Below are 72,089 nucleotides of genomic sequence, written 5' to 3'. Positions count from 1 at the left end.
CCCCGTCCTCTCTCTGCAACAGGAGCTTCACCAGCAGCACCACGACCGGGGCCACGTCCCTTATTTGACGCTCTCCTCATATTTCTCAAATTTAGGATCTTGCCCAAAATGGGTGTTTTTTCAAAAACAGAATAGAACAACAGTATCTAACGCGTGTATCTCACAATGACATATGCAGCAAAGGCTGCAAAATTAAGTTTTTTCCCCTAAATAGGTGTTTTTTTAATGGCAGAATAGAACAACAGTATTTAAAGGGTGTATCTCACAAGTACAGATGCAGACAAGGCTGCAAAATTTAGATTGTTGCCCTAAATGTGTGTTTTATTAATACCTAAATATGACATCAGTATATAACGCTTGAATTTCACACGTACAGATGCAGACAAGGCCGCGAATTAAGTATTTTGCCCTAAATGGGTGTTTTTTTTAAACTCAGAAGATTATGGCTGTATTTCTATCTTAAATTGCACACTGACTAATGCGGCAGAGGCCTCAGATGGAGGGTATTGCCAAAAATTTGTGTTTTTTCAAAGCCAGAAAATTATTGAAGTATTTCAAGCTTGTTTTTAACAATCACAGATACAGCAAAGGCTGCAATATTAAGTATCTTTCCCAAAATGGGTGTTTTTTTAATAACAGAATATGACAGCAGTATATAACGCTTGAATTTCACACGTACAGTTGCAGCAAGGGCTGGAAAATTGTGTATTTTTCCCAAAAAGGGTGTTTTTTAAAACCAAAAAAATTATAGCTGTATTTCTAGCTTAAATTGCACACTGACTAATGTTGGCAGAGGCCCCAGATGGGGCCTATTGCCAATAATTAGTGTTTTTTCAAAGCCAAAAAATTATTGAACTATTTCAAGCTTGTTTTTAACAATCACAGATGCAGCAAAGGCTGCCTTATTAAGTACTTTGCCCAAAATGGGTGTTTTTTTAATAACAGAATATGACAGCAGTATATAACGCTTGAATTTCACACTGACAGATGTAGACAAGGCCGCAAATTTAGTACTGTGCCCAAAATGGGTGTTTTTTGAATAACAGAATATGCCAGCAGTATATAACGCTTGAATTTCACACGTACAGTTGCAGCAAGGGCTGGAAAATTGAGTATTTTGCCCAAAAAGGGTGTTTTTTAAAACCCAGAAAATTATAGCTGTATTTATAGCTTAAATTGCACACTGACTGCAAAGGCACTAGATGTAGGATATTGCCAAAATTGGTGTTTTTTTAAACCCAGATTATTATTGCAGTATTTCAAGCTTGGATTTCAATGTCACAAAAGCACATATGCAATGCTGGTGCACTGAGCTTGCATAAAATGTCCGCCGCAGCTCACCTAACAGACGGATAAAACTTCTTTTTTTCTGTCACTGGGCTCAGGGCAGGGTAAAAAGATTATGCACTGCACCCACACAATAGTGTTGAGCACGAACATTCGAATAGCGAATTTTTTTAGCGAATATCGGCACTTCGCTAATTCGCGAATATTTTGAATATAGCACTATAAATTTGCTATTTCGAATAATTGTTTTTTTTTTGTTTATTGTTATCTTTTTTTCTTTCCCACTTCCCAAAAGTAGTTCTTACCTGTCCTGAGGATTCCTGGCTTCCTGGCTGCTCCAGTCAGTGACCGTTGCCGCTTCTGCCGACTTCCGTGCTCATGGAGCATCCCCATTACCATGGGAACGTCTCCATACTAGAATGTACTGTCGAATGTGAGAATTAAGTTGAAATCGCAATGCGATTACTTCAAGTTATATTAATCGAATTGCGATTTCAACTTAGCACTGCTATATTCCATATTCGTTAACGTTGTTAATTCTAGCAAGCTGACCTATTAGAAACACAGCTCTAAGTTGAAATTGCAATGCGATTACTTCAAGTTATATTAATCGAATTGCGATTTCAACTTAGACCTGGTTTACTATGGTTGGCTTGGTAGAATTAGCGAAGATGACGAATATGACGAATGTATTTGTCATATTCCTCAAAACGAAGATAACAAAGTATTCTCCATCTTCGTTTTAGCTCCATATTCATCAACTTCGCTAATTCTAGCAATCAAATAGGAAGGTTGACTATAGAGACAGCTGTGTTTAATTCGCTATGCGATTATATTACTTAGCTTTTTTTTAATAAATAGAATAATTATAATAATTATCAAGTATTATAATTATTTTATTTATTTAAAAAAAAAGAGGAAAGTAATATAATCGCATAGCGAATTAAAAACTTAGCTGTCTCTAGTCAACTTTCCTATTTGATTGCTAGAATTAGCGAAGTTGACGAATATGGAGCTAAAACGAAGATGGAGAATACTTTGTTATCTTCGTTTTGAGGAATATGACGAATACATTTGTCATATTCGTCATCTTCGCTAATTCTAGATATCAAACCAATAGGAAAGTTACCTTAAGTTAAAATCGCAATACGGGATTATTTAAATCGCATATTAATTGCGATAACTAGAATAATGAAAAATATTCGATTTCGACGAATATGAGACGAATATTCAAGTGAATATTCGCGAATTTCGTTGACATCGAATATGGCACCTCCCTCTCATCACTACCACACGACTAAATCTATGTAGATCGCTGAGTTCAATTGCAGTTCTGATTAAAGTTTCTTTCCTATTTTCTCCCTGAAATCACCAGCAGCATCCTATCCCTACACTAAGCACAGCAGAGTGACGTGCAGCTCTAAGTGACTCCAGCTTATATAGAGCCTGGGTCACATGCTGCACTGGCCAATCACAGCCATGCCATTAGTAGGCATGGCTGTGATGGCTTCTAAGGGCACAGAGTTAAACGCTTGTTGATTGGCTGCTCTGCAGCCTTTCAAAAAGCACCAATAAATCGCCTAACACCGAACCGAACCCAAACTTTTACTGAAATGTTCGGGTCGGGGTCCAAAAATCCTAAAGTTCGGCACCCAGTCACCATCAAGGGCACCTCAATCACCACCTGGCCGGTGTCCTCTGTAAGAGAGTGTGCCGCGGAGAATCCAGTGCTGTTCTCCTCTTCACTGCACTACTGGCCGAGGGAGGCATCTGCTAAACTGTGAGTAACTGATGAACTGTATGTACATTCCGGCCCACCGTAAACCTCACGCTTTCTTCCCCTGTGGACTGGCATGCTGCACTATGAACCAGACAGGGGGTGCCTGGTTTAATACTCGGGCTCTCCCATTGACTTCCATTGTGCTCGGGTGCTCAGTATAGCACCTGAGCATCCCGAGGTGTTCGACCAGAGCACACTAATCTTTGTTATAGTCTTGCACTTAAAGGGCTTCTGTCACCCCACTAAACTCTTTTTTTTGTGTACTTATAATCCCTATCCTGCCATACATTATGTTATTAATAATTTTCATTCAGTAAAACTTACTTTTATGATATGCTAATTACCTTTCTACCAGCAAGTAGGGCGTCTACTTGCTGGTAGCAGCCACAGAAAACCGCCCCCTCCTTCTGTTGATTGACAGGGCCAGCCACGATCTCCTCCTCCGACTGGCCCTGTCAGCATTTCAAAAATCCCGCGCCCGTGTTGACTCGGCGCAGGCGCTCTGAGATAAGGAGGCTCACCTCCTCAGCACTCCCTCAGTGCGCCTGCGCCGATGACGTCTTCTCTTTCGGTGACGTCATCGGCGCAGGCGCACTGAGGGAGTGCTGAGGAGGCGAGCCTCCTTATCTCAGAGCGCCTGCGCCGAACAACACAGGCGCACGATTTTTGAAATGTTGGTAGAAAGGTAATTAGCATATCATAAAAGTAAGTTTTTTGCTAAATCTACTGAACGAAAATTATTAATAACATAATGTATGGCAATATGGCAGGATAGGGATTCTAAGTACACAAAAAAAAAAAAAATGAGTTTAGTGGGGTGACAGAAGCCCTTTAATATTGTTTTGTAGTTCTTAAAGTGCTATTCCAATTTTGGATATTGATGGCATATTAGTAGGATAACCTAGAGATATGCCATCAATGTCCCAGATGGTCCAACCCCTTTAAGAATGGAGCAATGCATGGTATTCAGTAACGCTAACAATAGACTCACTCAACAACACTAATGTTCCAGCTGAACAAATAGTTTTATTTTCAGCATCACCTTTCTGAGTGGTCATCATATCAATTAAACCTATAGTGACTTTCAGTCTCATTTACCACACACATTTACCACATACAAACTGCTGCCTCAATAGACCAGGAGACTCAGGGGTCTACAGATGCTTCAGGGACAAATATGAGGTCAACATCAACACAATGAAAATGACTGCTATAAAAAGACAAGGTGGAGACTAGAAAAGAGTTGTAGGCCGGAGACTCTGGGCACAACAAACGTCATGCGACCAAAGATCCCTGGATAGCAGGGCAGCATCAAAACATAATGACCTGAAGGGAATGGCAGTTTCCACAACTATAACACAGAATTGCAAAAAAATTTACAGTGATGGATTTTTTTTGCGATTCTGGGGTCAGTTGCAGGCACTTGGGTGTCCAGTCAGTTCCATAATGTTTAGAGGCTGCATTTCTACATGGCAATCTTTGGTTGCGTAACACTGTCATAGTCAAAGACGCAGTGTAGCCGCAGTTATATTCTTCTGGTTTCTGGATCCTGACTCTTGAAACACGATTGCTAATGGGTCTTAAATTGAGATTGGATGTTATGTAATTTTTGATAGTTGTCATTGCATCGGTTTTATTAGTTCAGCACTTAGGTCCCCTATCCACACTATTTCTAGCCATGTGTCTAGTACAGTATCTATGTTTAAGAACCTAAGTATGGACAAAAAAATCACTGAAAAAACAAAGATAAAAACATCCTGCACGGTATGATATATAAATTTGCGGATGTCACTGGCCATATTATTGAAGAAAATCACAGAAATAAGATAATAATGCACTTAGTAAAGTAGATGCAAGCATTATATATGGACAAAGTCCTCACTCTGATGTGATAAAATCTGAGACACTTAGCCAATATATTTTGATCAAAACACATCTGTGCCCGCCTACCAAGCGCCAAGGTGGTCTCAGGTCAGGCGGGTCCTACGCTAAACCTACCTAAGCCATTGGGCTTCTATGTTCAGGAGCGCAGAGGCCACACATATGGTGCGCTGCTCCTAGTCACCTCCATGTGCATCAAGCAACCAATGGGAGGAGGAGCCAGCACACCCATATGTACCACCTAATCAAGGCGCTCTATTGGATAGGAAGGGCAAAAGAGCAAAGGAATGCTACTCCCAAGATAAAATAGGTGCGCATTCACACTTGAAGGTGCCACTCCCTCAAGCAAATACTACATAGACCAAAAAATCTCAGAAAAAACAAAGGTAAAAACATCCTGCAGGATGTTTTTACCTTAGTTTTTTCTGTGATTTTTTGGTCTATGTAGTATTTGCTTGAGGGAGTGGCACCTTCAAGTGTGAATAAGAACCTAAGTATGGTTTGAAATGTGCAAACTATCTTTTTTTTTTGTGTGTCTGTGTGTTTTTAACCACCTCAGCCCCCTTAGCTTAAACACCCTTAATGACCAGGCCACTTTTTACACTTCTGACCTACAGTACTTTCACAGTTTATTGCTCCTTTGCCCACCTAGGCTGCAAAAAAGTGTCACACATGTGGTATCTCCGTACTCAGGAGAAGTTGGGCAATGTGTTTTGGAGTGTCATTTTACATATACCCATGCTGGGTGAGATAAATATCTTGGTCAAATGCCAACTTTGTATAAAAAAATGGGAAAAGTTGTCTTTTGCCAAGATATTTCTCTCACCCAGCATGGGTATATGTAAAATGACACCCCAAAACACATTGCCCAACTTCTTCTGAGTACGGAGATACCACATGTGTGACACTTTTTTGCAGCCTAGGTGGGCAAAGGGGCCCACATTCTAAAGAGCACCTTTCGGATTTCACCGGCCATTTTTTACACATTTTGATTTCAAACTACTTACCACACATTTGGGCCCCTAGAATTCCAGGGCAGTATAACTACCCCACAAGTGACCCCATTTTGGAAAGAAGACACCCCAAGGTATTCGCTGATGGGCATAGTGAGTTCATGGAAGTTTTTATTTTTTGTCACAAGTTAGTGGAATATGAGACTTTGTAAGAAAAAAATAAAATCATCATTTTCCGCTAACTTGTGACAAAAAATAAAAAATTCTAGGAACTCGCCATGCCCCTCACGGTATACCTTGGGGTGTCGTCTTTCCAAAATGGGGTCACTTGTGGGGTAGTTATACTGCCCTGGCATTCTAGGGGCCCTAATGTGTGGTAAGTAGGTAAATGACCTGTGAAATCCTAAAGGTGCTCTTTGGAATGTGGGCCCCTTTGCCCACCTAGGCTGCAAAAAAGTGTCACACATGTGGTATCTACGTACTCAGGAGAAGTTAGGAAATGTGTTTTGGGGTGTTATTTTACATATACCCATGCTGGGTGAGAGAAATATCTTGGCAAAAGACAACTTTTCCCATTTTTTTATACAAAGTTGGCATTTGACCAAGATATTTATCTCACCCAACATGGGTATATGTAAAATGACACTCCAAAACACATTCCCCAACTTCTCCTGAGTACGGCGATACCAGATGTGTGACACTTTTTTGCAGCCTAGATGCGCAAAGGGGCCCACATTCCTTTTAGGAGGGCATTTTTAGACATTTGGATACCAGACTTCTTCTCACGCTTTGGGGCCCCTAAAATGCCAGGGCAGAAAAAATACCCCACATGTGACCCCATTTTGGAAAGAAGACACCCCAAGGTATTCAATGAGGGGCATGGCGAGTTCAAAATTTTTTTTATTTTTTTTGCCACAAGTTAGCGGAAATTGATTTTTTTTTGTTTTTTCTCACAAAGTTTCCTTTTCCGCTAACTTGGGACAAAAATTTCAATCTTTCATGGACTCAATATGCCCCTCAGCGAATACCTTGGGGTGTCTTCTTTCCGAAATGGGGTCATTTGTGGGGTGTTTGTACTGCCCTGGCATTTGAGGGTCTCCGCAATCATTACATGTATGGCCAGCATTAGGAGTTTCTGCTATTCTCCTTATTTTGAGCATACGGGTAATGAGATTTTTTTTTTTCGTTCAGCCTCTGGGCTGAAAGAAAAAATGAACGGCACAGATTTCTTCATTCGCATCGATCAATGTGGATGAAAAAATCTCTGCCCAAAAAAAAAAAGGAGAGGAAAGGCGTCTGCCAGGACATAGGAGCTCCGCCCAACATCCATACCCACTTAGCTCGTATGCCCTGGCAAACCAGATTTCTCCATTCACATCAATCGATGTGGATGAATAAATCATTGCCAGTATTTTTTTTTTATATATATATACAAAGTGTTTGCCAAAGTATATGAACACAGCCACCTCCTCAGCTCATATGCCTCGGCAAACGTATCTTTTACTGCAGAGGAGAAATCTCGTCTTGCAGCGCCGCATACACCGACTTGTGTGCAATCTGACAGCAGCGCAATGATTCTGTCAGAATGCACATCAGTGCTGCAGCTAGTCGATTGGTTGGTCCACCTGGAAGGTAAAAAAAAAAAAAAAAAAGAAAAAACCAGGCCACAACGCAATAAATGTATTAACTTCATAATAAAATTTGAACGGAACATATAAACTTTAACTTTTTCAACTGAACGTTAACTTTTTTACTTACCGGCAATTATTATTATTTTTATTTTTTTACCTTTATAGAACAAACCTCTCCTTCCCCATGGGACAATGTGCAAAGCGCAAATCGCCCAAAGATGTGGCGAAGTACGTTATGCACTTTATCCCAGGTGAAAGCAGAGGTTTGCAGCAGCTGTGAGAGAAAGGGCCCTAATAGCCCTGTGTGCCTGTCCTGTGAGATGTGATCCCTATGCTAGGTGTACCTGTGTGTGGTACTTCCGGAAACACTCCCCTAAGCATAGGGCAGGGTGGTCAGGGCAGTCAGGACAGAAATAGCGGGTGTCACGCCTTATTCCACTCCTGCTACAGACACGACATCTTTTTCGGGGTGACGGTTGGGTTGAGGTACCAGCAACGACATTGGGGAAATGTCGCTCGTGTAGACAGCTCACTACACTGGTGGATGGGGCCACAGAACCTTCTGGATACAGGAGGTTCTCGATGATCTCTTCCTGAAATTTGAGGAAGGATCCTGTTCTCCCAGCCTTACTGTAGAGAACAAAACTATTATAGGCAGCCAATTGAATCAAATATACAGACACCTTCTTATACCAGCGTCTGGTGCGTCGGGAAACTAAATACGGAGCCAACATCTGGTCATTGAAGTCCACCCCTCCCATGAGCGCATTATAGTCGTGGACTGAGAGGGGCTTTTCAATGACACGGGTTGCCCGTTCTATTTGTATTGTCGTGTCTGCGTGAATGGAGGAGAGCATGTAAACGTCACGCTTGTCTCTCCATTTCACCACGAGCAGTTCTTGGTTACACAAGGCAGCCCTCTCCCCCCTTGCAAGACGGGTGGTAACGAGCCGTTGGGAGAAGCCCCGGCGACTAGGTCGCACGGTGCCACAGCAGCCAATCTGTTCTAGGAACAAATGCCTGAAGAGGGGCACACTTGTGTAAAAATTGTCCACATAAAGATGGTACCCCTTGCCAAATAAGGGTGACACCAAGTCCCAGACTGTCTTCCCACTGCTCCCCAGGTAGTCAGGGCAACCGACCGACTCCAGGGTCTGATCTTTTCCCTCATAGATCCGAAATTTGTGGGTATAGCCTGTGGCCCTTTCACAGATCTTATACAATTTGACCCCATACCGGGCGCGCTTGCTTGGGATGTATTGTTTGAAGCCAAGGCGCCCGGTAAAATGTATAAGGGACTCGTCTATGCAGATGTTTTGCTCAGGGGTATATAAATCTGCAAATTTCTGGTTGAAGTGGTCTATGAGGGCCCGAATTTTGTGGAGCCGGTCAAAAGCTGGGTGGCCTCTGGGACGAGAGGTGCTGTTGTCGCTAAAGTGCAGGAAACGCAGGATGGTCTCAAAACGTGTCCTGGACATAGCAGCAGAGAACATGGGCATGTGATGAATCGGGTTCGTGGACCAATATGACCGCAATTCATGCTTTTTAGTTAGACCCATGTTGAGGAGAAGGCCCAGAAAATTTTTAATTTCGGAAACTTGGACTGGTTTCCACCGGAAAGGCTGGGCATAAAAGCTTCCCGGGTTGGCGGATATAAATTGTGTGGCATACCGATTTGTTTCTGCCACAACTAAGTCCAAGAGCTCCGCAGTCAAGAACAGCTCAAAAAATCCCAGGGCCGAACCAATCTGAGCTGTCTCAACCCGAACTCCAGACTGGGCGGTGAAAGGGGGAACTACAGGTGTGGCTGAAGTTGGTGACTGCCAATCAGGGTTTGCCAGCACCTCAGGGACTCTAGGGGCTCTACGGGCCTGTCTTTGCGGTGGCTGCGACGGGGTAACTACTGCACGTGCCACCGTACCAGCTTCAACTGCCCTTCTGGTGCTCGCCACTTCACCATGTTGTACGGCAGGGCTGGTACTAGGTCCAGGATGGGCTGCGCTGCTTGTGTATGCCTCACCACGTGATCCGACAGCGCCAGCCCCACTCTGCTGCCCTTGAAACGGATCCTGCACAACCTGTGGTCTAGCGACACGGGGCCGGGTACGCCTGGTGCTGCCAGGGACCTCAACCTCCTCGTCCGGACTTTGGGTCAGAGTGCCACTGCTTTCTACAGGTTCATATTCTGACCCGCTAGATTCATCAGATGAGGGTTCCCATTCCTCATCCGACTGGGTCAGAATCCTGTAGGCCTCTTCAGAAGAATACCCCCTGTTTGACATTTTGGACTACTAAGGGGCCTAAACTATCCTAAACCTAACAGTCAATGCCAGTGGGAAAAAAAAAGTGACAGTTTACACTGATCACTTTTTTCCCTTTCACTAGGTGATTGACAGGGGGCGATCAAGGGGTTAATTGGGGTGATGGGGGTGATGGAGGGTGATCTGGGGCTAAGTGCAGTGTTTGGTGGGTACTCACAGTTTTGTCTGCTCCTCTGCTGGAACCAACCGACGAAATGGACCAGCAGAGGAGCAGACAAGCCATTTAACACCTTATATTTATCAATATAAGGTGTTATATGGCTTCTGATTCGATTTTTAAAAAATCATCAACCTGCCAGCGACGATCATTGGCTGGCAGGTTGCTGACGAAATACGCCTAATGCACGGATGCGTCCGGAAGGTGGTTGATTCATTCCTCCTGGACGCATCCGTGCGTCATCTCGCGAGACGCGAGATTTCGGTCACAGCGCGGGCCGGCTGTGACCGAAATCTTGCGTCTCGCGAGATGACGCACGGATGCGTCCAGGAGGAATGAATCAACCACCTTCCGGACGCATCCGTGCGTTAGGCGGTCGGGAGGTGGTTATGGAGTAATAAAGTTTCATGTTTTTAACATTGTGGCTTCTGTAGGTCTGAGTAATCTCATAGAGGCTACTCTCTGTCACATACAGTCATATGTCATATATTGTCATATACAACTGAACAAATATATAAAAGCAACACTTTCAGTTTTACTCCCATTTTGCATGAGCTGAACTCAAAGATCTGATCTATATACACAAAAGACCCATTACTCTTAAATATTGTTCACAAATCTGTCTAAATCTGTGTTAGTGAGCACTTCTCCTTTAACGAGATAATCCATCCCACCTCACAGGTTTGGCATATCAATGTGCTGATTAGACAGCATGAATATTGCACAGGTGTGCCTTAGACTGCTCACAATAAAGTCCACTCTGAAATGTGCAGTTTGATAACACAGCACAATGCCACAGATGTCGCAACGTTTGAGGGAGCGTGCAATTGGCATGCTGACTGCAGTAATGTCTACCAGAGCTGTTGCCTGTGCAATGAATGTTCATTTCTCTACCATAAGCCATTTCCAAAGGCGTTTCAGAAAATTTGGCAGTACATCCAACCGGCCTCACAACCGCAGACCACGTGTAACCACACCAGCCCAGGACCTCCACATCCAGCATGTTCACCTCCATGATCGCCTGAGACCAGCCACCCGGACAGCTGCAGCAACAATCAGTTTGCATGACTAAAGAATTTCTGCACAGACTGTCAGAAGCCGTCTCAGGGAAGCTCGTCGTCCTCATCGGGGTCTGGACCTGACTGCAGTTCGTCGTCATAACTGGCTTGAGTGGAAAAATGCTCACATTCGATGGCGTCTGGCACATTGGAGAGGCGTTCTGTTCACGGATGAGTCCCGGTTTTCACTGTTCAGGGCAGATGTCAGACAGCGTGTGTGGCGTCATGTGGGTGAGCGGTTTGCTGACGTCAACATGGATCGAGTTGCCCATGGTGGAGGTGGGGTTATGGTATGGGCAGGCGTATATTATGGACAACGAACACAGGTGCATTTTATTGATGGCATTTTGAATGCACAGAGATACCGTGAGGAGATCCTGGTGCCCATTGTTGTGCCATTCATCCACGACCATAACCTTATGTTGCAGCATGAAAATGCACTGCCCCATATTGCAAGGATCTGTACACAATTCTTGGAAGCAGATGGCAAACTTCTCCTTCTGCAAGTTGGCAGCCTGGGTCGCTAGTGACCAGCAACACTAGCAGAGTTTGGTTGTGCTGCCATATCCAGCAGCCCTCTGACCATAGTCACTAGAAGTAAAGAACAGGCCTATAGCACAAGTATGATCAATCACAATGTGGCAGTAGAGGGGACACATCAACTAGGGCTATAACAAATATCAGAAGAGAGCTCAAGAATAGCATAAGTGGATGGGGGTTATGAGGGTGAGCACTTTGCACTTACATGTCTATAATGATCATTAAAGGATTTGTCCAAGACATTTAAACATGTGGCCAAAAGCAGGGGCTACAATAAAATAAAATAATTATTACGCATCTAGAATCTTATACCACTCCACAGCTCCTACTGGTGATGATGTTGTGACTACCCGCAAGTGACTGCTGTAGCCAAACCCTTTAAGGGTACTTTCACACTAGCGTTAAAGTTTTCCGGTATTGAGTTCCGTCATAGGGGCTCAATACCGGAAAAAAACGCTTCAGTTTTGTCCCCATTCATTGTCAACGGGGACAAAACTGAACTGTTGCGTTCCCAGACCGGAGAGCAAACCACAACATGTTGCATTTTGCTTTCCGTCCTGGAGATACAAGTCAATGGGGACGGATCTGTTTTCTCTGGCACAATCTGCCACAATAGAAAACGGATCCGTCCCCCATTGACTTTCAATGAAGTTAATGACGGATCCGTTTTGGCAATGTTAAAAACATGGTAAAGATAAGACAACCAAATCTGTTCAAACGGATGCAGACGGTTGTATTATCAGTAACTGAAGCGGTTTTGCTGGACCCTGCCAGATCCAGCAAAAACGCTAGTGTGAAAGTAGCCTAATTCACTTTTCAATTACAGCAAAGTAAATTTAAACTGCAAAGCACACTTCTTTGAAATACAGTGATTTGCTCTGCGGAGACCAGGTGATAAATGTGTAATCTTGTAAGATTCTAAAAGTTGAGCGCATCGAGGCTTACACTAACCCATCTTTCTTGAACACAATAGATTTGCCAGTAACCAGGCTTTATGTTCCTTTAATTAATAAGTAAAACACCTGTGAAATCCACACTTCCAAACTTATCTTCTTAATTGAAACTCACTTACTTTTTCTCCCCACACTGTAGATGTTTACTCAATGTGCTTAATGTAGGACATGAACGGTTTGTCTATGTTTTATTAGTTTATTGTTTTTGTCTATAATTGCGACTTAGATAACAATCAGGTCACATTTTATTAGTAATCAATACAGAAATCCAGTTAAATCCAAAGGGTTAATTTACTTTTTTCTTGCAACTGTAGGTTTTAGAAACAGTTGGCTTAGAATCTACTGCCTATTTTTGCATGCCAGATGCCTCGGTCTTTGCTATGTCCCCCTTCTCACCTAACCTCCTGTTCTCTTCTACATTCCTTGTATGAGTTGGCACAGATCTGGCAACGGAGATTATCGCTTGTTTGTTTCTAAGGCCTTTGAAATCTTAAGATATGATTCTTCTTTTTTGTCATCCAGATCTCCTGCTCTGCACATTACACAGAGCCTCCAATTTCAACATCTCTCTGAGCTCCCTTGTCATAATAAGAACAATACAATTTGAGAGAGGCATAACAAAGGATGGAGTCACTTGATCTGTGTCAGCTGCCAAAAAAGAACTACAATGCCAAATGCAACTGTGTACACAAAAATGAAGATGGCTGGCTTTCAAAGGAATCAGTAATCAACTCCAGTACTACTAGAAGGATGCTGCTGTCCATCTTTACCTTTTTAGTAACTCATAGTATACCTCCCGAGCCAGCTAGTATTGATATGTAGTCCAATATGATTAGTTAGATGTATGCTTTTTGGTATTTTTGTACCTTTTCCAACATGGAAGGTGCCTTAATCTGCAATATGAGATAACCAGCTTATACTTAACAGGCCGTACTCCACGTTCTCCATAAGATATTCACACCAATGAAGACTCATTATGGTGACTAGTGATGATGAGCAAATTGAAGTCTACGAAGTTTGGAATAAATTAGATTCGCCACAAAGCCGACTTTCCTCCTGCTTTACAGTAGCGTATCGATTTAAACTGAAATAGTGAAAAAAACATCTTACCTGAATATCTTGGCCGAAATTCCATGTGCGGTGACATATGATGTCACCATGCCGGCCGGTGTGATGAAGTCATCCCAGGCCATGCGAGATTTCACGTCAGACCTATTAGCAAGATGGCGGCAGCCAACCCGTTGCGAGCAAATGGATCAGGTAAGTATTATTTTTTTAAAAATTTGCACTCTGTTATTTATATCACATTTCACAATCATTTATGAACATCTAAAGGGTACAATGACGGGGAGAGGTGCAATCTCCGCTCTCGGTCATTGCATCCACTACTTTGTGACTAAGTAATTTGGCATAAAGTGGATTTGTTTGTAAAATTCAGCGAAGCGGCCAAATAAAATTTTTTAATACTTTGCTCATCACTAATGGTGACCAATGTGTATGTAAGATGACTATATGACACTTACTAATATACCCTTTGTTGATATTCTGCGCCATTTGCTATATTTCATAAGCCATGTTCCCTTGTTGGGTAGATCTTCTGTGGGGTCCACATTGAGGTCCGGTCCATAAGATGACCGCTGATGAAGGGTCTTGTGATCAGACACATCACTCCTTCTCCTCCATTCTAACACGCTGCACCTGTACTAAACTCCCAACAGTGCAAGCGTAGATGGCAGGTGCAATGTATTTGAATGGAAGAGACTGAGTGATGTGTCTGGTCACATGACCCTCCATCAGCAGCCATTTTATGGACAGGACTTCTGTGTGGACAGCACAAAAGACTTGGCCAATACGGAGGCATAGCTTATGAAATAGAGAAAATGGTGCAGAATATTAAAGGTGTTGTCCCCTGAAAAATGTTGTTGTCCATTGTGCATCAAGGGGCCATCGCGCCCATTTTGATTGCAGAAACTGCACAAAATCTTGTGCGACTCGATGTATGACGTCACCACGCCAGCATGTTGGCTGGGCACGGTGATGTCATCAGTAATCAGTCACCTCATGAGATTTTGTGCGGTGTCTTCAATCAAGATGGCCGCAACAGCCTCTACGGGAGCAAATGAATAAGGTGAGTATTTTAATTTTTTTTATTTTTACCCTGATTAACCCCTGAAATGCCTAAATTGTAGCCTCAGATGCTGCAATCAACGATGAATGTAGCATCTGAGGGGTTCAATGACGGGGGTGGCGCGATCGCCGTTCCCTGTCATTGCGCCTGCTGCATACAAAGAAATGCGTTTTGTGACAAATAAATTGAATTTCTTAGTGAAATTCAGTGAAGCAGCCAAATTGAATTTTTCATAACTTCACTTATCTCTATTGATGAGTAACATTTACCGATAGCGACAGATGATTTTTTATACATGCAGTCCTTTGTACTTTATTTCTGGTTTTAGACTCCTCACTAATCATCTGCAGACAAATCAGCCCCATCCTTGCTAACATCACAGTTTCTTATAGGCAGGAGGTAACTGTCCCCCTTTATGGAATTTTTGCAGTTGCTTTTGCCCTTGTTGATGTGTCCCCAACTCCCTGCTTTCCCACTGTGTCTGTCCTAGCTTTAGGTGTATGCCTTTTTGTTAGACCTTGTCACTGTTTGATGAGAAGCAATTCTTCTTGTCTGCGAGTTTACAGAAGAGTCTAGAGTCACTGCAACATCTAAGTCAGTCTCACTCAGGATCCCCTCTTATACATCTGTAGACACCAAAGGGGGTGGAACCAACCACATCTGTACCACCTCTCTCGAGGACCCCATAGTAACCTCATGGGTTGTCTCGATGGTAGAGACACCCTTTTATTCAACTAGTGTAGTCTCCTACATGGTTGGCAAATGAGGGTTGACAGCAAATAATAGTAGTAAATGTAGTGTTGACAGCAGATGTCATCCTCTCAGCCACCAACTAGGTCAACCACCAATCAACTACAGAATTTTTTTCCAATCAGTCAGTATAGCATGCGTCCTCCCTCTCATCTACTGATCTATCACTGTGTGTTCATGGTTCATTTATATTTTGTCCATAATTTAACCCTTTAACTCAATCAGGACCGCCACCATACAGATATGGCAGGTTTAAAGTTGCCGCCCACTTCAAAGTGCTGGGTGCCTGCAGACACGTGATAAAGCCAATTGCAGACATTTAACCCTTCAGATGCTGTGGTCAAATGTGACCACGGCATTGGAGAGTTAAAAAACACAGGAATATGCACTCCTAAGCCTGCAACTGCTCCCCCTAACGGCAATTGAGGGAGCTAGATACTGTGTGTGGCAGTCTTGGACCTTCTGAATCCTCTGAGACTGCCACAGCTTTGGTCCTATGAAGCCCTGCCTATGGCAGGGCTCCATAGGTACATACTGTAGTGAAATTCTCATAGACTCCTATGCTATTGCATTGGAGTTTATGAGAGAAGCAATCTAATGATCGCATGTTTAAGTTCCCTAGGGGAACTTTTAAAAAGTGTGGGGAAAAAAATGATGTATTAAAAATAAAAAAGATAAAAAATAAAAAAAAAGAAGCTGTGCTAAAGGGCATAAAATGTATAAAGACATAAAAATAATACAAAAGGTTAAGCAATTTTTAATAAAATGATTACCTGTACACAATGCTTCATCTTTGGCTGCAATCTTTGAAGCATCCTGGATAATGTTCTAGAAGTAAAAACAAAAAGAAGGAGCTTTTGGAATACGGTTGGACAATGAGACATACAGGTTCTGTATGGTTTTCGGTGGCACTCGTAAGTTGCCAAAGCTGGCATCCCAGCTGATCCTATAAATGATCGATTGCTGATAATTCTGGTGACTGGGCAGGCCAAGGAAGTGTTGCAATCTGGCAGAGATATTCCTGTGAGGGGAAAGCATTACCCTGCTGAAAAATGCCAGTTTAAAGCCCTGCCATGAAAACAACACTTGTGGCCGCATGATGTCCTGCACATATCACTGAGACGTTCACGTCTCTTGTTCACATACTAGGGATGATTGACTGTCGTCTGCGATGGCTCCTCAGATCATCACACCAGCATTTGGGATAGTGTGTAGCTCTGCAGCAAGGCAGGATTAAAGAGCTCATGACAAGGCCTCTATACTTGAATCTGGGCATCGTGAGATCCCAAACAGAACCCGGATTTGTAGCTAAAAACGATACAGTTTCAGTCCTTAGCAGTATAATATTCTTGTTCCTTAAGCCACTACAAACAAAGGTGACGTTGGCTGGCTGTCAATGACAAGACATGAAATGGGCACCAATGTCCTGTCCTGTCTGATAAGCACCTGGAAATGGTCTGGGAAGACACAGTGGTGTGTAATGAAGATGCCACTTGTGTCTGGATAAGGCTACATTCACACGTCAGTATTTTTCTATAATCCGATTTTCTGTCCGTTTTTTGCGGATCCGTTGTTCCTGAAAATGTTTCCGTATGTCATCCGTATGTCATCCGTTTTTTGCAGATCCGCAAAAAACGGAAACATGTATAAATTTCAATAAGCAAATAAAGTTGTTTGGATTTCTTTAAAAAAATAATAATAAAAAAAAAATATTAAAATGTAATTTCCAGGAACGGATTCCGTATAAAACGGATGACATACGTAATGACATCCGAATGTCTTCCGTTTTTTGCGGATCCATTGACTTTGTATTGTACCAGGATCCGATTTTTCAGGAAAAGAATAGGACATGTTTTATATTTAAACGGACATGCGGAACGGAACAACGGAAACGGACAGCACACATTGTGCTGTCCGTTTTTTTCCAGGACCCATTGAAAATGAATGGGTCCTGATCTGGTCCAGATCTGTTCCAGAAAAAACGGAACAGATCAGGAAAGAAAGAACGGACGTGTGAATGGACCCTTAACCACCTCCGGACCGCCTAACGCAGGATCGCGTTCCGGAGGTGGCAGCGCTGCGCACAGTCACGCATATATGCGTCATCTCGCGAGACTTCCTGTGAACGCGCGCACACAGGCGCGCGCGCTCACAGGAACGGAAGGTAAGAGAGTTGATCTCCAGCCTGCCAGCGGCGATCGTTCGCTGGCAGGCTGGAGATGTGTTTTTTTTAACCCCTAACAGGTATATTAGACGCTGTTTTGATAACAGCGTCTAATATACCTGCTACCTGGTCCTCTGGTGGTCCCCTTTGTTTGGATCGACCACCAGAGGACACAGGTAGCTCAGTAAAGTAGCACCAAGCACCACTACACTACACCCCCCCCCCCCGTCACTTATTAACCCCTTATTAGCCCCTGATCACCCCATATAGACTCCTTGATCACCCCCCTGTCATTGATTACCCCCCTGTAAAGCTCCATTCAGATGTCCGCATGATTTTTACGGATGCACTGATAGATGGATCGGATCCGCAAAACGCATCCGGACGTCTGAATGAAGCCTTACAGGGGCATGATCAATGACTGTGGTTATCACCCCATATAGACTCCCTGATCACCCCCCTGTCATTGATTACCCCCCTGTAAAGTTCCATTCAGACGTCCGCATGATTTTTACGGATCCACTGATAGATGGATCGAATCCGCAAAACGCATCCGGACGTCTGAATGAAGCCTTACAGGGGCGTGATCAATGACTGTGGTGATCACCCCATATAGACTCCCTGATCACCCCCCTGTCATTGATTACCCCCCTGTCATTGATTACCCCCCTGTAAAGCTCCATTCAGATGTCCGCATGATTTTTACGGATGCACTGATAGATGGATCGGATCCGCAAAACGCATCCGGACGTCTGAATGAAGCCTTACAGGGGCATGATCAATGACTGTGGTTATCACCCCATATAGACTCCCTGATCACCCCCCCTGTCATTGATCACCCCCCCCTGTCATTGATCACCCCCCCTGTCATTGATCACCCCCCCTGTCATTGATCACCCCCCTGTCATTGATCACCCCCCTGTAAGGCTCCATTCAGACATTTTTTTGGCCCAAGTTAGCGGAATTTTTTTATTTTTTTCTTACAAAGTCTCATATTCCACTAACTTGTGTCAAAAAATAAAATCTCACATGAACTCACCATACCCCTCACGGAATCCAAATGCGTAAAATTTTTTAGACATTTATATTCCAGACTTCTTCTCACGCTTTAGGGCCCCTAGAATGCCAGGGCAGTATAAATACCCCACATGTGACCCCATTTCGGAAAGAAGACACCCCCAGGTATTCCGTGAGGGGCATATTGAGTCCATGAAAGATTGAAATTTTTGTCCCAAGTTAGCGGAAAGGGAGACTTTGTGAGAAAAAAATTAAAAATATCAATTTCCGCTAACTTGTGCCAAAAAAAAAAAAATTTCTATGAACTCGCCATGCCCCTCATTGAATACCTTGGGGTGTCTTCTTTCCAAAATGGGGTCACATGTGGGGTATTTATACTGCCCTGGCATTCTAGGGGCCCCAAAGCGTGAGAAGAAGTCTGGTATCCAAATGTCTAAAAATGCCCTCCTAAAAGGAATTTGGGCACCTTTGCGCATCTAGGCTGCAAAAAAGTGTCACACATCTGGTATTGCAGTACTCAGGAGAAGTTGGGGAATGTGTTTTGGGGTGTCATTTTACATATACCCATGCTGGGTGAGAGAAATATCTTGGTCAAATGCCAACTTTGTATAAAAAAATGGGAAAAGTTGTCTTTTGCCAAGATATTTCTCTCACCCAGCAAGGGTATATGTAAAATGACACCCCAAAACACATTCCCCAACTTCTCCTGAAAACGGCGATACCACATGTGTGACACTTTTTTGCAGCCTAGGTGGGCAAAGGGGCCCACATTCCAAAGAGCACCTTTAGGATTTCACAGGTCATTTACCTACTTACCACACATTAGGGCCCCTGGAAAATGCCAGGGCAGTATAACTACCCCACAAGTGACCCCATTTTGGAAAGAAGACACCCCAAGGTATTCCGTGAGGGGCATGGCGAGTTCCTAGAATTTTTTATTTTTTGTCACAAGTTAGTGGAAAATGCAGATTTTTTTTTTTTCATACAAAGTCTCATATTCCACTAACTTGTGACAAAAAATAAAAACTTCCATGAACTTACTATGCCCATCAGAGAATACCTTAGGGTGTCTTCTTTCCAAAATGGGGTCACTTGTGGGGTAGTTATACTGCCCTGGCATTCTAGGGGCCCAAATGTGTGGTAAGGAGTTTGAAATCAAATTCTGTAAAAAATGACCTGTGAAATCCGAAAGGTGCTCTTTGGAATATGGGCCCCTTTGCCCACCTAGGCTGCAAAAAAGTGTCACACATCTGGTATCTCCGTACTCAGGAGAAGTTGGGGAATGTGTTTTGGGGTGTCATTTTACATATACCCATGCTGGGTGAGAGAAATATCTTGGCAAAAGACAACTTTTCCCATTTTTTTATACAAAGTTGGCATTTGACCAAGATATTTATCTCACCCAGCATGGGTATATGTAAAAAGACACCCCAAAACACATTCCTCAACTTCTCCTGAATACAGAGATACAAGATGTGACACTTTTTTGCAGCCTAGGTGGGCAAAGGGGCCCATATTCCAAAGAGCACCTTTCGGATTTCACAGGTCAATTTTTACAGAATTTGATTTCAAACTCCTTACCACACATTTGGGCCCCTAGAATGCCAGGGCGGTATAACTACCCCACAAGTGACCACATTTTGGAAAGAAGAGACCCCAAGGTATTTCGTGATGGGCATAGTGAGTTCATAGAAGTTTGTATTTTTTGTCACAAGTTAGTGGAATATGAGACTTTGTAAGAAAAAAAAAAAAAAAAAAATCATCATTTTCCGCTAACTTGTGACAAAAAATAAAAAGTTCTATGAACTCACTATGCCCATCAGCGAATACCTTAGGGTGTGTACTTTCAGAAATGGGGTCATTTGTGGGGTGTTTGTACTGTCTGGGCTTTGTAGAACCTCAGGAAACATGACAGGTGCTCAGAAAGTCAGAGCTGCTTCAAAAAGCGGAAATTCACATTTTTGTACCATAGTTTGTAAACGCTATAACTTTTACCCAAACCATTTTATTTTTACCCAAACATTTTTTTTTTATCAAAGACATGTAGAACAATAAATTTAGAGCAAAATTTCTATATAGATCTCGTTTTTTTTTGCAAAATTTTACAACTGAAAGTGAAAAATGTCATTTTTTTGCAAAAAAACGTTAAATTTCGATTAATAACAAAAAAAGTAAAAATGTCAGCAGCAATGAAATACCACCAAATGAAAGCTCTATTAGTGAGAAGAAAAGGAGGTAAAATTCATTTGGGTGGTAAGTTGCATGACCGAGCAATAAACGTTGAAAGTAGTGTAGGTCAGAAGTGTAAAAAGTGGCCTGGTCTTTCAGGGTGTTTAAGCACTGGGGGCTGAGGTGGTTAAGGACAGCAAAACGGTGGGAACGGCTTGTGCGTGTCATCAGATCAAATTATCTTTTCTACTGGTGGTCTGTCTCAGCTATCTTGAGCTTGTTCATTCTGTCTGGCCTCAAGTACATTGTAGAGGCATGTCTGTCAGTCAACAATCTCCCACCAAGAGGTACACTACACAAAAGTTGCTTCTGAGAACCTTTCTATGGTGCAGCAGGGGAGGCAATTTTACTCCCTCTTATGGTAAGACCCTACAACCCATCATCTTATTAGACCACATCTGTAATCATTTACATACCTGCCTGAGACATAACTGCATGCCGAGTTTTACAGCTATCTGACATTTCTATCTGGGTGCTTTATGTTTTCTTTTTGTCAATGAGTCTAGTTGGTTTGAGCTGTAAGTAAGAAATTATCTGCTTGATATAAAGGAAAATAGAACGGATGATGACCACAGGATATCCCTCCTAGACTGCCTCGTTCATACTGTGTTGCAGCCATAACGAGAGAACCATTACAGTGTCTGCTGGTTCAAAATAATCACAAATAATCACAATGCCCTATAATTCTCTGTAATAATCATGTTCAAAAAACCATGAGGATCATTACTGACTGCAGAGCCAGAAGTAATCAGTTCTCTCTTGCCTGCCCATGTGTAGGAGCAAATTGAACAATGATACTTTTGATTGACCTTAGATAGATAGATATTAGTAATGCCCAAAGCAAAAACACGTAGGATATTTATTGAATACATGTGACACGACCCTACAGTGGTGTCCTTAAAGGGGTTATCCAACGAAAAGTATTACTATACAATGAACACAGGATTTTAAATGAAGGATTATTGCAATAAAGATGCGATAATGTTAGAGTGTTTATGTACTGTAAATTACATTTACATCTCTGGTAGCTTCTCCTGCAGCTTATCCTACTGGTCCACCTTCTCCTGAATTCAGTGGTGGACTAACATGTTCAGTAGGATAGGGAAAGCATGCCTATCATGTCATCATGCCTATCATTAGACTCCCCTCTGGCAGCTTTGGCTGCACACTGTAGATTCAGATATGCAACCTCTAACACATGGGTGACATCAGTGGGTCTGTTATTAAGTTGTGCTGCCCTTGAAGAGTGCGGCATATGGGAGTTGACAAGTTTCCTTTAAAAGAGTTTTCGGGACTACCCTCAGGATAGTGTAGGGGCTGACTCCTAGGACACCTGCCAACCCTCTGTTTAAAGAAGTCATGGCACTCCTCCTCACAGCACCATACATTAGATGGCGACTGTGCCTAGTATTGCAGCCCATTTGAATGGGGCTGAGCTGTACATAGACCATTTGACCAATGAGTGTGACCTTACTGGCCAAAGAGGAGGCTGCGGTGCTCATCGTCATGTTCTCTTCAAATAGCAGATCAAGGGGGATGATAGGAGTAATTCCCCACCAATCAGATATTGATGAATTATACTGACGATAGGCCATCCATACTGAACTTCTGGAAACTAAAACTTCACGAGGTCCTCCCGGCTACGCTTGTCACACGTATGACGCTTAATCAAAGCTTTAATTGAGCACAATATGCATGAAACGCATAAGGGGGGGGGGGGGGGGGGGTTTCGCAAAAAATGTTTTTAACCATGATGTATTAACAGTTACGTTTTACTATTCAAGCCGCTGAATTCCTAAAGTCATTATGGCACATGCTATGATGTCAATGGATGCCATTAGAGATGACCGAATTTCATATTTTTTAATTTGTTTGCGCTTTGTTTGGTGGTAAAAGCAGAAGTGCATTATGGATTCCGGTGCCACGGACCATAACGCAATTCCATGACGGAATGTATAACGGAATGCCTTTAGAGGCATTCAGTTATTCATTCCGTCATAATAGAAGTCTATGGCCTGCATAACGGATCAGTCCCGCTTTCGTTATGTAGAGGAGTCCTCTCCTGCATAACGGAAAAGTGACGAATCAATTATGCAGGCCATAGATTTCTATTATGACGAATGAATAATGGAATGCCTCTAAGGCATTCCGTTATACATTCCGTCATGGAATTGCGTTATGGTCCGTGGTACCGGAATCCATAACGCAATTCTGCTTTTACCACCAAACAAAGCGCAAACGGATTTCATTACATGAAATTCGCTCATCCCTAGATGCCATAATATAGCTCAGTCATCAATCGAATTAGCTCATAATAGTTTAGAAACTAATGTTTGGTGTTACAATCTCATCATGCACAGATCTATTATTTTATGAGTTCTAATTAGGAATTATGCAGGTTGCCTTCCAAATATTAACCCCTTGGCGCCATAACTGATTTTAATTTTTTCGCTTTTCTTTGTTCCTCCTGATTTTCCACCAGGCATACATTTTTTTCTTTTACTTTTTCCATTATGGCTCTCAATTTAAATGGCAATATGATACAAAGTACTGTAGAAGGAAAGAAGACGATAGGATTAAAGGGGTTATCCAATCCTATAAAAAGCCCCCCAATATGCCAGGCCCCCCCCCCACTGAATATACTTACCCCGCTCCATGCGTCGCTCCTGGTTCCCGCACCGCCGCTGCTGCTTCTCCCTGTCCACGGATTTAAAAAAAACGGTGTCGGGGATGGAGATGAGCCTCCCTAGCATCACCCACGATGCTAGGGAGGCTCGACCCCATCCCCACCTGCCATTGGCTGCTCTCCCCTGACACTGGATGCTTTCAATCATGCATGGGGAGAAGCAGCAGCGGCGGTGCGGGACCAGGAGCGTCACAGGGAGCGGGGAGCAGGGTAAGTATATTCAGTGTGGGGGACGGAATATTGGTGGGCTTTTTATAGGATTGGATAACCCCTTTAAGGGAGCATGTGTCTTGCTGTCCCAGGCAGGCATGGATATCACTCTGCTCTCCCTGGGTGAATTGGGATTAGAGCTCTCTGAAATTTCCTTCAGCACTGAGTTAATCCTTTCCTCCTGCCCCTGTCCAGGTGCTGGTTGAGTTGCTGATCATTCTCCATATTTAGCAGGGCTGTGATTCTACCTCCTTGCCTGAGCTTTGATATTGTCTATATATCAAACCCTGTTTGTGTTCCGATTCCACTCTTTGCTGCCTGCCCCGACCTTGGAATTGTGACCTGGATTTTGCTTGTACTCAGCCTGCCCTGACCTTGGAACTGCTATTTGGAATACACAATTACTCAGCAAGTATCAAGTGACCTGGCTTTTGGTAAACTGCCCATGCATCTAAGAGGCGAATAGTAGTGTACTGAGGGGCAGAACATATACAGTATATACCGTATTACTACTTGCAACAGTATGTTATCATGTCTATCCGTGTCTGTGTAGAAACAGATCTGTGTTGTGTTTGTTTGTTTTTTCAGTAAACTTTATTAACAACATGACAGCATCACCTATGCACAGGCAGCCATTTTACAACATCATCTACAGACAGGCAGTCTTGTAAATACACACTATCATGTGGTTACTATAATAACCACAATAAAATAATGATTCCACCACTAGTTTTATTTACTTATCACATGCATGTGTCCTCTGTGCTGACCCAGCACATGTATGTCACATTACTGATATCATGTTTCAGTTAGGTCACGGATACTTTACACAGGACTGATACATTGGCTATACCATTCTAATGCATATAGGGTCAACTGCCTGATATAAGGGTAATTTCACATTTGCGGCAGAGGATTCCGGCAGTCCGTTCCGTCACCGGCAATCCTGACGCAAACAGATGAAATACCGGATCTGTCTCTCTGGTGTCATCCAGAAAAACGGATCCGGTATTTATTTTTGTTTTGCCGGAACACTAATTGCCAGATCCCACACTAATACATTTCAATGGAAATTAGATTTATGGCGGGAGAGAAAACAGCAGCATGTTGCGGTATTTTCTCCAGCCAAAAAATGTAAGAGGGAGTGAACTGATGCATACTGAACGGAATGCTCTCCATTTAGAATGCACTAGGTTTCCGGTATTGAGCTCCTGTGACGGAACTCAAAAACGCTAGTGTGAAAGTACCTTAAGAGAGGTATATATGCGGAATTTTAAATGCCTTTATATTATAAAATTGTGTGATTTCCTAATATATAAATAAAAAAGTAAAAAAATAGAAGCTGGAAAACCCCTTTAAGAATAAAGATGAGGATTGCTACATCTGTAAATAAATAGTTTGTTGCATTGCATTTGAAGATAACCTGTCACAATAAAACTGGGCAGCAGGTTATAGAGGGGGAGAAGCTTTTAAAGACAGTACTTATTAAAGTTATTTTTGTTGACGATTTATCCTCAGAATAGGTCATCAATAGCAGATCAGCAGGAGTCCGACAACTGGCACCCCCGCCGATCAGCTGGTTGAAGAGAAGGCAAGCGCTGTGCCAGCGCAGCCTTCCCTTCATTGTTTACCTGCTCACCGTCGATATCGCAGCGGTGAGCAGGTGTAATTACAAGAAGTGAAGTGAATTCACGGCTCATTCTTATACACTTATACACTTGAATTGTAAATAAGAACCGTCCCATTGAAGTGAATGGGGTGGCTTCTTGCAATTACACCTTTTCACTGTAGCAGTTGCAACGGTGAGCAGATAAACAATGAAGGTAAGGCTGGGCTGGCATGGCGCACTCATTTTGTTCAACCAACTGATCGGTCGGGGGTGTCGGATGTTGGATCCCCGCCTATCTGATATTGACGACCTATCCTGAGGATAGGTCATCAATTTACAGTGCATTTTTGGAGGAGGATTTGAGGTCAAATTTTCTGCAGGTTTTTCAGCCAAAGTGTATCCAGAAGGCAGAAGTATTAGTCCTTTATATTTCTTTAAATTCCTTTCAAACGCACTTCAGGCTTTGGCTGAAAAACCTGCAGGAATTCACAATTTCTGCTTCTCATAAAGTGTGGTAAATAACAGAGAAGATACAATAAAAACACAAATCTTCTCTTAAACATCCTACAACCTTTGGTATTACTTTTGAATATTTTTTAGGCGCCTTCCTAAATGTCCATTGCTTGATTTTAATACATAAAGTAAGGTCACAATACATTGTGGGCATCAAGGTATATATACATGTCTTCTTCAGTACTAAACGCATGATGGACCCATAGGATGCACTGATTTATGTCATCATGTAAGTAACTAATCAATAGGTTAAAAAAAGATTTTGTAGAACATCTGAGTGCACACCTCGGATACTCTCAAAGGGTTACCCAACAGATTTAAAACTTTCTTTTCACTCACTTACTTTGAGGACTTTCTTCCCTTTCTGGAGGTGGGCAGCAGACCATCAACCACTTTCACTTAGCTTTTGTTACCTCCTTCCTCTCCTGCATAGAAAATAGTCCCTCACATATTGCCCCAGAGATGCATATGATATGTAATGCCCCCACAATGTCTATCTCCACTATCTAGAGATTTGTAGCTATCTATTACTATGAATTTAGAGGTAGGGAAGAATGAATGAAAGGTGTCTTGGTTGATTCACCTGCTTCACTATGAGATCACTACAACAGCACTAAGGGGAGAAGAAGGGAGCGTGAAAGCTATGAAGCATATTAGCCCACCTCTGAATGCAGGAAAAGGTGGTTCAGAAGGGGGCGATGTACTGAAAATTAAAAAACTATATTTTTATTGGTAATACATTGCAGCAATAATTAATTTGCAATGCCCTATTTATTGCTTTGTATAGTAATACTTTTCCTGTGGAAACCCCTTTAACAAATCCTATACTAGAGTTTGGAATGATTCTTCTTTAACCCTTCAAGGACCAGAACAATTAAAAATTTTACATTTTCGTCTTTGACTCTGTGCCTTCCTGGAGCCATAACTTTTTTATTTTTCATTCACATAGCTACATGAAGGCTTGCTTTTTACGGGACAAGTTGTACTTTATAATGGCATTATTTTATATTGTATACAATGTAGTGGGAAGCTGGAAATTCAAATAGGGTGGAATTGGAAAAAAAAAACACAATTCTGCCATAGTTTTATTGGTTTCATTTACAGCATTTCCTGTGCTGTAAACCTGATATATGTTACCTTTGTTCTGTTGGACAGTATGATTACAACAATACCATTGATATAGTTTTTCTTGTGTTATAATACTTAATACATCGCCATATGTGCCATCCTATAACTCTTTTATACACTTCTCAAAAAAATAAAGGGAACACAAAAATAACACATCCTAGATCTGAGTTAATTAAATATTCTTCTGAAATACTTTGTTCTTTACATAGTTGAATGTGCTGACAACAAAATCACACAAAAATAAAAAAATGGAAATCAAATTTTTCAACCCAAGGAGGTCTGGATTTGGAGTCACACTCAAAATTAAAGTGGAAAAACACACTACAGGCTGATCCAACTTTGATGTAATGTCCTTAAAACAAGTCAAAATGAGGCTCAGTAGTGTGTGTGGCCTCCACGTGCCTGTATGATCTCCCTACAACACCTGTGCATGCTCCTGATGAGGTGGCGGACGGTCTCCTGAGGGATCGCCTCCCAGACCTGGACTAAAGCATCTGCCAACTCCTGGACAGTCTGTGGTGCAACGTGACGTTGGTGGATAGAGCGAGACATGATGTCCCAAATGTGCTCAATTAGATTCAGGTCTGGGGAATGGGCGGGCCAGTCCATAGCATCAATGCCTTTGTCTTGCAGGAACTGCTGACACACTCCAGCTACATGAGGTCTAGCATTGTCTTGCATTAGGAGGAACCCAGGGCCAACCGCACCAGCATATGGTCTCACAAGGGGTCTGAGGATCTCATCTCGGTACCTAATGGCAGTCAGGCTACCTCTGGCGAGCACATGGAGGGCTGTGTGGCCCTCCAAAGAAATGCCACCCCACACCATTACTGACCCAATGCCAAACCGGTAATGCTGGAGGATGTTGCAGGCAGCAGAACGTTCTCCACGGCGTCTCCAGACTCTGTCACGTCTGTCACATGTGCTCAGTGTGAACCTGCTTTCATCTGTGAAGAGCACAGGGCGCCAGTGGCAAATTTGCCAATCTTGGTGTTCTCTGGCAAATGCCAAACGTCCTGCACGGTGTTGGGCTGTAAGCACAACCCCCACCTGTGGACGTCAGGCCCTCATATCACCCTCATGGAGTCTGTTTCTGACCGTTTGAGCAGACACATGCACATTTGTGACCTGCTGGAGGTCATTTTGCAGGGCTCTGGCAGTGCTCCTCCTGTTCCTCCTTGCACAAAGGCGGAGGTAGCGGTCCTGCTGCTGGGTTGTTGCCCTCCCACGGCCTCCTCCACGTCTCCTGATGTACTGGCCTGTCTCCTGGTAGCGCCTCCATGCTCTGGACACTACGCTGACAGACACAGCAAACCTTCTTGCCACAGCTCGCATTGATGTGCCATCCTGGATAAGCTGCACTACCTGAGCCACTTGTGTGGGTTGTAGACTCCGTCTCATGCTACCACTAGAGTGAAAGCACCGCCAGCATTCAAAAGTGACTAAAACATCAGCCAGGAAGCATAGGAACTGAGAAGTGGTCTGTGATCACCACTTGAAGAACCACTCCTTTATTGGGGGTGTCTTGCTAATTGCCTATAATTTCCACCTGTTGTCTATCCCATTTGCACAACAGCATGTGAAATTGATTGTCACTCAGTGTTGCTTCCTAAGTGGACAGTTTGATTTCACAGAAGTGTGATTGACTTGGAGTTACATTGTGTTGTTTAAGTGTTCCCTTTATTTTTTTGAGCAGTGTATTTACAACTACAGAGCTGTGTGAAGGCTTATTTTTTGCAGGGTAATCTGTTGTTTTTGTATTGATACCATTTTGTGCCTTTTTGATCACTTTTCATTAAAAAAATTGAGATTTGAAGTGACAAAAAAATGACGATTCAGCCATTTTAATTTTTTCTGTTACTGTATTGGGATATACACTCACCTAAAGAATTATTAGGAACACCATACTAATACGGTGTTGGACCCCCTTTTGCCTTCAGAACTGCCTTAATTCTATGTGGCATTGATTCAACAAGGTGCTGATAGCATTCTTTAGAAATGTTGGCCCATATTGATAGGATAGCATCTTGCAGTTGATGGATATTTGAGGGATGCACATCCAGGGCACGAAGCTCCCGTTCCACCACATCCCAAAGATGCTCTATTGGGTTGAGATCTGGTGACTGTGGGGGCCATTTTAGTACAGTGAACTCATTGTCATGTTCAAGAAACCAATTTGAAATGATTCGAGCTTTGTGACATGGTGCATTATCCTGCTGGAAGTAGCCGTCAGAGGATGGGTACATGGTGGTCATGAAGGGATGGACATGGTCAGAAACAATGCTCAGGTAGCCTGTGGCATTTAAACGATGCCCAATTGGCACTAAGGGGCCTAAAGTGTGCCCAGAAAACATCCTCCACACCATTACACCACCACCACCAGCCTGCACAGTGGTAACAAGGCATGATAAATACATGTTCTCATTCTGTTTACGCCAAATTCGGACTCTATCATTTGAATGTCTCAACAGAAATCAAGACTCATCAGACCAGGCAACATTTTTCCAGTCTTCAACAGTCCAATTTTGGTGAGCTTGTGCAAATTGTAGCCTCTTTTTCCTATTTGTAGTGGAGATGAGTGGTACCCGGTGGGGTCTTCTGCTGTTGTAGCCCATCCGCCTCAAGGTTGTGCGTGTTGTGGCTTCACAAATGCTTTGCTGCATACCTCGGTTGTAACGAGTGGTTATTTCAGTCAACGTTGCTCTTCTATCAGCTTGAATCAGTCGGCCCATTCTCCTCTGACCTCTAGCATCCACAAGGCATTTTTGCCCACAGGACTGCCGCATACTGGATGTTTTTCCCTTTTCACACCATTCTTTGTAAACCCTAGAAATGGTTGTGCGTGAAAATCCCAGTAACTGAGCAGATTGTAAAAAAAAATCAGACCGGCCCTTCTGGCACCAACAACCATGCCACGCTCAAAATTGCTTAAACCACCTTTCTTTCTCATTCTGACTTTCAGTTTGGAGTTCAGGAGATTGTCTTGACCAGGACCACACCCCTAAATGCATTGAAGCAACTGCCATGTGATTGGTTGACTAGATAATTGCATTAATGAGAAATAGAACAGGTGTTCCTAATAATTCTTTAGGTGAGTGTATACATATGTGATAAATACATTTACATTTTAATAGTTTGGGTGTTTTGGGACGTGGTGATGCAAATTATCTTAATTCTTTTTTTTACTGGCCATTTTCATTTTTATGGGAAAAATTTTGTGATTTTTTAAATCTTTTTATATTTTAAAAACATTTATTTCCAAAGCCAATGTGCAGATCAATAAAACAATATCTAGAGATGTAGCAGGGTTAACACTCAAACTCTCTTAACTCAAATGTCTTAACTCATCGTGTTATCTTGAAACAAAAGCCATTTAAAAGCAATTAAAGGTGTTTGCTTAACGCATTTAGTTTAGATAACACATCTCATAAAGCATGAGTGTTAACTCTGCTACATCTGTATTTTTTTTTAACATAGATTTCAGAGGTGTCAATACTTTTAGACAAAAGCCATGACATGGAGCAAAGGACTCATAAAAGGTTATGCATACATTTTTTTCTTGGAGCCCAAGGAAGGATGAAGAATGTGCCTCCTGGGTCCTTGAAGTTCAGTGTTCAGAGTGTTTTTAAGATTTTAATTCATAGCATTTATACCCTCCTTCCCCATTGCCAGCCTAAATGACTGCCTACTCCATCCACCTCTAATCCCAGCCCTGTCTTATACTACAGTATACAGTACAGACCAAAAGTTTGGACACACCTTCTCATTCAAAGAGTTTTCTTTATTTTCATGACTATGAAGGCATCAAAACTATGAATTAACACATGTGGAATTATATACATAACAAACAAGTGTGAAACAACTGAAAATATGTCATATTCTAGGTTCTTCAAAGTAGCCACCTTTTGCTTTGATTACTGCTTTGCACACTCTTGGCATTCTCTTGATGAGCTTCAAGAGGTATTCCCCTGAAATGGTCTTCCAACAGTCTTGAAGGAGTTCCCAGAGATGCTTGGCACTTGTTGGCCCTTTTGCCTTCAATCTGCAGTCCAGCTCACCCCAAACCATCTCGATTGGGTTCAGGTCCGGTGACTGTGGAGGCCAGGTCATCTGGCGCAGCACCCCATCACTCTCCTTCATGGTCAAATAGCCCTTACTTTCAAAGTTTTCCCAATTTTTCGGCTGACTGACTGACCTTCATTTCTTAAAGTAATGATGGCCACTCGTTTTTCTTTACTGAGCTGCTTTTTTCTTGCCATAATACAAATTCTAACAGTCTATTCAGTAGGACTATCAGCTGTGTATCCACCTGACTTCTCCTCAACGCAACTGATGGTCCCAACCCCATTTATAAGGCAAGAAATCCCACTTATTAAACCTGACAGGGCACACCTGTGAAGTGAAAACCATTTCAGGGGACTACCTCTTGAAGCTCATCAAGAGAATGCCAAGAGTGTGCAAAGCAGTAATCAAAGCAAAAGGTGGCTACTTTGAAAAACCTAGAATATGACATATTTTCAGTTGTTTCACACTTGTTTGTTATGTCTATAATTCCACATGTTCATAGTTCATAGTTTTGATGCCTTCAGTGTGAATCTACAATTTTCATAGTCATGAAAATAAAGAAAACTCTTTGAATGAGAAGGTGTGTCCAAACTTTTGGTCTGTACTGTATGTCTTTGCTGCCTCTGTCACTGTCCTTCTGGCTCCAGTTATCTTTTACATACATGCCACATTCTTGGTGGGTTACATATGTTATGTGATGAAGCCGTATTAGGCAATGATATGATGTATGACTACATGAATTTATTTCATCTTACACAATCAGATGTAATATTTCCCCTTTCAGTTGTGGTCTTTTACATAGCTATACTGTTAGGCACAATTACATACCAGGCTCTTGCCACTATACGCTGTTCTTATCAGCCCCTTTGTCTTAAGTGTTTGTCCTTTCATTGGTTCAGGAGGCAGTAAATCCAAGTACCGCAGCTCCTTTCTATTTCTGTCTCTGTCTCTCCCTACTGGAAAGGGGATGCAGCATACTGTACAGATCAAGCCTTAAAACAGAACCCTCTCTTATGTTCTCCAGTGTCTGGCAATGATTCTCAATCAAATTAACTCGATGTTGGATGATGATTATGGGAACAATTCTGTCACCTTAATACAGTAGTGATTAACCTTCTGTAAACTAAACAGAACTAAGCAAACCTGTATAAGAAAAATTCCTCCGGTCAGCCACCCAGGTGCCAGCTAACCGTGACAGCGGAAGAAACACAGTGTCCTGATGACCTAAAAGAAGAAATAATGTCAGGTTCATTATAAAGGCGAGGAAGCCAAGAGTACGAAATGAGTTGTATCCATGTAGAGGAAAGCAGCTGATTTAGGTGATACGTTGAGACCTAATTACACAATTACCTGATTATGTGGCTCGGCTAATAAAAGAAGCATTTGTAGCACAAACTCACTGCCCTTTCTCTTTTTATAACCCAAAATCCAAATGATTCAGCTCCCCTCCGCCTCTTTAAATTGGGTTGAATTCTCCCCTAGACAAGGTTTGTGGAGCCTCGATGCATTTTGTGCTGACACTTCATTAGAAGGTAATTGTTTAATTAGTATGAAATCTGTCTTTCTGGGATGTGGTGTTATCAGCAGCATATGGCAAAGTACGCATTAATGAAACAAGAATTTAGGACATCGCAGGTTCCTGACTAGCCCCGTCACCTCTGCAGAGCTTTCTGAGATGCCCAATTGTGCATGCAGCTGGTTTGGAAGATCCTAATAATCTCCCAAATTAAAGTATTTTTATCGGGTCATATTTTGGTAGTAACTTCAGTGGAAGAACTTAAATCCAAAGTATGACTAGATCGGAGTCTTGTTTTGCTTCATAGAAGACATAGCATTAAAGGGACATGAAATCTATTATCAAATAGTATGCTAGAAAATGGCATTGGTAAATTAAAGGGAAAGCACCTCCTTATTTTTTATCTAATTAAATTAAAATACATATTAAAGCATATTTCCTTACACGCTTATGGGAGCAGCCATCTTGGCTTAGTTACTTTAGCAGTTTCAAGGGATTTTCTTTAGCGGTAATACTCTACGCTAGTAGAAAATGACTCTATGGTAGAGTGTTGTGAGCATGCTATGTGTCTGGTGAAGGCACCAATAGGTGAACTATGTTTATCAGATGCTTCCAGATAACAGAGGTGTCCATTATAATCTTGCCCTCTGATGATAATGAGATGACTGCTGCCCATGCTCACCAAGGACATGTGCTTTGTTTCTCTGGGTGTGTGGCATCAGGCGGGTGGCAGCATCAGAATAACAGCAGCAGCACATGGGCAGAAATCATGAGCCATTTGAAACAATGTTCCGGTGTGGCAGCACACTATAGTCAGATCATTACTTCCAGAAGGAGCTAGTCTGGAAATCCTGGTTGATCCAGGCCTAAATCATATTTATGAAGTTTAGTCTCTCAACAGTTTGCATCGAAAGGCGCTCCTACAACTCCTCACCTGTTGCTTGGACAGATAAACCACCTAGTTCTGTATAGAATTCCTGGGCGTTTATGTTCTGCTCCTTGTCCTCCTCCTTCTCCTCCTGCGCCAGTTCATCCTCCACAGGGCTCAGGTGGCCATGTGCTCTTGTTGCCACATTTTCTGTCCCATCACCAGTCAGATTTATCAGCATCCCCTCCAGGACATGAAGGAATGGAATGACATAATTCATCTTGTAGTTCTGGCGACTGACAAAGTGGCCTCCTCAAAGGTCCTTAGCAAACGGCAGGTGTCATGCGTGAGCTGCCACTAACATAAAAGTTACACCGGGGAGTAGTCCTGTCAGTCTGCATCATCGAGAAATCAGTCATGGATTTACCCTGCTCATACAATCGGTCCAACATGTGGAGGGGGAGCTACAATGTGTATAAACATTGCAATTGATGCTTTGTGGAGAACACCATTCTGCATTTGCAGGTCATAGATGGCTTGTTTTGCATGTTAAGAGTGGCTGAAGTGCATGCACAGTTTTCTTGACATGTTCAGAACATCTAGCAGTTGGTTGGAAGACTTCAGGAACCGATTGACAACCAGATTGAAGACGTGCGTCATGCAGGGAGCATGGGTCAGCCCTTCTTAATGCATCACGGACAAAATGTTATCCTGTTATCCAAATTTCCTCAAGCTTCATGGTAACAAATCAAATTTTTTCCTAAAATGGTTGCTACACGTGTTTGGACATGGAGCAAGGATCTCTGGGAATGAGGGATCACCCACAATGTCATGCATGCAGTCAATCAGCAGCCAGCCAGCCCTGTGATGTCACAGATAGTGTTGGACGAACATCAGCGAACGTGATCGAATGTTCGTGAACCTGAAGTTTGCGGCGGGCCCCATTCACTTTAATGGCAGGCGAACTTGAAAAACCTTCAGGTCATATTTTCAGCCACCAAATACTTACTAGAAGTGCACAAATCATCCCACACCATGGACAGTGACATACCAGAGGGGGATCATTGGCAAAAATTCCCACAAAAAATATGTATTTTAATCAGGGGCCATTTTTATGCATCTTAAAGGGAAACTCTCATAAATGTGCCCTGCTGGAGCCTAGAATATTTTTATTTTAGGCCACGGGAGTACAGGCCCCAAACATTAGGCATTCACTGTACATAGAAGATCAAGTGCTTATGTGGCTGGAGGTATATTAAACGGTCAATGGATATCAATTTTACTGCAGGCCAGTGGACTACAGGCCCCAAAAAGTATTCATTCACCGTACAGAAAACATCAAGTGATTATGTGGCTGGAGGTATATTAGACGGTCATTGGATATCAATTTTACCGCAGGCTAGTACAAATACATGTCAAATACATACGTTTTAAAGAACTAAAAATATAAAATTGGATTAAAAACATGGCTAATGAAATCCCCCCTCTTGAATAAACCCCAAATAATAATAGGTGAAATTCGATAACATGTGGTCATCACAGGTGTTGAATTCCTCCGAGGCCCCAACAATTAGGCATTCACCGTACAGAAAAGATCAAGTGATAATGTGGCTGGAGGTATATTAGACGGTCATTGGATATCAATTTTACTGCAGGTAAGTGGAGTACAGACCCCAAAAATTATGCATTCACTGTACATAAAAGATCAAGTGATTATGTAGCTGGAGGTATATTAGACGGTCAATGGATATCAATTTTACTGCAGGCCAGTGGATTACAGGCCCCAAAAATTATTAATTTACCGGACAGAAAAGATCAAGTGATTATGTGGCTGGAGGTATATTAGATGGTCATTGGATAAAATTTTACTGTAGGCCAGTATAAATACATATGTTTAAAAGAGCTAAACATATAAAATTGGATTAAAAACATGGTTAAGAAAATCCCCCCTCTTGAAAAAAAAACCAATGGTAATAGGTGAAATTCAATTAAACGTGGTCATCACAGGTGTTGAATTCCTCTGAGATCCTTGTCTCATTAATTTTTAGAAATGTGAGGTAGTCTACTCGTCATGACGTGGGCAAGTGCGCATATTGGTCACGATCCCCCCTGCTGCGCTGAATGTCCTTTTCGACAGGACACTCGACGAGGGGCAAGCCAAGAGTTCCATGGCAAATTGTGCCAGCTCTGGCCATAGCTCAAGCCTGCACACCCAGTAGTTAATGGGTTCCTCGCTTCTCAGAGCGTCCACATTGGCCGTTAACCTGATGTACCTGTCTGTCTAGGCGTTCCCTGAGGCTGGATCCGGAGGGCGGCTGTCGATGGGTTGGCTGCAAGAAAAATCTCATATCCGAACAGACCAACACATCTTCAAACCGCCCTCTTCTTGAATGTGCTGTAGGATTGGTACCCGCGACTGTTTCTCTGTGGGTGGAAATTCCTCTGCCAGCGCCCGCAAAAGCAGAATGCAGCATTTCTCGAAGCAAGGCCTGGAAATGCTGCATTCTGACAGCCCTCTGTGATGCTGGTAACATATCCGCCATTTTGTGTTTGTACCTGGGGTCTAAGTATGTTGCCACCCAGTACTGGTCCATGCCCTTTATTCTTTTTATATGGTGGTCCCTATTTAAACACTGGAGCATGAAGGCCCCCATTTGTAACTAAATTGGAAGCGGTGGAGCAGCCTGGCTCCTGTTCATCGCCCAGGAGAATGTCGTCCTCGGTCTCCTCCACCCAGCCATGGCCAACACCAGAGATCCCAGAAAAGTTCAAAGCCTGCTCTTCTTGCTCCTCCTCTTCCCCCCAGTGACCGTCCTCCTCTGACTCCTCTTCAGACTCCTGCTGACTTGTCTCAGATGGAGTAGCCCCCCTGGGAATTCATTCAGCATTGCGACTTCCTCATCTTCCTGCTCCTGCTGCTCGACGGCTTGATCAATGACACGACGCAATGCACGCTCCAGAAAGAAGGCGTAAGGTACGATGTCACTGATGGTGCCCTGGCTGCGACTGACCAGTTTGGTGATCTCATTAAATGGCCGCAGAAGTCTGCATGTGTCGCGCATGAGCAGCCAATGGCGTGGTGAAAAAATACCAAGCTCCCCAGAACCTGTCCTGCCGCAGAGTTCATACAGTTAGTCGTTAACTGCACATTTCTGCTGGAGCAACCTATCAAACATATACAAGGTGGAGTTCCAGCGCGTCGGGCAGTCACAAATCAAACGTCTGATAGGCAAGTGGTGTCGCCGCTGAACATCAGCAAGGCGAGCCATGGCCGTGTAAGATCTTCTAAAATGCGCAGAGATTTTCCTGGCCTGCCGCAAGACGTCATGGACCCCGGGGTAGTTGGCAACGAATCTCTGCATGACTAAGTTCAGGATGTGTGCCATGCAAGGCACGTGTGTCATTTTGCCTTGTTTCAGCGTGATCAGCAGATTGGCACCATTGTCGCACACCACATTACCAAACGTCAAAATGAGCGGGGTTAGCCACTGATCGGCCTGTGATTGCAGAGCTGAAAGGAGTGCAGGACCGCTGTGGCTCTTGGTTTCCAGGCACAAAAGCCGCAGAACAGCAAGGCAACGTCTCACCTGGCATTAGTGATGTCGCGAACATAAAATTTTCAGTTCGCGAACAGCGAACGCGAACTTCCGCAAATGTTCGCGAACTGGCGAACCGGGCGAACCGCCATAGACTTCAATAGACAGGCGAATTTTAAAACCCACAGGGACTCTTTCTGGCCACAATAGTGATGAGAAAGTTGTTTCAAGGGGTCTAACACCTGGACTGTGGCATGCCGGAGGGGGATCTATGGCAAAACTCCCATGGAAAATTACGTAGTGGACGCAGAGTCGGGTTTTAATCCATAAAGGGCATAAATCAACTAACATTCCTAAATTGTTTGGAATAACGTGCTTTAAAACATCCAGTGTGTGTATACGATCAGGTATGATGTTGTATCGATCAGGTAGTGTAAGGGTTACGCCCGCATCACAGACATTGACAGACCAAACTCCCCTTTTAATGCACCGCAAACAGTTCATTTGCACAACCGCAAACTCCCCATTTGCACAAGGTTGGATACCAAGCTAGCCACGTCCCGGTGATGTCATTGAAGGTTTCTTCCTCCACCCAGCCACGTACAACACCAAGGGTCCCCGAAAGGTCAATTGAATTGATTTTTCGAACGGGGAGATGGTTAAAAAAACGCTGGCTCCCTCCCCTTTGTTTTTATCCACGGTGACTGCGTCTGCGCCGTGCAATTTACTGTCACACCCGATATGAGTGGTATTTTCTGTAGTACTATTCTCATCAGTTTAATCCCTCTAACGTCCCCGACTCCCCAATCTGGGGGCCATTTATTAAACAGATTTTTCGGACGGGGAGATGGTTAAAAAAACGCTGGCTCCCTCCACTCTGTTTTAATCCACGGTGACTGCTTCTGCGCCGTGCAATTTACTGTCACACCCGATATGAGTGGTATTTTCTGTAGTACTATTCTCATCAGTTTAATCCCTCTAACGTCCCCAATCTGGGTGCCATTTATTGAATAGATTTTTCGAACGGGGAGATGGTTAAAAAAACGCTGGCTCCCTCCCCTTTGTTTTTATCCACGGTGACTGCGTCTGCGCCGTGCAATTTACTGTCACACCCGATATGAGTGGTATTTTCTGTAGTACTATTCTCATCAGTTTAATCCCTCTAACGTCCCCAATCTGGGTGCCATTTATTGAATAGATTTTTCGAACGGGGAGATGGTTAAAAAAACGCTGGCTCCCTCCACTCTGTTTTAAACCACGGTGACTGCATCTGCGCCGTGCAATTTACTGTCACACCCGATATGAGTGGTATTTTCTGTAGTACTATTCTCATCAGTTTAATCCCTCTAACATCCCCAATCTGGGGGCCATTTATTAAATAGATTTTTTGAACGGGGAGATGGTTAAAAAAACGCTGGCTCCCTCCACCGATATGAGTGGTATTTTCTGTAGTATTATTCTCATCAGTTTAATCCCTGTTACGTCCCATATCAGGAATTGCCTTTTATGAAAAAAAATTTAGGCCGGGTACCTTCGACTGCCTTCACAGTGACAGACCAAACTCTCATACACTAAACTGAATTGATTTCAGGAACCGGGAGATGGAAAAAGCAGCTTGGTCGGTCCTCTTACTCCCAAATTGGGGCACTGCGCGTGCACAGAGCAATGTGCTGTGACACCCTATATGAGTGGTGTCTTAACTAGTACTATTGCTATCAGTTTAATCCCTGTTACGGACCCTATCCGGTCGAATTGATTAACCATTGTCGAATCCCCCATTGACATCCCCCTTATAAGCTGTGTAAAGCATATTTTTTAGTTTGGTTTTGAACTGCTGCATCCTTTCCGACTTTTGGTAATTTGGTAACATTTCTGCCACTTTCTGCTTATACCGGGGGTCTAGTAGCGTGGCCACCCGATCGCTTTTGGTCTGACCATAATGAAGCAACGGCCTTATCATCTGGGGTGTGGCAACATTGCCAACACACTTTTATAGAGGTGATGATGATTGCTTCATTGTGATACGCAAGCCCCTTCACCACAACAAGGTAACGATCACGAAGGGGAATTGACACTTGTATGTGCCTTTTTTTTTTGGTTTGTTTTTGCAGCCACAGTGCTGCACCATAGGACAGAAAAATTAGGCATGTACACATGCCTGAAAAATAATGGCACTGTTGCAGACGCTATTGTAGCAGCGGCCGGAAAAATTTATGTTTTCCAGGCAGAAAAGTGACTAAAACATTACGGCTTGAACCCTAGTTGGTGGTGGAGAATTCACGAAAGTCATCCGGTATGCAGACATTAAATACAGCAGCGTGGGGACCATTTTGAGGCCAAGGCATGTAATCAGGCCTTTTGTTAGTCAAACGTATCCCCCACTGTCAGTCCCTTCGGGATCCATGCCTCATTCATCTTTATGAAGGTGAGGTAATCAACACTTTTTTGACCGAGGCGACTTCTCTTGTCAGTGACAATGCCTCCTGCTGCACTGAAGCTCCTTTCTGACAGGACACTTGAAGCAGGGCAGGCCAGAAGTTCTATCGCAAACTGGGATAGCTCAGGCCACAGGTCAAGCCTGCACACCCAGTAGTGAAGGGGTTCATTGCTCCTCAGAGTGTCGATATCTGCTGTTAAGGCGAGGTAGTCTGCTACCTGTCGGTCGAGTCGTTCTCTAAGGCTGGATCCCGAAGGGCTGTGGCGATGAGTAGGACTGAAAAAGCTCCGCATGTCCTCCATCAACAACACATCTGTAAATCGTCCAGTCCTTGCCGCCGTGGTAGGAGGAGGATTACACTCACCTCTTCCCCTGTTAGATTCCCGTTGTGCTGTGACATCTCCCTTATAAGCTGTGTAAAGCATATTTTTTAGTTTGGTTTTGAACTGCTGCATCCTTTCCGACTTTCGGTAATTTGGTAACATTTCTGCCACTTTCTGCTTATACCGGGGGTCTAGTAGCGTGGTCACCCAGTACAGATCGTTCTCCTTTATCCTTTTTATACGTGGGTCCCTCAACAGACATGACAGCATGAAAGACCCCATTTGAACAAGGTTGGATGCAGAGCTTCTCATTTCCCGTTCCTCGTCCTCACTGATGTCATTGACGGTCTGTTCTTCCCCCCAGCCACGTACAACACCATGGGTCCCAGATAGGTGACAACAACGAGCACCCTGGGGTGCCTGCTGTGGTTGGTCTTCCTCCTCCTCAAAGCCGCCACATTCCTCCTCTGACTCCTCTTCCTCATACTCCTCTTCCAGCGTTGCTGCAGGTCCGGCAAGCGATGATGACAAGGCTGTTTCTGGTGGTGATGGTGACCACAACTCTTCCTCTTCCTCTTCACGCTCATCTACAGCCTGATCCAGAACTCTTCGCAGGGCACGCTCCAGGAAGAAAACAAATGGGATGAGGTCGCTGATGGTGCCTTCGGTGCGACTGACTAGGTTTGTCACCTCCTCAAAAGGACGCATAAGCCTACAGGCATTGCGCATGAGTGTCCAGTAACGTGGCAAAAAGATTCCCAGCTCCGCAGAGGCTGTCCTAGCACCCCGGTCATACAAATACTCGTTGACGGCTTTTTCTTGTTGGAGCAGGCGGTCGAACATTAGGAGTGTTGAATTCCAACGTGTCGGGCTGTCGCATATCAAGCGCCTCACTGGCATGTTGTTTCGCCGCTGAATATCGGAAAAGTGCGCCATGGCCGTGTAGGAACGCCTGAAATGGCCACACACCTTCCTGGCCTGCTTGAGGACGTCCTGTAAGCCTGGGTACTTAGACACAAAACGTTGTACGATGAGATTCAACACATGTGCCATGCACGGCACATGTGACAACTTGCCCAAATTTAATGCCGCCAACAGATTGCTTCCATTGTCACACACCACTTTGCCGATCTCCAGTTGGTGCGGGGTCAGCCACTGATCCACCTGTGCGTTCAGGGCGGACAGGAGTGCTGGTCCTGTGTGGCTCTCTGCTTTCAGGCAAGTCAACCCCAAGATAGCGTTACACTGTCGTATCCGGGATGTGGAATAGCCCCTGGGGAGCTGGGGGGAATCAGTTGATGTGCAGCCAGACGCCGCAGCAGAAGAGGACTCAGCCGAGGAGGAAATTAAAGAGGATGGAGTAGGAGTAGAGGAGGTGGCAGTAGGTCTGCCTGCAAGTCGTGGTGGTGTCACCAACTCCGCTGCAGAGCCACGCATTCCATGCTTGTCAGCCGTCAGCAGGTTGACCCAATGCGCAGTATACGTGATATACCTGCCCTGACCGTGCTTTGCAGACCAGGTATCAGTGGTCAGATGGACCCTTGCCCCAACACTGTATGCCAGAGATGCCATGACTTCCTTTTCAATGACATGGTAGAGGTTTGGGATTGCCTTTTTTGAAAAAAAATTTCGTCCGGGTACCTTCCACTGTGGTGTCCCAATAGCGACAAATTTTTTGAAGGCCTCAGACTCTACCAGCTGGTATGGTAAAAGCTGGCGGGCTAAGAGTTCCGTCAAGCCAGCTGTCAGTCGCCGGGCAAGGGGGTGACTTTGTGACATTGGCTTCTTATGCTCAAACATGTCCTTGACAGACACCTGACTGTGGGCAGATGAGCAGGAACTGCTGAAGGTGAGAGATGGAGTGGCGGGTGGTTGAGAGGGGGCAGGGAGGACAGCAGTGGTTGACGTGGCTGAAGATGCAGGACCAGGAGGAGCATGGTGGCTTTGAGTTTGTGTGCTGCTTGTACTCATGTGTTGATCCCATAGGCGTTTGTGATGTGAGATCATGTGCCTTCGCAAAGCAGTTGTACCAAGGTGGGTGTTGGACTTCCCACGACTCAGTTTCTTTTGGCACAGGTTGCAAATGGCATTGCTTTTATCAGAGGCAGACACACAAAAAAAATGCCACACTGCTGAGCTTTGCAATGACGGCATTCTAGTGGTGGCAACAGCATGCGTTGACTGGCGTGCTGTCTGGCTGACCCCAGGTGCCGATACATGCTGTCTGACTGTGCCACTAACTCCTTGCGACGACCTCCCCCTGCTTCCAACTCGTCTCCTCATTCTCTCTGTCTCCCCTTCAGAACTTTCCCCCTCTTCTTCTCTTCGAGCAGGCACCCACGTGGCATCCGTGGACACATCGTCATCATCAACCGCTTCACTTGTATCTGACACCTCAGCAAAGGAAGCAGCAGCGGGTACAACATCATCATCATCACACTGTACGTCCATGTGTGTAATCCTGCCTGACTGAGACATATCCCCGTAATCTACATCATCTGGCAATAATGGTTGCGCATCACTAATTGCATCCAACTGATGTGTAAATAACTCCTCTGACGGATCAAGTGAAGCGGCTGTGGTGGCTGTGGTGGTAGTGGCGACGGGCGGGTGCGTGGTAACTTGAGAGCAGGTGACCGAAGCTGAGTTGGAGGAGGATGGTGCGTCAAGGTTCTTAGCGGAAGCTGTTGAAGATTGGGTGTCCTGTCTAAGCCAGTCAACTACGTCCTCTGAATTTTTCGGGTTCAGGGTACGTGGCCTCTGAAAACTGGGCATTATTCCAGGGACAGTGGAAATCACAGCACCACGACCACGACGGCCCCTGCGGGGTGGCCTGCCTCTGCCTGTCATTTTTTTTTTAGATAAGTGGTACTACGCGTGCTAGGTACTGTGCCACCCGGTATGAGTGGTTGGCACTGGCAGTGGGCACACTACAGTCTGTGGAAGTGGGCCTGACACACACTGGCAGCAGGCAAGCAACTGAATTTAGACTACTGTCTAAAAATTAAATGCCTTATTTATCGGCAAGCTACTGTGCCACCCGGTATCAGTGGTTGGCACTGGCAGTGGGCACACTACAGTCAGTGGAAGAGGGCCTGACACACACTGGCAGCAGGCAAGCAACTGAAATTACACTAAAGTGTAAAAATTAAATGCCTTATTTATCGGCAAGCTACTGTGCCACCCGGTATGAATGGTTGGCACTGGCAGTGGGCACACTACAGTCAGTGGAAGAGGGCCTGACACACACTGGCAGCAGGCAAGCAACTGAATTTAGACTACTGTCTAAAAATTAAATGCCTTATTTATCGGCAAGCTACTGTGCCACCCGGTATCAGTGGTTGGCACTGGCAGTGGGCACACTACAGTCAGTGGAAGCGGGCCTGACACACACTGGCAGCAGGCAAGCAACTGAAATTACACTAAAGTGTAAAAATTAAATGCCTTATTTATCGGCAAGCTACTGTGCCACCCGGTATCAGTGGTTGGCACTGGCAGTGGGCACACTACAGTCAGTGGAAGCGGGCCTGACACACACTGGCAGCAGGCAAGCAACTGAATTTAGACTACTGTCTAAAAATTAAATGCCTTATTTATCGGCAAGCTACTGTGCCACCCGGTATCAGTGGTTGGCACTGGCAGTGGGCACACTACAGTCAGTAGAAGCGGGCCTGACACACACTGGCAGCAGGCAAGCAACTGAAATTACACTAAAGTGTAAAAATTAAATGCCTTATTTATCGGCAAGCTACTGTGCCACCCGGTATGAGTGGTTGGCACTGGCAGTGGGCACACTACAGTCAGTAGAAGCGGGCCTGACACACACTGGCAGCAGGCAAGCAACTGAAATTACACTAAAGTGTAAAAATTAAATGCCTTATTTATCGGCAAGCTACTGTGCCACCCGGTATGAGTGGTTGGCACTGGCAGTGGGCACACTACAGTCAGTGGAAGAGGGCCTGACACACTGACTGGCAGCAGGCAAGCAACTGAATTTAGACTACTGTCTAAAAATTAAATGCCTTATTTATCGGCAAGCACTGTGCCACCCGGTATCAGTGGTTGGCACTGGCAGTGGGCACACTACAGTCAGTGGAAGCGGGCCTGACACACACTGGCAGCAGGCAAGCAACTGAAATTACACTAAAGTGTAAAAATTAAATGCCTTATTTATCGGCAAGCTACTGTGCCACCCGGTATCAGTGGTTGGCACTGGCAGTGGGCACACTACAGTCAGTAGAAGCGGGCCTGACACACACTGGCAGCAGGCAAGCAACTGAAATTACACTAAAGTGTAAAAATTAAATGCCTTATTTATCGGCAAGCTACTGTGCCACCCGGTATGAGTGGTTGGCACTGGCAGTGGGCACACTACAGTCAGTGGAAGAGGGCCTGACACACTGACTGGCAGCAGGCAAGCAACTGAATTTAGACTACTGTCTAAAAATTAAATGCCTTATTTATCGGCAAGCTACTGTGCCACCCGGTATCAGTGGTTGGCACTGGCAGTGGGCACACTACAGTCAGTGGAAGAGGGCCTGACACACACTGGCAGCAGGCAAGCAACTGAAATTACACTAAAGTGTAAAAATTAAATGCCTTATTTATCGGCAAGCTACTGTGCCACCCGGTATGAATGGTTGGCACTGGCAGTGGGCACACTACAGTCAGTGGAAGAGGGCCTGACACACACTGGCAGCAGGCAAGCAACTGAATTTAGACTACTGTCTAAAAATTAAATGCCTTATTTATCGGCAAGCTACTGTGCCACCCGGTATCAGTGGTTGGCACTGGCAGTGGGCACACTACAGTCAGTGGAAGCGGGCCTGACACACACTGGCAGCAGGCAAGCAACTGAAATTACACTAAAGTGTAAAAATTAAATGCCTTATTTATCGACAAGCTACTGTGCCACCCGGTATCAGTGGTTGGCACTGGCAGTGGGCACACTACAGTCAGTGGAAGCGGGCCTGACACACACTGGCAGCAGGCAAGCAACTGAATTTAGACTACTGTCTAAAAATTAAATGCCTTATTTATCGGCAAGCTACTGTGCCACCCGGTATCAGTGGTTGGCACTGGCAGTGGGCACACTACAGTCAGTAGAAGCGGGCCTGACACACACTGGCAGCAGGCAAGCAACTGAAATTACACTAAAGTGTAAAAATTAAATGCCTTATTTATCGGCAAGCTACTGTGCCACCCGGTATGAGTGGTTGGCACTGGCAGTGGGCACACTACAGTCAGTAGAAGCGGGCCTGACACACACTGGCAGCAGGCAAGCAACTGAAATTACACTAAAGTGTAAAAATTAAATGCCTTATTTATCGGCAAGCTACTGTGCCACCCGGTATGAGTGGTTGGCACTGGCAGTGGGCACACTACAGTCAGTGGAAGAGGGCCTGACACACTGACTGGCAGCAGGCAAGCAACTGAATTTAGACTACTGTCTAAAAATTAAATGCCTTATTTATCGGCAAGCTACTGTGCCACCCGGTATCAGTGGTTGGCACTGGCAGTGGGCACACTACAGTCAGTGGAAGCGGGCCTGACACACACTGGCAGCAGGCAAGCAACTGAAATTACACTAAAGTGTAAAAATTAAATGCCTTATTTATCGGCAAGCTACTGTGCCACCCGGTATCAGTGGTTGGCACTGGCAGTGGGCACACTACAGTCAGTAGAAGCGGGCCTGACACACACTGGCAGCAGGCAAGCAACTGAAATTACACTAAAGTGTAAAAATTAAATGCCTTATTTATCGGCAAGCTACTGTGCCACCCGGTATGAGTGGTTGGCACTGGCAGTGGGCACACTACAGTCAGTGGAAGAGGGCCTGACACACTGACTGGCAGCAGGCAAGCAACTGAATTTAGACTACTGTCTAAAAATTAAATGCCTTATTTATCGGCAAGCTACTGTGCCACCCGGTATCAGTGGTTGGCACTGGCAGTGGGCACACTACAGTCAGTGGAAGCGGGCCTGACACACACTGGCAGCAGGCAAGCAACTGAAATTACACTAAAGTGTAAAAATTAAATGCCTTATTTATCGGCAAGCTACTGTGCCACCCGGTATGAGTGGTTGGCACTGGCAGTGGGCACACTACAGTCAGTGGAAGAGGGCCTGACACACTGACTGGCAGCAGGCAAGCAACTGAATTTAGACTACTGTCTAAAAATTAAATGCCTTATTTATCGGCAAGCTACTGTGCCACCCGGTATCAGTGGTTGGCACTGGCAGTGGGCACACTACAGTCAGTGGAAGCGGGCCTGACACACACTGGCAGCAGGCAAGCAACTGAAATTACACTAAAGTGTAAAAATTAAATGCCTTATTTATCGGCAAGCTACTGTGCCACCCGGTATCAGTGGTTGGCACTGGCAGTGGGCACACTACAGTCAGTGGAAGAGGGCCTGACACACACTGGCAGCAGGCAAGCAACTGAATTTAGACTACTGTCTAAAAATTAAATGCCTTATTTATCGGCAAGCTACTGTGCCACCCGGTATCAGTGGTTGGCACTGGCAGTGGGCACACTACAGTCAGTGGAAGCGGGCCTGACACACACTGGCAGCAGGCAAGCAACTGAATTTAGACTACTGTCTAAAAATTAAATGCCTTATTTATCGGCAAGCTACTGTGCCACCCGGTATCAGTGGTTGGCACTGGCAGTGGGCACACTACAGTCAGTTGAAGTCGGCCTGACACACACTAGCAGCAGGCAAGCAGCTGAAATTACACTAAAGTGTAAAAATTAAATGCCTTTTTTATGCAAAGTCCTGTGCCAGCCGGTATGAGTGGTGGGCACTGGCAGTGGGCACACTACAGTCAGTGGAAGTCAGCCTGACACACACTGGCAGGCAACTAACCTTAGATTAAAGTGTAAAAATTAAGTGCCTATTTTTTAAGCAAAGTCCTGTGCCACTCGGTATGACAGGGGTGGGCACTGGCAGTGGGCACACTACAGTCAGTTGAAGTCGGCCTGACACACACTGGCAGGCAACTAACCTTAGATTAAAGTGTAAAAATGAAGTGCCTTTTTTTTAAGCAAAGTCCTGTGCCACTCGGTATGACAGGGGTGGGCACTGGCAGTGGGCACACTACAGTCAGTGGAAGTCAGCCTGACACACACTGGCAGGCAACTAACCTTAGATTAAAGTGTAAAAATTAAGTGCCTATTTTTTAAGCAAAGTCCTGTGCCACTCGGTATGACAGGGGTGGGCACTGGCAGTGGGCACACTACAGTCAGTTGAAGTCGGCCTGACACACACTAGCAGCAGGCAAGCAGCTGAAATTACATTAAAGTGTAAAAATTAAATGCCTTTTTTAAGCAAAGTCCTGTGCCAGCCGGTATGAGTGGTGGGCACTGGCAGTGGGCACACTACAGTCAGTGGAAGTCAGCCTGACACACACTGGCAGGCAACTAACCTTAGATTAAAGTGTAAAAATTAAGTGCCTATTTTTTAAGCAAAGTCCTGTGCCACTCGGGATGACAGGGGTGGGCACTGGCAGTGGGCACACTACAGTCAGTTGAAGTCGGCCTGACACACACTGGCAGGCAACTAACCTTAGATTAAAGTGTAAAAATGAAGTGCCTTTTTTTTAAGCAAAGTCCTGTGCCACACGGGATGACAGGGGTGGGCACTGGCAGTGGGCACACTACAGTCAGTTGAAGTCGGCCTGACACACACTAGCAGCAGGCAAGCAGCTGAAATTACACTAAAGTGTAAAAATTAAATGCCTTTTTTATGCAAAGTCCTGTGCCAGCCGGTATGAGTGGTGGGCACTGGCAGTGGGCACACTACAGTCAGTGGAAGTCAGCCTGACACACACTGGCAGGCAACTAACCTTAGATTAAAGTGTAAAAATTAAGTGCCTTTTTTTAAGCAAAGTCCTGTGCCACACGGAATGACAGGGGTGAGCACTGGCAGTGGGCACACTACAGTCTGTGGGCCTGCAGCTCCTCACACACAGGCAGGCCAGGCAACTGCAATATGTATATAAAGGAAAAAAAAAAAGCAGACTAATGTTGCAGCCCTAAAAAGGGCTTTTTGGGGTGCTGTCAGGACGCTGTCCTTACAGCAGAGATCAGATGAGTCTTTCAGGACTGGAGTGGACACTGAATTCACTAGCCTAGCTATCGATTTCCCAATTAAATCAGCAGCAGTTACAGTCTCCCTCCTCTCACTAAGACTGCAGCTTCAGAATGAATCTAAAATGGATGCTGTGCAGGAGGTGGGAGGGTCTGGGAGGGAGGGTATGCTGCTGATTGGCTGGAATGTGTCTGCTGACTGTGAGGTACAGGGTCAAAGTTTGCTCAATGATGATGTATAGGGGGCGGACCGAACATCGCATGTGTTCGCCCGGCAGAGGCGAACGCGAACAAGCTATGTTCGCCGGGAACTGTTCGCCGTCGGATAGTTCGGGCCATCTCTACCTGGCATGTCGAATAGGTTCTGGGGAGCTGGGGGGTGCAGTGGAAGAGGAAGTAGCAGTGGAAAAGGAGGAGTCAGCCGAGGAGGAGACAGAGGATGGAGTAGGAGGAGGAGAAGAGGCAGGCCTGCATGCAATCCGTGGCGGTAACACCAAATCCACACGGGTGCCACGGGTTGCATGCTTGACAGCCGTCAGAAGGTTCAGCCAATGGACAGTAAAAGTTATGTACCTTCCCTGCCCGTGTTTTCTAGACCACGTGTCTATGGTCAGATATATCTTGGCAAACACTGTGTACCAGAAATACATTCACTTGCCGCTCAACATGGCCATATAGCTCTGGGATGCCCTTCTGGGAAAAATATTTCCTTCCGGGGACCTTCTATTGCGGTGTGCCAATAGCCACGTTGACACGGTGGAAGGTGGAGTGGAGGACAAATGGGAGGAGAGAGGAGAAGTAGAAGAGGCAGGACGTGGAGTTCCGGGAGTGTGGCTTTGTGGGTTCTGACGGTGTTGCTCCCACTGGGCTCGGTGATGGGAGGTCAGGTGCCTTCTTAAGTCGGTCGTCCCTAGGTTAGTGTTGGGCTTACCGCGACTTATGTGTTGACAGCAAAGGCTGCAGATGGCAACACTATTATCAGCAGCTGACACGTTAAAGAAAGCCCACACTGTGGAGCCATGTGCCGGCATCCTAGGAGCGCAAGGTGTGACCGTGCATGGTGGATGACTCGCTCCAGATACATTTGCAGTCTGCTTTTTGCCTCTTGTGCACTACGAGTTCTGCCTACTTCTCCTCCTTCTCCTCCCTATCTGCTGCTCTGTCTCTCCTTCTGAACTCCACTCCTTTTCCTCTCCTGTGGGCACCCACATACCTCGGCACGTCACCATCGGCACGTCATCATCGTCACCTTCACCACCACTGATACAGTCCTGATCAAAAGTTTAAGAAAAATGGCAAAAAATCATATTTAGCATGGCTGGATCTTAACAAGGTTCCAAGTAGAGCTTCAACATGCAACAAGAAGAAATAGGAGTGAGACAAAACATTTTTTGAGCATTCAATTTAATTAAAACAACAAATAAACTGAAACAGGCTGTTTTTCAGCTGATCAAAAGTCTAGGATCACACCTTCAAAAAAAACCTACCCCCCCCCCCCCCCAATCCAACTTCCAAACATGAAGTTCTGGGAATGGATGAGAAAATAATTCCTCTGACTCGAGTGGAGGGGCTATGGTGGTGGTGGTGGTGGTGTCGTCTTATGGGGTGCACACAGCAGAGAGTGAGGAGGGTGCTGATACAGAGGATGAGGAGGATGCAGAAGCGGAAAGCTGAGTGAGCCACTCAACCAACTCTGGTGCGTCCTTTGACGTAATCGCATGCACCTTCTCCAACTTCCCACTTAGGCTCCGGCCTGGTGCACCTGCTCGACCCCTACCACCCCTTCGGAATGGCCTGCCTCTTCCTCTGCCTGTCATTTTCAAAATGACCCTCTGACAAAGTCCCTATAGAAGATCAGTATTTGTGGAAGAAGGTATATAGAACCCCTTAATGATTATTTGCTGGAAGCAGGTATGTCAAACCACTTAATCAGTTTTTTTGGGGGGCAACGGGTATGTCACACCAGTTGCAATTACTTGTTTCAATAGCGTTTGTCCCTCTATATAGAGATGGCCTTGCGGTTCGCCTGGCATTCGTTTCACAGCGAACTTTGCTCGCTCGCGATTCGCCGAACGGACAAACATATGCCGATGTCTGCCGTCGCCATATTCTTTTACATTGTGAAGAACTTTGATCCATGACACATCCATCAGGTGGGACAGGATAGCCAATTGAGACCTTTCAGCACATGGACATACCCCCTACCTTACAAATAAACCTGATCTGGCTGCCATTTTACTATCAGTCTTTTGCCAGTGTAGGTTGCTGTGTGGAGCTAGGACAGACTGTTAGGGACAACAAACACTAGCTAATAGGGCCACAAAAGTCCTTTTAAGGACTGGTATAGGTGTGCTATCGATAGGTGTGACTTACTGAGGGGTGTAATATACCGATATTATACTTTCTAACATAGAAAGTATACTATAGTGCATTTGTATTGTGCAGCAGTTGTGTGTGGTTCTGCTGCGATACTGCAGCTATACAGATTGCCAAACACTATTGGAACAAATAATTTCTACTGGTGTGATATACCAGTTGCCCCTTCAAAAAACTGATTGAAGCAGGGGTGTAATATACCAATAATATATTTTCTATATAGTACATTTAGGTAGTGCAGCATTTGTTTGTGGTTTTGCTGCATTACTGCAGCTACAGATAGTGGAAAAACGACATTGGAACAAATCATTTCTACTGATGTGATATACCAGTTGCTCCACAAAAAAACTGATTGAAGCAGGGGTGTTATATACCAATTATATACTTTCGTTTCCACCTGTTGGAATTCCACCCTCCATATGTTGGACCGACTTTACAAACAGAGAAAGGCCATAAATGATTTCTTAATGATCCAAATGAACAGGAATACTCCCCTGTGTAACTTCAATGTCAGCCAGTGGCAGCTCATGCGTGACACCTGCCGTTTGCTCAGGCCCTTTGAGGAGGCCACGTTATTTGTCAGTAGCCAGGACTACAGGATGAACAACGTCATTCAACTGCTTCATGTCCTGGAACAGATGCTGGTAAATCTGGCTGGTCAGGGAACTGGAGACATGGCGCCTAGATCTCATGGCCACATGAGCCCTATGGGGGCTGAACTGGAGGAGGAGGACATTGGATCACAAGCAATGTGTAGAGAAATGGGTGTTTTTTCTACACAGGTAACAGGAGAGGAGGAGCAGGAACAGCCAGAGGAGCTACAGGTTGATGAGGAAGAAGAGGTAGAGGACCCAGACACACCATGGCAGTATGCAGTGGAGATGGATGCAGGGAGTCTCTCTGAGTCACTTGCACAAATGGCCCGATGCTTGCTTACTTTCTTGCGTAGTGACAGCCAAATTGTCACCATTTGGCAGAGGGATGAGTTCTGGCTTTCCAACTTGTTGAACCTTCACTATCGGTCCAAAATGGGGGTCTTTTTTTACACCCGCTGAGAGGGAGGATAAACTTAACTACTGTAGAGACATCCTATGTAGTTATTTGGCTGATGCTTATCTACGCCATCGTCCATTCTCTCACAGGTCTGACCGGGGGGGCCTTCTGCGCTCATGTTCCTCTGCCATGGCTGCTGTGGCAGAGTAGGAGGGGGGGAAGCAATTCCAGCTCCATCAGCAGCAACTTGAGTCTAGAGTCGCTGATGAGCAGCTTTCTTCACCCGCCTAGTGAAGAAACTACTCACCAGCAGCAGTTAGACCTGGAGCAGGAGCTGAACCAGCAGGTGGTGGCATACTTGGACAACACTCTGCCACCCCACATTGAAGATCCGCTGGACTAATAAGCAGCCAAACTGGATTTGTGGCCACAACTGGCATAGTTTGCCCTAAAAAGCTGTCCTGCCCGGCCAGTAGTGTGGCATCAGAGCGGGTGTTTAGTGCGGCGGTGGCCATAGTTACTTCAAGAAGAACTCGCCTGTCCACCCAAAATGTGGAGAGACTGACCTTTGTCAAGATGAATCAGGCGTGGATCAGCCAGGATTTCCACCCACCAATGCCTGATGCATCTGACTAGATTATCCATGGTGCCACACCAACACTTTGACATAAGAGACCGGTTTCTTCTGGCTACCTGCCTCAGCTACTATTCTGATGCTGCTACCTGCCTGATGCCACACATCTGATGACAAGTGCTCCTTCTTTCACCCACCATCTTCAGCTGCTACTGGTATTGCCACAAACCTCCCCTCTCTGTCACCTGGTCACTCTGTGGTCTCCTGATGCGGCTGCCACCTACACACTATGTCACTTTGCCACTATGTGGTCTCCTGATGCTGCTGCCACCTCCACACTATGTCACCTTGCCACTTTGTGGTCTCCTGATGCTGCTGCCACCTCCACACTATGTCACATTGGCACTCTGTGCTCTCCTGATGCTGCTGCCACCTCCACTCTATGTCACCTTGCCATTCTGTGGTCTCCTGATGATACTGCCACCTCCACACTATGTCACCTTGCCTCTCTGTGGCCTCCTCCTGATGCTTATGCCGCAAGCTCCACACTCTGTCATTGTGCCCTCCTGATGCTGCTGCCACCTCCACACTCTGTCATTGTGCCACTCTGTGGTCCCTCATGCTGCTGCTGCCACCTCCACATTGTCATTGTTCCACCCTGTGGCCTCCTCCTGATGATGCTGCCACCTCCAGACTCTGTTATTGGGCCACTCTGTGATCTCCTCATGCTGCTTCCACCTCACTACTATGTCATAGGTCCACTTTGTGGACTTCTCATGCTGTTCCCACCCTCCCCATTTCATGACTGGGCCACTATTTTGCCTTTCGGCCTGGCTGACATCATCATTTATTTGACCTTTCTTCTGATCTGTCAGAAGGAAGGAAAAATTAGCCTCAAAACGGATTCTGTCTATGTAACAGCTGTAAGGCCTGCGTGACATGGTCCCTATTTAAAAGAACAGGTTCTGTAGACATCTATATGGAATCAGCTGCCAACGGTGTCAAAGGAGTGCGCTTCTTCTTGATGCTAACATTGTTCTGTAAGGCTGAGTTCACACTTGAATTATTTGGTCAGTTTTGGCCCCGTAACTGCCCAAATAAGTGAAGCGTGCAGTGATTCTAAGAGTGACACCTGTCATCTGCATGTCATACTGACTCACAGTATTGTTTCACTACCATAGCAGACTCCCTATGTATGTTACTGCAAGGCACAGTGTTCTACACCACTACAAAGGCTCTCTGCAGCCAGGAAATAGCCGTTTTTTAACGCAATTCACCACAAATAAATTTGGATCAAACCAAATTTTTTTAGAAAAATTCGGTGAACCTGCCGATTTTTTTGAAATTCGCTCATCTCTAGTTCCTAGCTCCAGTTGGCAAGAAGACAGCCAGCATTCAATTTCTTAGTTGATGACGCGGAGCAGTTCCTCCCTGGTGTAATTCTATTCACCCAGGCTCACAGGGGCAGAACCGCGTGACAATGCCATGCTTTGCATAGATGGTATGCTGGAGGACCACTCTGAACTGTGTTTACAGTGGAGGCTGTGGACAAGGTGGAAGATGAGGAACCAGAAGAAGACATTGGAGCAGAAATCCCACGATTGCAAAACAGAGGCGGCATAGCCATCACCTGGCCAAGTTGCTGGTGTGCCTGGGCCGGAACCACATTTACCCAGTTGGCTGTAAAGGACATATATTGTCCTTGACCATAGTTATAACGCAAAGAGTCAGCACTGGCATGGACTGTACCAGACACTGACAGGCTCAAGGACTGGCCCACCTTCTGATCAACATACATATGCAGGACTGTTACAGCATTTTTATAGAAGTAATGATGGCTTGGGACTCTCCACCTTGGCTGGGCACAAGCCATTTGTGAAATATTCTCTGAAATATTCAGAGCCCCCGATATGGAAAAGGAGGGAGGAGATAAACATGCCTATATATTAGAGCACCTCCTGACAATGAGTCTGGTGCACAATAAGTCTAGGTATAACAGAACAGATTAAGAATGAATGACTTAGCAGGTGAAAAAGATGCATAGGGCGATTACACTGAGCCTGCACTGTCCCTGCAGTATCCCTATGCTCTGCTCACAGTGTCTAAAAACTCTCCCTATGATCTCCCTACTCTGTCCCTTTCCAATATTCTACAATTAAAAGCTTTCTAAAACACAGTCCCTAGCGCTTTTCATGTGTCTCCATATGCTCAGTTCACAATGAAATGGCGGCAGCCTCGCGAGATCATGTTTTTTTTAGGGCTGTGGCATCACAGGGGATGGCTATCTGTTGATTGACTGGCTGCACGACATTATGGGTCATATTGTCTTACCAGATTTCTTACTTTAATTTTGTTAAAGTGATGATTTGGTACCACGAAACGTGAGTAAATTTAGACTCATGGACAATTGAATTTTCCTGAAATCAGATCAAATTTGTTTCACTTCGATTCACTAAACACTACTTAAGAACATATGTATTTTGCAATCTGCAAATTGAGGATCCGAAAAATGCAGATACTGTCTGTTTTGCATCCGCATTTTTTGCAGATACATTGACTTCTGTGGGTCCATGGTCTGCATTCTGAGGACAAATAGATGATGTGTTCTTTCTATTTGCGAAACTGACATATGGATGTGGAAATTACATGGATCATCTGTGTGCTTCACGCATCAGTTTATCCGTTCCAGAAAAAGATGCGGACCACAGACCTATTGAAGTCAATAGGTCTGCAAAAATATGTGGACTGCACACAGAATGCATCGGTATTTTGTGGATCCACAGTTTGAGGACCACAAAATTGATATGTCCATGTGCATGAGGCCTTAATGATATTTTTGTTATATTACCCACAAATTTTCAAACATTCTCAAATTTTTCTTCCTAATTGTTTCTCACGGAGACAAGACTTTCTGATTTTCAATATTTATCTAAATAAATTTGAGACAGCACTGTTAGAAATAACTTTCAATTTCAAGATATTAGTGTAATCACCCCTGCTGACTGAGTGAAGATTGACATTTTAGGTGGAATTATACCCTACTTTAGGGATAATGGGACAGGCTTGCCAGTCTTGTCTAAATTGTAAATGTAGACGGCATACATTTAGGCAGTCTAAAGAATCATCACACGTTTTACTCCACATTTTTTTGGGGAAAAATCACAATAGTAAATGTGGACCAATGTCTTGGAAATGGGGATCTGGTGGTCAGAATGTTGCTTTATATTGAGTCATTGCTAATGATTACAATAACTGTTGTTTGAGTGCTCTTTCTATATTCCAGATATATATTCATGGAAAAACAGTGGCAGGAAGGTCCAAAGAACCATGTACCTCCATTAGAAGTAGTGCTTTCTTCCAGCCTTGATGTATTGTGCCCAAGTTTTAGTGACTCTCAAATCTAGTAAATCAGTTCTACAGCTCCCAGAATCCTCCTTTCAATTCTATGGGAATTACAAGAACTGCCAAGTGAGCGTGCATGTTGGGAGTTGTAGTTTCACAGCATCTGGAGTGCCTATGGTTTTTGATCCCTAGCCTACAGTATTGATTTATGGCAATGCACAATACAGTTCTGTTTAGTGCAATGTTCATGTGTGTTAAGCTGGGTCTACACAGCAATCTTGGGCGTGACAGATGTCACATGACTAAGAATCGCAGTGTAGCAGTGCCGCAATTGAAATGAATGGGGTTGCAGCACGACTCATAGGTTGCTTTGACCGTGTCCCCAGAGTCGCAAAAAATCGAACCCTGATGATTATATTATTTTAATATTTGTGATATGGCTAAGTGGGTGGTGGTTCCTATGGGCGTTTTTGATTATCCGCAGGCATGAGGGTTGCACAGGAGAATAGGGTTGTTAGAAGGTAGCCAGGGGTAGGGGGACATGTTCAAAAATGTCCTATTAGTACTGTAATTTACTACGTTATGCACCTAGCATACCAATGCCAGTTATTAGAGATCTGATATTTTTCCCAGAAGATATTTAACCACTAATTTACTGTTCATTAGCGGAAATAATTTATAGAAATGTCCTACGGCCATTAAGAAATACAAAGAGTTTTTGAGTAATGATTACAGAATACAAAGAACAATTTAAGGATATCAATCCAATGCAAAGAACATCGTAATGGCTGATGTGCAGTAGAAAATTACTTCCATGACCCAAAAACAAAACAGGTTTTCACTGGTTTGCAGTAGGGCATCCTTCAAATGTATTCATCATGACTATTGAGTGATTCTAAAAGCATTTTGAAGAATGCTGTATTGGTGCCGATACCCTTACAGTCCTGGCACAGCATGGGCTCATCCTCTGTCTTTACTTTAGGAACAATATTCTGTCTGTTCGTTGGATACAACAATATCTATGATAATTGATATGTTCCTGTTGGCAAATTTTCATGGTCCATTGTTGAGTTGTATTCTAGAATGAGGAGCAATTGTAGGTATTGTCTGAAGTCATCCCACTGACAATGTCCTCTTAGATAGATTTTTACATTTCACAGTAATTTCTTTAAATGTGATACAAAGTTTCATCATCAAGTTTACAAATGAGGCCTCATGCACACAGCCATATGCATTTTGCGGTCTGCAGATTGCGGATCCACAAAAATTGGATACGATCAAGTTTTGCAGACTCATAGAAGTTAATGTTTAGGACATGTTCTATCTTTTCAATGGTTTGCAGTCCTGTACATGAAACCTTAAATGGGTTGTCTCCCTTCAGCAAATTGCAATTATCATGTAGATAACCTTAATACAAGCCACTTGCTAATGTATTGTGATTGTTCATATTGCCTCCTTTGCTGGCTGCACTCATTTTTCCATGACATTATACACTGCTTGTTTCCATGGTTATGACCACCCTGTAATTCATCAGCAGTGGCCGTGTTTGCACACTACAGGAAAAAGCACCTTCCTCTTTGGTGGCTGGGACTGCGGAAGCGCTCATAGTCCAGCACTTTTTTCTATTTTGTGCAAGCGCGACCACCGTTGAATGCAGGATTGCATAGTGGTCGTAACCATGGAAACCAGCAGTGTAAAATGTGATTGAAAAATGAATCTAGCCAGCAAAAGGAGGTAATATGGACAATCACAATACATTAGTACGTGCCTTGTATTAACTTTATCTACATGATAAATGCCTTTTGGTGAAGTGAGACAACACACCCCTTTAATAATATTTTTTTTTCATTTTACCCACAAATCTTCAAATATTCATTTTATATTTCAGTTTTATAACTTAAGCGAAGCAAAGCATTCGAAATGGAAGTTTAGGAAAAGTTCGATTTGTAAAGAATCAGAATTTTCTTGCGCTTTGTGGCAACAAATCAGTTTTTCCTAAAATGGCGGCTGCACGCGTTACAAAGTGAAAGTATGAAGCCCGGGAATCCGAGATCACCCATAATGCCGTGCAGCCAGCCAATCGGCAGGTAGCCATCCCCTCTGATATCACAGCCCTATAAAACCATCATCCGGCACTGTCTCCAACATTGTCCTGTGAGCTGAGCATAGGGAGAGACGTGGCAAGTGCTCATGGGCAAGGGACAGTGCTGCTGAAAATGATTAATAGAAGAATATTGGAGAGGGAGAGTGCAGGGAGACTGCAGGGAGAGTGCAGGGAGAGTACAGGGAGAGTGCAGGGAGAGTGCAGGGAGAAGAATTCTGCATCTGTTTTATTTGTTTATTACTACATTTACTTATTGCTACATCAGCTGCAAATGTAATTCAATACCAACAAGATGGAAGCCTTTATTATTCCACTGCCAGCGTGCCAACCAATACCATCCAGTCTGCATCCCTTAGGGTGGCCAGGTCTTAATGATGACTATCCTCCTCTTTTGCTGGCTTTAAATTTTCCAAATCATCCTTCAAAGTCTCTATGTCTTAAAAAAGTTAGCAAGTTCAAGAGAGAGGAGGAGCTGGATGTTCCTGATGACATATTCTCATTGATATTAGATGATGTGGAAAAGGAGGAAAAGAAGATGGCAGTAGAAGGGCTCCCACCTGTAGGGCAGCAAAGCACTGACGTTGGAGAAGTGGGTATGCCAGAGCTGATTGATATTCAGTGTTTACTGTCAAATAACTTGCTGGAGATTGCAGGCAAGAACAGCAATAATATGCATACTGCCCCCCCCCCCCCCCCCACCTAACCAGCCAAACCCTATACCAGCAACAGATCCTGTTTAAAGGTGCATTAAAGGTGCCGGGCAGCCATTAACAATGAAGAGGGATTATACAGTGCGGTGTTCATTTTTAAATGAAAGGCAGCTGTGGGCTAATTGGCTGTTCGGTTCTTCACTGCAGCATGGCCGCAACTCGCCCGCAGCATGGCCACTTTGTGTGGCCATACCTTAGGGCAGAGTGGCCTGGGTATACCTGATTTATAGCTATTCATCATAAATTAAATCATAACAAATTGAATTTATTGGCTAACTTCGGCGTTGCCAAATCAAATTTTTCAAATCTTCTCTACTTAGGATTATTGCAGGGAAAGACAAATGAGCAATGTCTCTTTAATTTGGAAGCCATTATCATTTGCCTTGTTCAACCTGATATATAAAACTTCTATAAATCACTTTTTTTTATTATTTCATCAGCTAGTAAGGTCAAGGGTGGATTTTACCTTTTGACTGGTTTTACTTATTGATCACCGAAGTAATGAGAAACCAAGTGAAACATGAGATCTCTTCATTACGATGTTTTATTATATAATATAAATAATCTTAATAGTTTATCGGGTTTTATTAACTGAACCTCTCCCAGTTCCAGTAAAATGCCCTCTAGTTCAGACTACCAAATTTAGTGACTATAATTAAGGTTGTACATGAAATTTCTTGGTGTGCAGCAGAATGTGCTCTAATATGAGTAAAATGTTTCTCAAGCAGATGGGAAGTGGTTTATTTTATGTTCTACATGGCAGAGTGTGGGGAGGCAGTCAGGTGTGATGGGCAATTTCACACACTCTGACTTTATTAAACAGAAACTATATTGGAATCCGCTCATAACAAAAGATCAACATGTCACATTCTAACTAATCCAGCATCCACATTGCTCATCAGCATCCCAGCTAATATTGCATCCACTATTTTGCTGCACATTGCCAGCTAATCCATGCTCTGGACTGCGCTTTCCAGTTCCATTAAAACCAGTGGTCATGCTGATTTTCATTGTCCCAATTATTCCATTTACCCTCCAGTGGTTCAGATAATACAGCGTTCACTTATTGGCTAGCGTTGCTCCAGAATATCTCAACTGCATGAGGATCTCATCTAATCCAGTGTGTATATGTCAACTGCAGTGGTCATGGTATTCCTAAATAATATAGTGTTGGGTATAGATGAGCGAATCTTCAGGTTGTTTCTGATTTGCAAAATTTTTCAAAAACTTTGCTTTGGGTCCGAATCAATTCGTTCCGAACCAAAGTTGTTCCAATTGTTCTGGAAATTCGTATATAATACCCTATAGTCCTCTGAAACATAGATTTTTGTCTTGTTTCATACATTTTTGGGAATGTTTTAATTTTTCCTTGCCGTCTCCTCAATCTGATATAGCGTCAAGTGTAACTGTATCTACTTTTATAGTTGCTGCAGCAAACTGCTGTTATTGATTGCCTGCAACTGACTGCAATTATCTCCTGCCTGGTGGTGACAGAACACTATCTTTTGCTTATGCGCTAGGCACAGTTTTACAAGATTCGTCTGAATCAAACCAGAAAAAATTCATGTTCGATTTTGTGCCTAAAAAATCGGAGATTCAGAATGAGTATCCAAATCTGCAAATAGATTTCTCCATTTTCTCATGGTGCATCTGCAGATTGTCCCTTCTCAGTGAATCCTTCAAAGAGCTGCTCTGATGGCTTCATCTGTAGCCCTTATTTCCGAGCTCCTGACAATTTATGAGCACTGATATATGCAAAGTTTTATTAAACTGTTAAGAATTTAGCTATAATGAGCCATCAGAACAGCTCTCTGAAGGATTCACCCAGAAGGTTGAAGCGACAATCTGCAGATACACTATGAGAAGACTGTAGGGAAAATCTGTTGAAAATTTAAAGTAAAGGCCAATTTCAAAAATGATTTTAGTGCAAAATTTATAGAATTAATGCAATTATTAAAAAATGTCCCAAAAGTGTCCATAGACTTAACATACATTTTTTCAACTTTAGATTATAAATTGCATTTTAGCTATTTATTTGCAGCCTCTTCAAATCTACTAGTCCTGCAAGAAACACGTGTAGTCTAAAAGTAGGCTCTTCTGGGAAATGGGATGTGTTCACCTTTACCTTTCCATACATTTTGTAAGAGATCCAATTTCTTATGACACAAATTCAATACAATCTCATGCTAGGAAAACCGGCTACAGGCTGCAATTCACATTTACTGTTGGGTGACCGAATAAAGACACATATAGCATAAACAACTCCAGACAGAGTAACACAAAATCAAGTATAAATTTCAAAGCTGACCTTATGCCACTCATGTCAGGATATGTCAAGCCGAGAAGAAAGGTAAGGAAGGACACATCTTTAGCACATTTTTTCTTACAATGTTCATTTCTCCCACATGGTATAATTTTGGGATTGGATGTGGATTCTTGGAATCATTTTACACCTCATGGTTATGGAAGATTCCAGGTGTCTAATAAAATCTATGGATGTTTTGGATAATAGCATGGATAGTCATGTCAGCTTCTTTTCAAAGGACAACCCAGAGAGTGGAACTAAACAACAGAAAGTCATCACCTGGCGGCAGATTAACTATTACAAAAGCAGCACAAATTTAGCCAGAAATCTGGTGAGCATCCCATGTGCCACATTTAGTAAGTGTTCTTGATCACATTTAGTAAGTGTTCTAGATACTTTTTGTACCTTACCAAAAGCTTTGCTGACGCGTCTAGAAAATTAAGCATGTATAAGTGGATTCATAAAACTTGCCATACTTATTAATACCATGTACCAGTCTTTTGGTGCCAATAATGGTAGATGGTTAGCTAGTAGTGTTGATCGAGCACCAAAGTGCTCAGGTGCTCTTGCCGAACACATTGGGATGCTTGGGTGCTCTACTGAGCAGCTGAGTATAATGGAAGTCAATGAGAGAACCCGAGCTTTAAACCAGGCACCCCTTGCTCTGAAGAGGAGAGGGTGCCTGGTTCATAGGAAATTGATGGAAACACCACCAAAATGGTTTGAAAACAGCATGGGGAGGATGTCTGGATGAATCTTGGACTCCCAGGTAGCTGCTCGGATTGATAATGTCCGAGTAGTACGCCACTTTTACAGACTGACAATAATACGCACCAAACCAAACATAAAATTGATTTTAGAGGAAAAATTGTTAGGAAACATTCTTTCCTGTATATTTACTTGTATATAAAGTGCAAGTGCTGCCAAAAATTACAAGGAAGAGGCACTCCGATACAACCTGTATATCACATAAAGGAGGGCCTCATTCACATTGTGGTACAATTGTTCATGTAGTGGGACTCCTACACTCATAAAGCCTAAGCACTAAGTGAAAGGGCTGCCAAAAATTACAAGGATCCAGCACTCCAATACACTCTTTATTACACATAAAGGAGGGCATCATACACACCCTTTAAAAATTATGATTGATGGCCTGCTGGTGACCCTCAAAAATAATTGGAGCAAGGACCTGCTGATCTGACCATCTAAAACATTATGGACGAGGGCCTGCTGCCGCTTTGGTGACTCTAGATAATCTGGGGTGAATCGCACATTCCCGTGATGGAGATGATCCATTCGGATGTCTGCCCTATCAACTTTCGATGTTATTTTCAGCGCAAACCATGGTGACCAAGGTTAATGGGGAATCATGGTTCTATTCCAGAGAGGGAGGCTGATAAACGGCTACGGCTACCATATCCAAGCAAGGCAGCGTGCGCGCAGTGTGAGCTGACCCTGTAAAAGATTTTAGGTGCAGGCTTGCAGGTGAGCTGACCCTGTAAAAGATTTTAAGTGCGGGCCTTCAGGTGAGATGACCCTGTAAAAGATTTTAGATGAGGGCCTGCAGGTGGGCTGACTCTCTAAAAAATTATATGCAAGGTCCTGTTGGTGAGCTGACCCTGTAAAACAATGTAGGGGAGGGCCTGCTGGTGAGCTAACCCTCTAAAAAATTATATGCGAGGGCCTTTAGGTGAGCTGACCCTGTAAAAGATTGTAGGTGAAGGCCTGCTGGAGAGCTGTCCCTGTAAAAAAATATATGCGAGGGCCTGCTGGTGAGCTGACCCTCTAAAAGCTTGTAGGTGGGGGCCTGCTGGTGAGCTAACCCTCTAAAAAATTATATGCGAGGGCCTTTAGGTGAGCTGACCCTGTAAAAGATTGTAGGTGAAGGCCTGCTGGAGAGCTGACCCTGTAAAAAAATATATGCGAGGGCCTGCTGGTGAGCTGACCCTCTAAAAGCTTGTAGGTGGGGGCCTGCAGGTGAAGTGACCCTCTAAAACATTATATGCAAGGGCCTTCAGGTGAGCTGACCCTGTAAAAGATTCTAGGTGAAGGCCTGCTGGTGAACTGACCCTCTAAAATATTATACGCGAGGGCCTGCTGGTGAGCTGACCCTGCAAAACATTGTAGGTGAGGGCCTGCTGGTGAGCTAATCCTCTAAAAAATTATATACGAGGGCCTGCAACTGAGCTGACCCTGTAAAACATTATATGCGAAGGGCATATATGCGAGGGCATTATATGCGACAAATAAGCATGTTGATATGATGAAAGAGGAGAAGGAGGATGAGAAAAGGAAGATTCAACCATATACTGTTGTTTGTGATGGAAGGGGTGCATGGGAATACAGTGTATTCAGTACATTATAAACAACACATTTAAAGTTCCTTTATGTTCATCGGATTTTTCCTCTGGTGGAGTCGAGAAGTCATGGTTAATCCAGGCCTTGTTCATTTTTATAAGAGTCAACCTGTCAGCATTTTCAGTTCAGATGCGCTTATCAGTTATAATGCCACCAGCAGCACTAAATACCCGTTCAGACAAAATGCTGGCGGCAGGACAGGCCAGCACCTTCAAGGGGTAGAGCGCCAGTTTGTGCCACATGTCCAGCCTGGACACCCAGTAGTTGTAAGGCACTGAGGGATCATTGAGGATGCTGACACGGTCTGTTACTAAATGTACTTCTTCACCAACTTCCAAATTTTTTTCCTCCTTGTGACACTAGGCTGCGCATCAGGGTGAGGGTGCTGGCGGGGTGTCATGGAACTGTCTCAGGCTTTGGAGAGTGTTGCCCTGCCTCTGTTGGAACTGCTGTGTCTCCCCTCCTCGGTTGGCCAAGGAACTACGGACTCTGCTGTCAGCGTTGTCAGATGGAAATTTTGGGAGCAATTTTTCAACAAGGATCTCCTGGTATCGCTCATCCTCTCCACACCAGAGGAATGAGAGATGAGAAGTGTTCTTTGTAGCGGGGGTTAAGAAGGGTGAACAACCAGTAATCCGTGTTGCCTAAAATGTGTATAACGCGTGGGGCGCGGAAAAGGCAGCCTAACACCTGTTTGGTGTGGCCCGCCTTCTCCCTTTTGCCCCCCCCCACTGCCTCTTCCAGCCTGTTGCGGTGCAGCAGATCCCTCCTCCTCTGTCTTGCTGCCCTCGCTCGGCTTTCCACCTTCCCAGGTTGGGTCAGTGACTTCATCATCCACCACCTACTCTTCCACTTCCTCACTCTTCTCATCCTCCTGACTTGTTGACCTAACCACTACCTCAGTTATTGACAACTGTGTTTCCTCCTCTTCATCAACCTCTTGAGATAGTAATTGCCGTTGAGTTATTGGCAACTGTGTCTAATCATCATCTACCTCATTAAACAGTAATTGCCAGCCCCCACCGTCATCTTCTTGTGATTGTGGATGCTCAAGAGTTTGGGAATCAGAGCACAAGATCTGTCCCTCTTCAAGCGTGCTTGGCGAGAGGGCCAAATCAAGGAATGGCACTGAAAAGAGCTCCTTGGAATATCCGAGTGTGGGATCACTTGTTTGCCCAGACTCTCCATGGTGGGAGGAAGGAGGATCAGGGTGAGGATTGTGTTAAGCAGACTCTTGGCTACTGAGACTGGACTTGGTGGAAGACAGGGGGATGCTTAACCGACTGGAAGCATTATCATATTATTATATTATTGTGCGGCACAGTGTAGGCTATATGTGCATAACATAAACATACTCCACATGAAAACTTACAATTACTTGGCTTGGCCCTTGGGGATCTCGGACACCACTTTAACACTTGGCTGGGGGGCTCGGTGGAGCTGATGTTGTGCTTTATCCTAATGAGAAAGATTTCATAATAAGGATTTGAAGAAGGGGCAGAGGGATAGCAGAGCAGGGAGAGGCTGGTGCTGCTACTAGGGGGTCATACCATGGAGGAGTAATAAAGCCCACCATAATGCCCCCCCAGTAGAAATAATTCTCCTTATAATGTGTAAAACATACCCCCTTGTAATGCCCCCAGTTGAGCTAATGTTCCCATAATGTGCCAATATAAAATACCCCTTCTAAGTGCCCCGTAGATGACCCCATAGTGCTCCTCTCCCCCCTTACCCACCATAATATGTCCCAGTATAAAATGCCCCTATACAGAGCCCCCCATATAAAATACCCCTTCTTTTTAGCCTCAGTAGATGCCCCTATAGTGCCACCCAATAATGTGCCAGTAAGATGTTCCCCCATAGATGCCCCCTAATCATGTGTCAGTAAGATGTGCCCCCATAGATGCCCCCAATCATGTGCCAGTAATAAGAGCCCGCCCACCATCATGTGCCAGGAGCCAGTGCCCCCCTATATAGTGCCAGTAGCCCCCTTATGTGCCAGTAGCCCCCCCATCAAGTGCCAGTAGCCCCCCTTATGTGCCAGTAGCCCACTATCATGTGACAGTAGCCTCCTATCATGTGCCAGTAGCTCCCTTTATGTGCCAGTAGCCCCCCTTATGTGCCAGTAGCCCCCCTTATGTGCCAGCAGCCCTCCTTATGTGCCAGTAGGCCCCTTATGTGCCAGAAGCCCCCCTTATGTGCCAGTAGCCCCCCTATGTGCCAGTAGCCCCACTTATTTGCCAGCAGCCTTCCTTATGTGCCAGCAACCCCCTTATGTGCCAGTAGCCTCCTATCATGTGCCAGTAGCCCCCCTTATATGCCATTAGCCCCCCTATCATGTGCCAATAGTCCCCCTTATGTGCCAGTAGCCCCCCTATCATGTGCCAGTAGCCCCCCTTATGTGCCAGTAGCCCCCCTTATGTGCCAGTAGCCCCCCTTATGTGCCAGCAGCCCCCCTTATGTGCCAGCAACCCCCTTATGTGCCAGCAATCCCCTTATGTGCCAGAAGCCCCCCTTATGTGCCAGTAGTCCCCCTTATCATCTAGCCCATCCGGGATTCATGGATGTGCACTGGAACCCCCCGGATTGTGGTAGGACATATGGTTTCTCATTTGGTGCCGCCGAGCACCTGATTTAGTGCCGCCGAGCACTTGTTATTGCCTACCACATCTATCTTTTTGCTTAACTTTGATAATTTAATTTATTTTTATTTTGAGGGATATCTTTTCCATTCACACGTTCGCAAAATGGGTCCGCATCCGTTCCACAATTTTGCGGAACGGGTGCAGATTCATTCATTTTCAATGGGGCCGGAATGTGGGCAAAGAACTGGCGGACAGGGTGGGCAAAGAACTGTCCCTGATATTACCCTACAGGGGGGTGCTATTCTGGCCCTGATAGCCTAATCACAGACCACCCGCCCTGATAAAAGCGACCCCATTCGGAACCTTACCCTATATAAAAATGGCCCTAGTAAGCCCCTAGCCCCTAGGCCCCTGACTTCCAGGTGATCACCATATAGATCTATGTGTTTTTGACTCATTTTAAAAGTATATTATAAGTATATCGTACCCCTCTGTGTATCACACCTATCGAAAGCACACCTATACCAGTCCTTAAAAGGACTTTTGTGGCCCTATTAGCTAGCGTTTGGTGTCCCTAACAGCCTGTCCCTGCTCCACACAGCAACCTCTCCCTACACTGGCAAAACACTGAATGTAAAATAGCGGCCAGATCAGGTTTATTTAGAAGGTAGGGGGTATGTCCATGTGCTGAAACGTCTCAATTGGCTGTCCTGTACCAACTGATGGAAGTGTCATGGGTCCAGTGCAGTTTCTAGGTAAAATTTCTCTCAGGACGAGTGTCAAAAAACCCCCCCCCCCCCATCAAAACTGCTTGATGAAATCATATCAGAAGAGTACTTGCATCCGTCTCACCATATATATTTTTATTTTTTTAAGGTTAACACAAGATTTATTGAGAGCAAAAGAAAATAATAAATTACTGCTTAAACTGCTAAAAGTCGCAGGCAGAGTGGTACAGGAGAACTGCAGTATAAAGGAAGGCAATACCCTTAGAAGAGTAGTCCTGAAATACAATTATCAATAATGTGCAAAACCAAAAAACTGTCATGTTAGCATTTAATAACGAACTAAAACCCAATCACAGCAGGTCTCAACTAGCACACGCAAGTAAATGTACAAAAACCAAGTAACATATAAAACCAGATTCAAAGCATAGATGGCAAGGCGGATTACTGTATACTGTACATATTATGTATGGAGGTTACACCATGCTGGACAATATAACCCCTGAGCCATGCTGTACAATAAACAGTATAACCCCTACACAGTGTAGAGGTATACTGTATATTGTGCGGCACAGTGTAGGCTATATGTGCATAACATAAACATACTCCACTTGAAAACTTATAATTACTTTGCTTGGCCCTTGGGGATCTCGGACACCACTTCAACACTTGGCTGGGGGGCTCGGTGGAGCTGATGTTGTGCTTTATCCTAATGAGAAAGATTTCATAATAAGGATTTGGAGAAGGGGCAGAGGGATAGCAGAGCAGGGAGAGGCTGGTGCTGCTACTAGGGGGTCATACCATGGGGGAGTAATAAAGCCCACCATAATGCCCACCCAGTAGAAATAATTTTCCTTATAATGTGCAAAACATACCCCCTTGTAATGCCCCCAGTTGAGCTAATGTTCCCATAATGTGCCAATATAAAATACCCCTTCTAAGTGCCCCCGTAGATGACCCCATAGTGCTCCTCTCCCCCCTTACCCACCATAATATGTCCCAGTATAAAATGCCCCTATACAGAGCCCCCCATATAAAATACCCCTTCTTTTTAGCCTCAGTAGATGCCCCTATAGTGCCACCGAATAATGTGCCAGTAAGATGTGCCCCCATAGATGCCCCCTAATCATGTGCCAGTAAGATGTACCCCCATAGATGCCCCCAATCATGTGCCAGTAAGATGTACCCCCATAGATGCCCCCAATCATGTGCCAGTAATAAGAGCCCCCATAGATGCCCCCTAATCATGTGCCAGTAATAAGAGCCCCCCCACCATCATGTGCCAAAAGCCAGTGCCCCCCTATCATGTGCCAGTAGCCCCCTTATGTGCCAGTTGCCCCCCTATCATGTGCCAGTAGCCCCCCTATCAAGTACCAGTAGCCCACTATCATGTGACAATAGCCTCCTATCATGTGCCAGTAGCCCCCCTTATGTGCCAGTAGCCCCCCTTATGTGCCAGTAGCTTCCCTTATGTGCCAGTAGCCCCCTTTATGTGCCAATAGCCCCCCTTATGTGCCAGAAGTCCCCCTTATGTACCAGTAGTCCCCCCTATCATGTGCCAGTAGCCCCCCTTATGTGCCAGTAGCCCCCCTTATGTGCCAGTAGCTTCCCTTATGTGCCAGCAGCCCCCCTTATGTGCCAGTAGCCCCCCTATGTGCCATCAGCCTTCCTTATGTGCCAGCAACCCCTCTTTTGTGCCAGTAGCCCCCCTTATGTGCTAGTAGCCCACTTTATATGCCAGTAGCCCCCCTCATGTGCCAGCAGCCGCCCTTATGAGCCAGTAGCCTCCTATCATGTGCCAGTAGCCTCCATTATATGCCAGGAGCCCCCCTTATATGCCAGTAGCCCCCCTTATGTACCAGTAGTCCCCCCTATCATGTGCCAGTACCCCCCCTTATGTGCCAGTAGCCCACCTATGTGCCAGTAGTCCCCTCTATGTGCCAGAATCCCCCCTTATGTGCCAGTAGCCCCCCTTATGTGCCAGTAGTCCCACTTATGTGCCAGTAGCCCCCCTATCATGTGCCAGTAGTCCCCCTTATGTGCCAGTAGCCCCCCTATCATTTGCCAGTAGCCCCCCTTATGTGCCAGTAGCCCCCCTTATGTGCCAGCAGCCCCCCCTTATGTGCCAGCAGCCCTCCTTATGTGCCAGAAGCCCCCCTCATGTGCCAGCAGCCCCCCTTATGTGCCAGTAGTCCCCCTTGTGTGCCAGTAGCCCCCCTATCATGTGCCAGTAGCCCCCCCTATCATGTGCCAGTATTCCCCCTTATGTCTGTGCCAGTAGCCCCCCTTATGTGCCAGCAGCCCCCCTTATGTGCCAGTAACAATATTGACCCCCCCTTATGTGCCAGTAACAATTTGTACATATATATAAAATAAAATAAAAACTTATACTTACCTCCTCCAGGATGCGATGCAGGCCTCTACCGGCCTGTGTCCCTGCACTGGCAGCCTATCAGCGGAACAGGGAGTGGACAGAGACGCGAATATCGCCATATGTTCGCATGTTCAGCGAATCGCGAACACGCAAAGTTCGCCGCGAAATGATCGCCAGGCGAACCGCAAGGCCATCTCTAGTCACAGATATTTTTAGGATGCACACACTTTACACTGCAGATGTGGCACAGCTAATGTTACTGTCTGCAGCGGACACCGTCTACAGAAAAAGATAAATTTTTTAAGAGAACACGTTACAATGCAGATGTTACATAGTTAATACGGTTGAAAAAGGACATACGTCCATAAAGTTCAACCAAGGGATAGGTGGGGATGCGAATCCCAAAAAGAATTCGCACTGGTTATGTCACTGTCCGCAGTGGATACCGTTAATTGAAAAAGTACACTGGATGTCACAGATATTTTTTGGATACGCACACATTACACAGGAGATGTAGCGCAGCTAATGTCACTGTCCGCAGCGGACACCGTCTACGGAAAAAGTACACTGGATGTCCCAGATTTTTTTGGGATGCGCACACTTTACACAGGAGATATGGCGCAGCTAATGTCACTGTCCACAGCGGACACAGTCTACGGAAAAAGTACACTAGATGTCACAGATTTTTTTTGGATGCGCACACTTTACACAGGAGATGTAGCGCAGCTAATGTCACTGTCCACAGCAGACACCATCTACGGAAAAAGTACACTAGATGTCACAGATTTTTTTGGGATGCGCACACTTTACACAGGAGATGTAACGCAGCTGTCACTGTCCGCAGCGGCCAAGCAATTTCAAGCTATTTAGCACAGGATACGCTAAAAATAGATATTGCTACCACACACAATAGTCCTTAGGCCTCTTGCACATGACCGTATGGCTTTTTCAGTATTTTGCGGTCCGTCTTTCACGGATCCGTTGTTCCGTTTTTTGTTTCCGTTGTGTTTCCGTTTTCGTTCTGTTTTTCCATATGGCATATGCAGTATACAGCAGGCATGCTCAACCAGCCGCCCTCTAGCTGTTGTAAAACTACAACTCCCACCATGCCATTCTGTAGGTTGATAGCTGTAGGCTGTCCAGGAATTATGGGAGTTGTAGTTTTGCAACAGCTGGAGGGCCGCAGGTTGAGCATGCCTGGTATACAGTAATTACATAGAAAAAATTGGGCTGGGCATAACATTTTCAATAGATGGTACCCGCAAAAACGGAACGGATACAGAAGACATACGGAGTACATTCTGTATGTGTTCAGTTTTTTATGTGGACCCATTGACTTAAATTGAAGCCACGGAACGTGATTTGCAGGCAATAATAGGACATGTTCTATCTTTCAACGGAATGGAAATACAGAAACGGAATGCATATAGAGTACTGCACATTCAATTTTTTTTTTGCAGAACCATTGAAATGAATGGTTCCGTATACGGACCGTAAACGGAACGAAAAAAAGGGACCGTAAACGAAAAAAAATAAACAGTCGTGTGCAGGAGTCCTTAGGCCTATTGCACACGACGGTATAGCTTTTTCAGTGTTTTGCGGTCCGCAAAAAAAACGGATCTGCAAAAAAATACGGATGACATCCGTGTGCAATCCATTTTTTGCGGAATGGAACATCTGGCCCCTAATAGAACAGTACTATCCTTGTCCGTTATGTGGACAATAAGGCCTCCTGCACACGAACATTTTTTTCCCTTTAAGTTCCGTTTTTTGCGCTACGTATACGGACCGTATACGGAACCATTCATTTCAATGGATCAGCAAAAAAAAACGGAAGGTACTCCGTATGCCTTCCATTTCTGTATTTCCGAGCATTGCGCTCGAGCACATGCGGTATTCAGCCGAATACCGCCATGTGCCGAGCATCGAGATGCTCGAGCTGAACAGGTGTTTGGCCGAGCATGCTCGATCATCACTATTAGCCAGCTGTGATCTGGAGTAAGATAAAATAGATAAATACTAGTAAGATGGGCTAAGTCTATCATATAGCATGTCCCACTGTAATACATTTATCACATATTCTGATTGCCTCTGTTTATGGTGTCTAAATTTTAGAGAGGATTAGTCAATCTTGTCACTGTTTTTACCCCACTAAAGGGAACAATGTTGAAAGGATTCTAAAGAGTTTTTTATTTCAATTTACTATTGTCCATGGTAGGTGCTGGAGAAATACCCACTCATTATACTCATTTTGAGGACATTCAACATGAACTACATCACATGTTTTTAGATGCTAGTGATAGTATTCTTGGTAGTCTAGCTAGATTTAAAGGGGTTCTGCACTTTCATTTAACTGATGATCTATCCTCTGGATAAATCATCAGCTTCTGATCGGCGGGGGTCCCGGGTGTCGGACCCCCGCCGATCAGAAGCTGATGATCTATCCAGAGGCTGTTTAAGAAGGAAGCGGCGCTCCAGCAGGGCCGCGGCCTTCTCACTGTTTACAGCCGGCCCACTGACGTCATGGCTAGTATCAACTAGCGTGGGCAGGGCTAAGCTCTGTTCACTCGAATGGAGCTTAGCCGCGCCCACGCTAGTTGATACTAGTTGATGAAAGTGCAGAACCCCTTTAAGGGTACCTAACATCTATGGGTCTAGAGTCAGGAGGGAGTTGGGGGTTCTTGCATCTTTACTGACCTGCTCAGTCTCTGGGCCCCTCTACCAGCTACTATGACTATATTTACACACTTGAAAATAGAGTTATGCCTTACTTATTGTCAAAGATCTAAAATACACCACGGAACGTAAGGCAGTATAATCTGTACAGAAGGTTGGTGTAAAATCTATACAATTCGCTCTTGAAACCCTTGCCCAATGACTTTATGCTTCACCCATTTCAATCTGGAGTCCCTGTGACTAGTGATGGACGAACATCGGTCGGGACGATTCGCGAATTCGAATTTGCGATCAAATGTTCGCGAACCGGGCGTTTGCGGCGAACCCCATTCACTTTAATGGCAGGCGAACCTGAAAAACCTTCAGGTCATACTTGCAGTGATATACCAGAGGGGGATCATTGGCAAAAATTCCCTCAAAAAATATGTATTTTAATCAGGAGCCTTTTTTATGCGTCTTAAAGGGAAACTCTCAAAAATGTGCCCTGCTGGAGCCTAGAAATGTTTTATTTCCTATCGGGTTGATGTATAGAAATGTGCAGCACTCCACGTTTTTGTATCCTGCAGAGTCCATTAAAAAAATGCATACGTTAATAAACATTTTTTTTCTACCATGGAACTGTATGGTGAACGGACGCCACTGTACGGCATCAGTCTGAGGCATCTGTTAACGCATACATTTTTGGTATGCATTAAATGGATGGCAAAAATAGGATGTGAACCCAGCCCTAGTGTCAGAATAAGCACCAGTACACAGCGGAGCAGCATGGCGGAGAGGGGAGGCCGCCATGTACTGACAGAGCGCTACCTGGTCCTGGTGGTCAGGGATGAGGACTGTGTTTCCCAAGGATCATTTTCTACTGGGAAATACAGGGCACACTATAATACACTAGAATCTATATAATATAAAGATATTAGCCCTACCCCCGAATAATAATACAATTAGGTGGTCATTTATTATATAGAAATACATCTATGTTCAGCGTATTTCTGACACAGATTGTGGCACAAAGGTCCTTAGCACCGCAATCTGTATATTTTTCCCGCTCATGCCAGGTCTAAAAAAGGATGGTGTGGACAGGGAAAGGGATCCAGTTATGGCCATCCAGTTATTGGATACCACCGCCATACAT

This window comes from Bufo bufo, chromosome 1 (genome assembly GCF_905171765.1).
Source record: "Bufo bufo chromosome 1, aBufBuf1.1, whole genome shotgun sequence".
NCBI lineage: Eukaryota > Metazoa > Chordata > Amphibia > Anura > Bufonidae > Bufo > Bufo bufo.
Note: the sequence above shows the minus strand (reverse complement) of the source record.